The 72,089-nt window shown below is 33.7% G+C and overlaps 4 protein-coding genes across 5 annotated transcripts; 2 read left to right on the top strand and 2 right to left on the bottom strand.

The window, feature by feature from the left end:
* The first annotated feature begins 621 nt into the window (after positions 1-621).
* LOC133304299 (pentatricopeptide repeat-containing protein At1g74850, chloroplastic) lies at positions 622-5,937 on the top strand. The gene is made up of 4 exons (XM_061504303.1): positions 622-2,635; positions 4,255-4,569; positions 4,998-5,105; positions 5,347-5,937. Exons 1-4 carry the CDS (start codon positions 807-809, stop codon positions 5,684-5,686), a joined length of 2,592 nt encoding a protein of 863 aa, XP_061360287.1. The 5' UTR covers positions 622-806; the 3' UTR covers positions 5,687-5,937.
* Positions 5,938-22,615: 16,678 nt separating this feature from the next.
* Positions 22,616-25,208, top strand: LOC133304295 (transcription factor MYB1R1-like). Its single transcript, XM_061504299.1, has 3 exons — positions 22,616-23,064; positions 23,223-23,431; positions 23,945-25,208. The coding sequence occupies exons 1-3, from the start codon at positions 22,821-22,823 to the stop codon at positions 24,377-24,379; spliced, it is 888 nt and encodes a 295-aa protein (XP_061360283.1). The 5' UTR covers positions 22,616-22,820; the 3' UTR covers positions 24,380-25,208.
* A 9,759-nt stretch (positions 25,209-34,967) lies between these two features.
* Positions 34,968-40,926, bottom strand: LOC133304296 (serine/threonine-protein kinase AtPK2/AtPK19-like). Its single transcript, XM_061504300.1, has 6 exons — positions 40,308-40,926; positions 40,128-40,210; positions 39,906-40,026; positions 39,566-39,739; positions 38,256-38,363; positions 34,968-37,260 (listed from the first exon to the last, which is right to left on the bottom strand). The coding sequence occupies exons 1-6, from the start codon at positions 40,902-40,904 to the stop codon at positions 36,976-36,978; spliced, it is 1,368 nt and encodes a 455-aa protein (XP_061360284.1). The 5' UTR covers positions 40,905-40,926; the 3' UTR covers positions 34,968-36,975.
* Positions 40,927-42,768: 1,842 nt separating this feature from the next.
* LOC133304293 (transportin MOS14) lies at positions 42,769-64,281 on the bottom strand. 2 transcript variants are annotated; one of them, XM_061504295.1, is made up of 27 exons: positions 64,002-64,281; positions 63,542-63,619; positions 63,338-63,400; positions 63,042-63,089; positions 62,768-62,914; positions 62,302-62,433; positions 62,153-62,193; positions 60,438-60,529; positions 60,126-60,253; positions 57,531-57,606; positions 57,251-57,371; positions 57,067-57,166; positions 56,672-56,753; positions 52,996-53,078; positions 52,569-52,688; positions 51,085-51,136; positions 50,652-50,807; positions 49,714-49,837; positions 49,554-49,635; positions 49,389-49,477; positions 49,194-49,268; positions 49,026-49,080; positions 48,479-48,598; positions 44,565-44,657; positions 44,335-44,480; positions 43,456-43,633; positions 42,769-43,345 (listed from the first exon to the last, which is right to left on the bottom strand). In XM_061504295.1, exons 1-27 carry the CDS (start codon positions 64,122-64,124, stop codon positions 43,067-43,069), a joined length of 2,883 nt encoding a protein of 960 aa, XP_061360279.1. In that variant the 5' UTR covers positions 64,125-64,281; the 3' UTR covers positions 42,769-43,066. The 2 variants fall into 2 exon arrangements, with proteins under 2 accessions (XP_061360279.1, XP_061360280.1); XM_061504296.1 differs by having other exon boundaries at positions 57,067-57,145.
* Positions 64,282-72,089: the final 7,808 nt, after the last annotated feature.

Genomic DNA, 72,089 nt, shown 5'->3' with positions numbered 1-72,089 from the left:
GTTTTATTAGTATCATGTTACATAACCTAAGAAAATTTCCTACACACACAATTAAAAGGTGGGGTCTACATGTTTTTTTTTTCTCTTTCATCATTTCACTTTCTCTCTCTTTTTTATTGTGAGGGTAGGAAAATTTTCTTATATCATGTTATATTATTCTTATAAAACCCATTAAATAATGACTTACATTTTGTCTATAACCACATTTTATTAATAAAAAAAAAACTTGAGGCGCACATTCTAAATAAACAATTTGATCACATTCAAACATGGATAAGTTATGCTTGTCTCTTAATGGAAAATGTGAATCATATACTTTTTCATAATGGCAATATCTGTGTAGAGATGAAAAACGCAGAGGGCTTGATATTTCTTTCTCCCGCTTGAAACTTGTTTGAAAATCCGTTACCGCCAATTGCTCCAGATGACCAGACCCGGTTGAAAACGGATCATATTTCAATATTTGGTATTATTGCCGAAGCCCGTTATTCACCGGGGCTCCACCGCTGAAATGAATTCGGGCTTGATCGGGTCAAATGACCCGATTACTTCCCCATTTTTTTATTCCTTCCCCTTGCCGTTATCCACAAACAAGGAACACAACACGTGGCCTTTTGTCAAGTTAGTTTAGTAGCTTCCTCTCCGTCATCTTCTTCCACCTTCTCATCCTAACTGAAACCCAAAAAAAAAAAAAAAAAACCGCAGCGAATTACCAATATTTTTTCAATTGATTTACTCTGCATTCAACAAAACATGTCATTGCCTAACCGTTTTCTAAATTTCTGAATGTTCACTTGTTACAGAAAATGACCCTTTCACCCTCTCTCTTCGTGCCCAATCCTTCACCTTTCTCCCCCACGCTCTTCAACCCCAACAACAGCTTCCGGCAACTCTTCTCGAAAACCAAAAACAACTCGAGATTCCGATTCCGTTTCCGTTTCCAATTCCAAGTTCGCGCGAAGACCCGGGAACTCATCCTGGGTAACCCGTCGGTGACCGTAGAGAAAGGAAAGTACAGCTACGATGTAGAAACCCTAATTAACAAGCTGAGCAGCTTGCCTCCACGTGGCAGCATCGCTCGGTGCCTTGACGCGTTGAAGAACAAGCTTTCCCTGAACGACTTCGCGACGGTGTTCAAGGAGTTCGCTTCGCGTGGCGATTGGCAACGGTCGCTGCGTCTGTTCAAGTACATGCAGCGCCAGATATGGTGCAAGCCCAACGAACACATATACACGATTATGATAACTCTTTTGGGAAGGGAAGGGTTGCTTGATAAATGCCGCGAGGTGTTCGACGAAATGCCAAGCCAAGGTGTGGCACGCAGCGTCTTCGCCTACACAGCAATTATCAATGCCTACGGGCGAAACGGTCAGCATCAAACTTCTCTTGAGCTTCTTGAGAGAATGAAGCAGGAGAGGGTTTCTCCGAGTATATTAACTTATAATACTGTGATAAATGCTTGTGCTAGGGGAGGGTTAGATTGGGAGGGTTTGTTGGGGTTGTTTGCTGAAATGAGACATGAAGGGATACAGCCAGATGTTATTACTTATAATACTTTGCTTAGTGCTTGTGCTCATAGGGGATTAGGTGATGAAGCTGAAATGGTGTTTAGAACCATGAATGAAGGTGGGGTTGTTCCTGATATCACCACTTATAGGTATATTGTTCAGACATTTGGTAAGTTGAATAGACTTGAAAAGGTTTCGGAGCTTCTTAGGGAAATGGAGTCTGGGGGTAATTTGCCCGATGTTCCTTCTTATAATGTGCTATTAGAGGCCTATGGTGAGTCAGGGTCCATCAAAGAGGCGATGGGTGTGTTTAGGCAGATGCAGGCTGCGGGGTGTGTGCCGAATGCTGCCACGTATAGCACTCTGTTGAATTTGTATGGGAAGCATGGGAGGTATGATGATGTTCGTGATCTTTTTCTTGAAATGAAAGTGAGCAACACGGACCCTGATGCTGGTACTTACAACATTCTCATACAGGTCTTTGGAGAGGGTGGGTACTTTAAGGAGGTAGTCACTTTGTTTCATGATATGGTCGAGGAGAATATTGAGCCAAACATGGAGACTTATGAGGGTTTGATATTTGCTTGTGGGAAGGGAGGGCTCTATGAAGATGCCAAGAAAATTTTACTTCATATGCATGAAAAGGGAATAGTGCCAAGTTCAAAGGCTTATACTGGGCTAATCGAAGCATATGGGCAGGCTGCACTGTATGAAGAGGCTCTAGTTGCGTTTAACACTATGAATGAAGTGGAAAGCAACCCAACTGTTGAGACCTACAATTCACTCGTTCATGCATTTGCAAGGGGGGGATTGTACAAAGAAGTGGAAGCAATATTATCCAGGATGGGTGAGTCAGGTTTACCGCGGGATGTGCAGTCATTCAATGGTGTGATTGAAGCTTTTAGGCAAGGAGGTCAGTATGAAGAGGCTGTAAAAGCTCATGTTGAGATGGAAAAAGCAAATTGCGATCCTAATGAGCTGACACTTGAAGCAGTCTTAAGCGTATACTGCTCTGCAGGTCTTGTTGACGAGAGTGAGGAGCATTTCCAAGAAATTAAAGCTTCAGGAATAGTGCCCAGTGTCATGTGCTACTGCATGATGCTAGCTCTTTACGCAAAGAATGACAGGTCAGCATTCCTTTTTTTCTTTTTTGTGTATTGCAGTTGCGAATACCAGTCAATGATCTCAAGTATGTTCCATTAATAGGATTGTGAAAATAATTGAATTAAATTTTGGATGAAATAGCCGTTGAGTAATGACACAAGTTACACAAACTCAGGTACATGGTTGACACACAAACATATTCTTCGGCTGACAATTCAGGCTGGCAGGTCATGTTTGAATTGACATGGATTCGATGTAGACACGAGTATCCTCTATACAAACACGACACGAATAACTATTTATGTCAAAGTCCCCGACACAAATACGATCCGTTTACTACACACAGCACAACATATTACTTGTTAATTTTACTTTTTGAATGAAAATTACTTAAATAATGTCAAATGAATAAATAAAAGTATGATAAGTGGGGTAAATATATAATTATATACTTATGGTTGAAACAAACACGAATATCCCAAACACGAACACAACACAATTTTTTTCTAGTCTCTCTTTGGTTGACACAAACATGACACGAATACACATACAGGCTAACACGAACACAAAAAATCCATGTCGTGTTGGAGGTTCGTATTGAAAATTGTCACCCTTAACATATTCTGTAAGTGATGGCATCTAAGATTTTTACTTATTGTGTAATTTGGTTGTGAGATTGGTCAAAAAAGAAAGAAAACTTTGGTGTACGGATTTATTTCGCTCAATTTTCAATTGTACTAAAGCATGACCACTTTTTCTCATTTTTTGAACAAAGGAATATTGCATAAGCTCATGCGACCAAAACCAGATGCAACAAACTAGAACTTACATGATTGGATAATTATAACTTCGCTAAATTACGAGTTTTGGTCTTGAGTTGAAGTTCCATGTGATTCTCTAGTATGGTTTATTTATTCTCCCAATTTATTTAGTTTTTTTTGTCCCCCTTTTTTGGTTGGCAGGTTTTTATTTTTCTATGATTTGCATTTCTTTTCAGTAATTTCTTCCTCCTCCACATCCCCCTTATATTCTGCATTGCAATTAGCTTTTTGATTTGTAGTGTCCAGCAAACTCTGAATGTTTCTGCAGTGATTTGTACATTATTATTCAGCATCTTTACTTTTTTCACTTTTTGGTTGGGATTTGGGAATTAAAATTATCATGCATTGTTCTATTGGTGAGGTGTCAATTGTACGTTGAATTTTTTTCTGCTTTCGATAGACGATTTGATTTACTGATAGGTAATTTTATATTAAATTGTGGCAGCTGGTCCCCAGTAAAGATGGTGTTGAAGAATTTCATTTAAAATTATGATTTGCATTCAAGCTCACAATAGATACATGCTATATCATTATTTTCTAGTGTGCTTGTATTCATTGAACTCTACCTAATGAGTTATGCTGTTCAAGTAATGTGAGTGAGTGTGGAAGAATCTGTTTTGACAACTTAAAATATAAAATCGCCCAAGAGCCTTAGCTCAAGTGGCACCAAGTCCCTTTGAGGACTACACTACTTGGGATTGAATCCTAGCCAAGCCATCTTACTTCACGTTAACCCATTTTAACTTTGACCACCTACTTATGCATTTAACTTCTAATTATGTTTTATTTTTAAGCTTACCTCTCTAACTTCTTGGTTTCAGGTCAAATGATGCCTATAAGCTAATTGATGAGATGATCACAACGAGGGCATCGGATATTCACCAAGTGATCGGGCAAATGATCAAGGGAGACTTTGATGATGAGTCTAATTGGCAGATTGTAGAGTACTTTTTTGACAAACTCAATTCTGAAGGATGTGGATTGGGAATGAGGTTCTACAATGCCCTATTAGAAGCTCTTTGGTGGTTGTGCCAGAGAGAAAGGGCTGCAAGAGTGCTGACTGAAGCATCAAAGCGAGGGCTTTTCCCTGAACTTTTTCGTAAAAATAAACTTGTGTGGTCTGTGGATGTACACAGGTATAGTGGCAATCAATTCTTTCTAAACACGTATGATTCTTTAATAAAGGAAGACATATACAAAACCTGCTCAATGTTGGGCATTGACAATTAGAACCTTCAACTTTCAATTCAGGCAATTTGCTGCTTCAATTTTTGAAAAGTTCTCTATAGCTAATTTACGTTCATGTAGAATGGTTAATTTTTGGAGATTTTAGATCCTAACTAAGGAATCAGTGGATGAATTGACAGTTGAAATTTAAGCATGAGAATGACAATGCAGATGAAATGACTACTAACAAGATGGATAAATATATTTTTCAATTTTCAAGGGGCTTAATTGCTGAAATTGAAAGTTGAGAAGTCTTTTTTTCTTAGCCCCAAAATGAAGGAGTTCTGTGCTTTTTTATCTTTAATTATTTGAAACCTAAAGCTTGATTGTCTTGCAGGATGTGGGAAGGTGGTGCATTAACAGCACTATCAATGTGGCTGAACAATATGCAGGAGATGTTCATGACTGGGGAGGATCTTCCTGAGCTTGCAACAGTTGTTGTGGTGTAAGTCGCTTTTGCCTCTAAAACTAGTGCACCATACACCTGGGTTAAATCATTGATGTTAAAGTAAGGTGTAAAACTACTGCATAATAGGTCTGCATCTGATCCACCTTGATTATAAATATACGGAAAGTGCATTTGTCTGCATTTCTTTTTTATCAGGACAAAAAAAATGGAATTTTCTACTACCTGATATAGATAACTAGATACGGCTTTCTAACGTTATATTTTCCCATTTAACCAGCCGGGGTCGAATGGAGAAAAGCGGAGACACCCAAGATTTTCCTATCGCAAAGGCTGCCTTTTCATTCCTGCAGGATAATATCACATTGTCGTCTTTTACATTCCCTGGATGGAACAAAGGTCGAATTATTTGTCAGCAGTCACAACTAAGGCGAATTCTGTCAGGAACTGAATCATCTTCGAGTAGGGAAAAAATGGATAAATTAATATCTTTGAGTAATACCCCGTTGACTACTGCAGGAGCTATTACATCCAAATCTGATATGCAAAGTGGTAAAGCAAATGATGTTGATTCTAGAACTGATAGTACCAGAACAGAGCTTCTAACAAGTGCAGTTTAGATTAGAGAAGTATTGAAATTTCATTCATCACTTTCCCATGTCCTGTTTTGGTTGATTTGAAAATTAAGACTGGGGCACATATTTGTTCCACTAATATTCCTAAGTGGGCTGGCATTCCGGTCGCCAAAATTTTGGTATAGATATTCTCAAGGTATCTGAAGAAGCCCGGTTGGCTATCGACACCAATATTTACCAGTGTATTTGATTTTCTGATTCTGCATAGGAGACAACAACATAAAAAAAAATAGAAAGGAGGCTATACTTTTAATAATTTCTTATAATTATTTTTGTTATCATTTAAATCAACAGTTATAAAATATATTAAATGAGAGTCGTTGATTTGATTTTAATTTAGTAATAATAAAATGATTGCAAAAGGTTATAAATAAAATTGTAAATATTACTTATAAAATAAATAAATATAATATATATATATATATTTTAAAAATGTTTTATGTGATCATATATACATGTGTGACTTCTAAAGGATTATCATGTTTTACTCACAACAATTGACTTTTTGTGGTAAGAATGCATCAAAATTAAATTTATATAAATTTCTTTGTAACAAATTATGAGGAAATGAATTTTCATCTTTCGTTTCAGGAGTGGCGGGGAATAGTTTGTTAATGACATTTTCCACATCAACATGACCATTTGTATTGCTGGAAATGTGTGAAATTCATCTATGTATACATGATTATTTTAATGAACCTTAAATTGCAAAGTAATTTTTTTTTAGAAATATTCTAACTACAATTTATTTTTTGATTAGTTTAAAAAATTAAACTCATTTCTACGAGTCAGGAGTGTCATCAGTTAATTTTGAAAATTTGTTGTTGATTTTATGATTTCAAAAAATAAAATAAAAATTTGACTATAATTTTTTTTACACATAAAATTTGAATATATATATATATATATTTTTTGGTACGCAAATTTGAATATATTTATTGTTAGAGACTTTAGTTAAAAAATTAATTTATTTTTCTAAAATTTTAAAATCAATAATAAAAGGTTCAAAATTAGGGGCCGATGATATTAAGAATCATAAAAAGAAATAAACTGCCTTTAAGAAATTTATTCTAGTTAAAATGAGTTAAAGTATAGTATAATTAATAAATAAATAAAAACATACATTTTTTGAATAAAAAAAGAAGAGAATGTAATTTAATTTAAGTATATTCCATTTACTCAAATATTGTATTGTCCAATGACCATTGATATGAGATTTTTTTCTTCTTCTTATTTTTGTTCATCATGACCACGACTTTATACTAGAAAATTGCTGTCATGAATTAGGATCCTAGAATTATTCATTAACGGAGAACATTTATTCTTTTTTATATGGCGCATCCAATATATATATATATATATATATATATATATATATATATATATATATAATTGTCTCTGAGAGTGACATCAGACCTGCTGCAAGCAGGATAAATCGAAGACTTGAAAGAGCTACAATTTGGCTTCTAGTCTTGCAAATAAAATGTATATATCTTCTTTCTTTTTTCCCCTTATGTTTCATATATACACCAGTCAAGGGAGAATGAGCAGGGTTACTTGCCCGCAAAGTTTTTTTAATTTAAACTCAATAACTTAAAGTATATTCAATCATCAATTTTAATAACTTAAAAATTATGATATATTTAAATTTTAATAATATATTCTTCTGATATAGGAGAAAAGTATTATCTCCAGAAAAGATATCAAAATTCAGGCTAGCTTTATTATTTATTTTTTAGTAATATAAGCTCTACTTTTGAGACAATTTTGTATCGATACCAATATGTAAATTTCGAGCACTTCTTTGGTGCAGCGGTAGGATCATACATTTATCTAAAAGGAGTATGAAAAAGAGATTTAGATGAAAATAAATTAAAAAGATATGAATTAAATTGGAAGAAAATTTTTTCCTTTTGAAAAAAAATATTCCCAAATAGATACATCCGCTGCACAATAGTCGGATTATGGGCAAAGGTAGGGGGAGTAGGGCAAATGCATTACTTTTTTAAATTCACATTTGCACAATTAAGATATAACATTCTTAGTGAAAGTAGAATTGGATGGCCCACACTACACTTTTAACTTGGTCCATTGCTTGATTTTTAAGGAATTTTCTTCTATACATCGGATGTACTTATTTGAGTACATCTTTTTACTAAAAAAATAAACTTTCTTCTTATTTTAATCGACACTTTTGTTTTTATTCTATCTCTATTCTAATTTTTTACTTTTTTGGGACAGATGCATGGTACATCGGTAGCACCAAAGCTTTGTTCGATTTTTACGTAGATAATGTTCAATCGTCTCACATCACGTGCACTCCGTGGTAGAGGCCAGGGTGTCCATGAAGTACATGACAGCCATGCGCAGCTTACTAGTTTACACAGTTTTTACTTTATTAGCGTCAAACAAATAAGGCCTCTAGAATTCGGACCATGGATTTGTGGGACATATAGGTTATTTTAATTGTTTGGCTAATAAGATAACGGTGTAAGGTAAATTTGTTGTCGTGATCCTGAAGGACGCTTGATAAATAATTGAGGGGTATATGCTATTTAGAGAATGAGGAACTAGTTTGAAACTGAGATCATAGCTGTCATTGACCCACTTTAGGCTTTAGACCTTTAGCTTTTCTTTCAACTTGCGTAATTCAAACAAGTAATAGGGAAACAAAAGTAATTAAAGCTACAAGACACCAACCTTGTGCATTTTAATATTTTCCATTTTCTTTAATGGTTGAGCAAAAAGTATAATCTTTCTGCCACAACAAGTAAGAGGACAACTTTAGCCCTTGTAAGGTGTCACGACAATATTAATAACTAAATGATGTTGAAGAACTCAAAATTTTACTTGAATTTTGGATTGGTACAGTGAGTGTAAATGTAGCTATCGATAGGATGTTGAAGTTGTGGCGTAAATTTGATATATTAATTACTTGGCATTAACAAAAATGGTTAAAAAAAAAAATTAACTTCAAAGTTTTAATTAATTGTTTGTAAATAAATTAAAGCATAAGCGAGTAAAGTTGGCCATCGTACAAGTCAAAATATAATAAAAAGTGGCAGGTTCGCGAGGTTGGTAAGTAGTAATGTAGCAATTAGAAACATTATTTGCAACAAAAAAATTCACATTGATCCATCATCCAACTTCAAATTTTTCTTTTTTCAATTCTTTTAAATAAACAATCTTAAACAATTAATGATTTAGTTCATAAGTTTAAATTTAATTAATGGTGTAAAATGTATTGGCACGCCATGAATTATTTTTTATAAACAGTTTTTGAACTGGTCAAACTTATTTAATGATTAATTAAATGAAAAAAAAAACATTAAATCCTTAGTTCTCTCAAGGGAGCACATTTTCGGTGCTTTACTCCAATTCCCAAAAGAGAAAAAAAAAGAATACAGAAGTAAATAATCAAAAAGGTATGGGTAATATAATTTTTTTTTTTTTTTCATATTTGATAAAAGATATCCGAGTATTTGGTAAACGTTATTGCAGTCTTTGCATTTCGGTCCCTTCTTAACGTTCATCGAACTCCAGCCATTTGAGTCTTCATTTATAATTTTAGTTGATGCTACTTTCGGTATACATATTGCTCACAAGTTTCTGCATATATGATATAAAAATGACAATCACATCACATCTCTTCTATTGATTACTCTTTTCTTTAAAACTATACCTGTATATTTGCAGTCTGAAAGCAAAAATAAAAAATAAATAAAAATAAATATATTTTTTTAAAAAAAGAATTAAGGCATATTGCTACTTTGTTGCTGTGCGCTCAGACGCCCATGTTTTGGATTTAATGTAAAAAAAAAAAAAAAAGTTATATATTTGTGTGGCTAGCTAGCTATGGTTGTGCATGTTACATGCTTATTGCTGTGGTCAAAACATGGACGTACGTAATTCATTTTCTTTACAACTAAGAAACCACTTTTGATTGGCAGATAATCTACCGTGTAGATTCATCATCCATCCTATTAGAGAAAAGAGATCTTCATGTTTCATGCTTAAGTCTGCAAGTGCAAAGCACCCCTTAAAAGGGGGGAAGTGCTTTTGGTCCAATCGCTGAGTTGAAAGAGATTGACGTTAAAAAAAAAAAGGTTGATGCAACTTTTAGAGAACTTTCAGTCATACATAGAAATTTTCAACTAATTTCAGTATAAATTATTTATTTTTGGTAATCAATTTTATTTCGTTATTACTAAAGGAAAAAAGTAAAAAAGTATTTGAACATAATAAAAATACAACTTTTAACAATATTTTTTCAATTCATTTTCCATCACGGTAAGGTAAGCTTGAAGGGATAGGATATTAATTTTGGGTAGGTGACGGTCATATAATGTCAAAAGATTAAACTCGCACTCGCAATAAAACACTCTTGGAGAGATATAATATTAGTACCATAAATAAGAATTAGTCTCATATATCTTAAATGAAAGGAGAACTTGCAATAAAAAAGTATATATGGCTAAAGAAATTGATAAATATATGTATAGTTGAATGCAATATGAATTATTAACATCAACATAATTTTATATTTTTTTAAACACTTGTAAGGATGAATTATTTTAATATTACAAGTAGGCATTAACCTCACACTAAAAAAAATGTTTCTTACCATGACTTATTAGGCTTGTAATAAGACACTAGGGTTGGATGTATGTATGTGTGTAAATAAAATATGAAATATGAATAATTAACATCAACATGATTTTGGATTTTTTCAAGATGAAAAATTTTAATAGTACAAGTGGAAATTAACCTCGCACTTTTTGGACCAAACCAAATTTAATTAAGAAAAATAAAAATCAAAACCTCCTTTCGAAAAACGCATTGGCTTTCACTCAAGTTTGAGGATCCATTAAACAAAGCAAAAAATGCACCTTTCAGTCATAAGCTAAATGTTCATTCGCGAATAAAGAGAATGCAAGCTATGCAAAAATGGATTTCAAACCGAAAAAAAAATGTTACTTACAATGACTAATCATGCTTGTGAGGACTGAGGAGACGCTCGAGTGTGTGTGCACGCGCGAAAATGAATTTCACGGCTATGTGATGTGTGATGTTTTGTTAGCAATTCTTAAGATGCAAGCTAAATTTTCCAAATCATTGATTTCCCTCAAAATAGCATTAAATTTGTAACTAATAAAAGAAGAACATGTATTTGAAAAATAGATACAGCAAGTGAAATAATTGTCAAATTCAGGACCACCAAATCAAATCTCAATTATTCAACCCACGTTATTAATAAAAGAAAAAAATAGTTGAGAGACATGTTCTATATTAAACAACACATATAAATTGAGAAAAGGGAATCATGAGCACCTAATGTAAGATAGAAGAAATCAATAACTATTAATTTAAGTGGTAAGAGGTTATTTTCCTTAATCAAATGTCTCAAATTTAAACCTGCAAATAAAGAAAATAATTTTAAAAGAACCGTCTATAATAAATAATTAATGACAAATGAATATACATAAAAAAACAACCTGAAAGTTAAAAAATATGCCAAAGTCGAACCTAAACTTTATCTTATACTCGAAAGCTTGTCAACTACGTGAGTAATGTTAGAAATCAATACACACATACATCGAAAAACGAAAAGAGAGCTTTGACACAGTGATGTATTTTGGTTCGATTAATGTAGGTTACCTTCAGCTTATATGTATTATATTTATCTCACTGTCACTTATTATAAGTCATTTTATAAGAGAATATAAATAGAATTTATCTAACAATAGTTATTTATGGGCCTAAGTCCAAACTATTTTTTGTATGAAACCTAAGCCCAAACTAATGTCATGAGTCCACAATAGTACCAGGCCTCTATGGGATTCGGGCGCTGCTCCCGCACCCCCACCCCCTTACCTGTGAGCTGGATTCCAATTGTCTTTTTGCTGATCCCACCAATAAGAGCTCTCATCAGTATGCGAAGTATCAGTCGTACCCAACAAGTGAAAAAAAAAATTCTGAAAAAATACTATAAAAATATATGTGAATAAATTCACACATTCTCAATTTTATGACTGTGAAAAATTAAAATTTTATTTCCGAAAACATTTTTTATAATGATTTCAAAAATCACTTTGTTATTTGATTTCTTAATAAAATTTTATTTGGCCATCTATTTTGCAAAGTATTTTCTTAAGAAAAGTTAAAATTTCAGTACACCATATTAATATAACAGATTATTGAATTTAATTTTTTTTACATATAATAATTGTTATTTTGTCACTCATTTCTTGTCATGATTATTTATATTCTTGATAGTGTATGCTCGGTAATATGAATACATGCAAAAACTAAAAACAATATCATTCTTAATGATAAAAGTTCACTTTAATTAAAATGAAAGACAATAAATAAATAAAAATTATTATTAGAATAAATAACGTAATTACGACGTTTCTAACTATAGCTATTTATGGGCTTAAGCCCAAATTATTTTTTTTTGTATGAAACCTAAGCCCAAACTATAATATGTCATGAGTCCACAATAGTACCAGGCCTCTAGGGGATTCGGGTGCTGCTCCCGCACCCCCACCCCCTTACCTGTGAGCTGGATTCCAATTGTCTTTTTGCTGATCCCACCAATAAGAGTTCTCATCAGTATGCGAAGTATGAGCCGTACCCAACAAATGAAAAAAAAAATTCTGAAAAAATACTATAAAAATATATGTGAATAAATTCACACATTCTCAATTTTATGACTGTGAAAAATTAAAATTTTATTTCCGAAAACATTTTTTATAATGATTTCAAAAATCACTTTGTTATTTGATTTCTTAATAAAATTTTATTTGGCCATCTATTTTGCAAAGTATTTTCTTAAGAAAAGTTAAAATTTCAGTACACCATATTAATATAACAGATTATTGAATTTAAATTTTTTACATTTAATAATTGTTATTTTGTCACTCATTTCTTGTCATGATTATTTATATTCTTGATAGTATATGCTCGGTAAAATGAATATATGCAAAAACTAAAAATAATATCATTCTTAATGATAAAAGTTCACTTCAATTAAAATGAAAGACAATAAATAAATAAAAAATTATTATTAGAATAAATAACGTAATTACGACGTTGACGAATTTCCTTATGAAATTAATTTCTATTTTGAAACCTAAATAAAATTATATGTATCAATCATGAGGTTTCATTTCTAAATGAAAAAGGATTAATATCAACTTTTTAAATTTCAATTACCTCATCCACTATTTTCCACACAGTTGCGACAAACACACCAACAGGATAATATGACCAAGAGAAATAAGAGATGAAGGAAAGTGAAAATTTTAGAAGATTGGATTTCTTAAAAAAAGTTGTGACTTTGTAAATAGAGTCAAGAATTGTGGCTGATTGAAAAGATAAGGACAGATGGCAAGGACAAAATTCGATAATGGAACCCCACAAAGCCTTATCTAGGCTTATCCTCCATTCACAGTTGTACCCCACCACAAAAGACAACTACCACTGAATCAATAAGCGTATCACACTATGTCTTTTTATATTGTATTAAGGGGAAAAAAGAGTGGTTTCCCTGCGTTCAGATATAATAAAAAAATTAAAAAAATCTTACCTTGATCCGACACCAATAATATTAACTAATAATATGTTTATAAAGCCATCGGGTCACACACCATCTTCTATTCCTTTTGTCATAAATAATGAATATAATGCAATCCTTTTCATTAACACTATCATTACAATTAAATAGTCTTTTTTTTCCCCCAGTCTATGATTAAACAACCAACATTATAAAATATAAAACTATGGGCAACTGTTAATTTATTTTTAAGTGTAACTGCTAATTGTACTAATCTAAAAAATAATTAGGGTGGTGATCAGGTGGGGTTAATTTAATATCTGTTTAATGTTAATATAAAATAGTTTAAAGACAAGTTGCTGAGAATAGTGTAAGGTTGACCATTGATCTGATAGATGGAGATTTTAAGATTTAGTTTACATGCATGCATGTGGCCCTTAATCCTTTATGCTTCAGTTTTGAGAAAAGATCAATGAGGAGCCCATGTGTTAGAGTTCCGTTAGTGGAGATCAGAAAATGGTTGCTACTGTGAGCTTGTCTCCTACAGCTCAGTTGTTACGTCTGATTTGGTTAATTCAGACTGAAACTGCTTATCAAGTCAATCGGAACTCTGGAATTAAGTAAGAACTTCAAATAGTAAATAGGAATGTAAATGTCATTTTCTGTGTCAAATATCTAATGAATATGTATACGAAAACAACTCTCTAGTATTTTTATATAGTATTTTTTTTGTAATGAATATGGGCTTCACACAAGATGTGTTTATAATATGAGATACATTATCTTTTATTGCATGAGAAAATCGAAACTCTATGTATATATATGTTTATCGTAATATAGTTAGAAATATAATTATGAATCTAGACTTCAATTTGATGTATTTGGTTTTATAAAATAGGTTGAATGGATAATTTAATATTTCATCTGAAAGTTTATGTTATTACGTGATTCATGTATACGAATCACTACAGATTTCTGTGTATATTTATTAAATTTAAATCTAACTAATAAATGTACTGAAGAATGGATAAAAACTAAGATTATAGTTGGGTTATAAGGTTATGATTATCTCCAATATTACATTTCTAAGTACATATCTTTCTATCAACATCTTAGTTATATAAAAAAAAATTAGTAAAATAGATCACGTTCTTATAATGGACATTTGTGTGCATGATATCCTTCTAAGCTTATTTGAATATTACTGATTTTTAATATGTCTTTAGGAGATACATAATTATTGGTTATTTTTTAATGTATTCTAAATCCTATTATTAAACTACAAAGTCTGATTATTCTTACAAATGCATGTGGTTTGGCCCTTCATAGTTTATTCTTGGATTTTTCTTAAACTTTAATTAATTATATTATGGGAAAAAAGTTTCCGATGTTACTTTAGATAACTTTATCTAATGTTCATCGAAACGACGTCGTTTTGGAGTTGAAAAATTAAAAAATTAGAGTTATAAAAACTATTATAACCCTGAAATAAATTAAAATTACAAAAATACCATGATTTCCGTCTCAAAACGATGTCGTTTTGATGAACATTAGATAAAGTTATCTAAAGTAATATCTGAAAAAACAAACCCTTATATTATATGCATAATAATAGTGATCTGATGATGAGGGCAAACTTGGTTACCTTCAAGTTGAAAAAAGAAAAAGCAACAGCATGTTTGTATTAGATTTTTTCTTTCTTTCTGATTGACCGATTTGGATAGAAAAAAACTAACTCAATATATTTTAAAGGTAAAGGTTATAAATAATACAACCTCTTTTTTCTTACCACCAGTTTTATGGTTATTAATTAAAATCAAATCAACGACTCTCATTTAATGTTATTTTATAGCTGTTAATTTAATTTTGATCTAACAACCATAAAAGTGATTGTAAGAAGTTGTAAGAGAATAAAATAGCTTATAATTAATATAATCTTCCTCTATTTAAAAATAAGACTAATACCATATGGTAGCATCTTTGCAATTACTTCCACCCCAATTTCCTTCCCTTTCCCTTTCCCGTTTCTGATCACCTCCAGAGATTCCTAGCAAATTAGCACCACTGTGAAGTGAAACGCACCCCCTTTGGATTTTAACCAAATGTCTCTCAAAGGCGGAATAATATAAGAAAGTGGTAGTGTCACCATCCATGAGTTCTTTTCCACCCAAATCCACAGGTTACGAGCAAGTTAAAATAGTAAAAACACTAATACTTTTCTTTACAAAATGTTGAGAAAAAAAGACCAACATCTAGAAGCTCCTTAATCATTTCTTAACTAGGTGTTTTTCAAATCTAAATTGACGGGCGCCCAAGGCACCATCTTGTCCTACAAACAGTGGAAGAACAACCAACGTTTTAACTAAGTGGGAATTGATCACGAGAAAAGACACTGGAAACACTAGTGCATTATTGACAAAGTGACATTGGAATCAATTAAAAGAGAGTTACCATAAGGTGAATTAATCAAAGGAAATGGGTTGAAAGTTTCAAGAAGGTGATTTAATTAATGGGGTTTGTATTTGTCATTTAACATGACACAACAAATTTTCCTACACACACAACATTTTGTGGGACCCACACATTTTGAAGGAAAAAAAAAAGAAATTACGGCACGCAAAACGAATCTCTATAACATTACACAATCACTTTTCCTACAACATAACTCTTATAAAACCCTTAATTATAAGATGTTGAATAAATTATTGGGAATCAATTTAGCTATTGATTTGGTCTATGAAGCACCGACACTTCAAAATCCATGACGTGTCGTGTCCGATACTTCCGACACTTCCTGACACTCCAATACTCGTTTCAAAGACTCAAAAAGGGTTCAAAGGTTATGTTGTGTTGCATTTTGAGTTCCAACTATTAAATTCGTTGGATTACGATTACTATTTTATTGAGTTTAATATAAACATTTGGGATATCTTATGTTTCTTTGCAAAACTGATGGGTATTATAAGTTTAGCTTTATTTTTTTGTTAAATTATTGAATATTAAATATAATATACACTACATAAATTAAAAATATTATATAATATCAAAACGTGTCCTAACGTGCCAAAATTTAACATTTTTTAGAATTAACATGTCGGAGTGTTGTGTTGTATCGTATCCCGTGTCAGTGTCGGTGCAACATAGGGTTTGGTAACATTTTTGTAATATGAAATGATAGTGGCTAGTCCACATGATGCCTTGGAAGGCACGAGATTAGAGTTGGTAATGCATGTTGATCCACCTCTAACTTGTCAAAAAAAAGTGAGATTATCTTTTATAAGTGAGTTGAAAATATTAATCTACTTCATTTTGAGACAAGTTAGTGGGTCAATCCACCTAAAAAATAAAATAAAAATGTTTAAATAAAATAGTTTTGAATATATCAAAATTCAATATGTCCACTTATGTAAAATGTCTATCACCGATTTGAAGTAAAGAGATAATACCTTTTTAGGAGACATTAAGAATATTGTCTGATTTGCATCAAGCACACCAATTTGAGATAACTTTTCTATTGCATAGTATGTTATATTGATAACTTGACCGACCATTAGTAGGACCGACACATGTGGGTAGTACTAGAGAATACTTAGAGGCGTGAGACAACTCTCTCTAAGGAACTTGGCATAAGAGTTCTGTAACTTTGGGAGAAAAGGTGCCTCCTCACAAAGGGGGTCACAGTGACCAAGCCCGGACGACTGTTTACCAAAAACACAGGTCTTCGCAAAGTCGTAAGACCATGTATGAGGGGTGACGCCTATCCAGTGCCGGAAGGTCAAGGAAATTGGTGACCTGATGACAGGGGAGCCGGCTGTGAACGACAACCATAACTATAACGGTCCTAAGGTAGCGAAATTCCTTGTCGGGTAAGTCCGACCCGCACGAAAGGTGTAACAATCTGGGCACTGTCTCAGAGAGAGGCTCGGTGAAATAGACATGTGATGTGCCTCTGGCAAGTGTGGATTTTCAAGTTGAAATTGATAAGAATTGAGTCATAAAAGAGCAATTTAAATACATATTTGCTAATTATATTGATTCTTTCTATGTCAATGATAATTCTCACCTATTGATTGTGTTTATACAGGTAAAAGAAGTGAAAATTACAAAATTATAAAAAGCCTGTTGACGCGACTCCACACGGGTGTAGCACAGTACAAATTCCAGCAACATGGCGCGGAATGGCGGCACACTGGCGCACACCCGCGCCAATTTACGAACTTTGCAGCGGTGTTTTGCAAGTGGTGCCAACTAGCGCTGGTTTGCGGAATGTGCAGCGTTGGCCAAAGCATGGTGCAACTTAGCGCCAAAATGGAGCCAAGTGGCGCCACTTTACGAGAACCAGTTCCGACTTTTGCAAAATGGACAGAGGCGCGGCGCCAAATGGCGTCACAGTTGGCACCGGTTTGAGGGAAAAATACATCGTGTTGCTGAAGGGTATTTTTGGAAGAAGAAAAAGAGGCGTATAAATAGGATGCCTTTTACAGAATTAGGGATAGAATCCTATTCCGATGACCAGAGACGACGGTGGTGCTCAGAGAGAGTTCTGAAGGATCTATTTGTTCTTCCATTCTTCCTCTTTTCATTTATCAAGTATGTTGAATATTGAATTTATAGTCATGATAATGATTGGCTAAGTTCTTTTAATTGTAGTTAGGGTCACAAACCCTATGTGAACCCTTTTTGCGATGGATTGATTATTTTCGCTCGTTTATTTTAATATATTTTATTTTTACTCTGTGCGTATTGATATTATTTCTGTTAGACTTGATCAACCTAATAGGGGATAATAATTTGGGAATTAGGGCTCGCAATAGGAATATTGGGGTTTTTGATTCTGAAAGGGGGTAAGGTAACAATTTATGCATGCTCTAGGGATAGACTTGTGTGAGTTGCAGTCGTTTGATTTATCGTGATTAATGCTTAATTTCATGCGGGGTTGCTAAGGGATTAGGATTCCAATTGAATTAAAGGATTAGATTGCCAAGGGATTGGGATTTAACTAATTATTTTAAATGATATTTGTCTGAGTTATTAAATTGAATGAACGTTGTCAATCAATCCAAAGTTTAAAGTGAGGATCATATGGTGCGTGTACCTTAGCTGCAATGCTTTTTATTATTCTCTCAAAAATCCAAACTTTACCATTGCTATTTGTATTGAAAATTATATTTTAAATTTCTGTCTTTATTTTACCATCAATTCACAATTTTCCAAAAACAACCGAGTTTTCCAACTTAAGGGGACTGGTTATTGTAGTACTTGGTTTACAATCCCTGTGAAGACGATACTCTACTTATTCATTATATTACTTGTGCGATTGGTATACTTGCCGGAGAACATCAACATGTCTATGAAGATGCAGACTACCTCCACCCGGACGGAAACACCCTATGAAGCTTCATTGTTCAATGGGATTAGCTTTGGGCTTTTCCTGCACTGCTTAGGTGGAGGGCGAAGAAGGCCTCTTTCTGGGGAGGCCCGAGCCATCAGTGAGATAGCGAAGAAAGCCATCTGTTAGCTTTGTGTAAGCCTAAATTATAAGCCTAGTCTGATCTATATTTAAAAAATAAAAGACTAGACCTAGGCCTTTTAGCCTATTTAAGCCTATTAAACATTCAATAATTAAAAAAATAATTAAAACAATATTACTTTATTATTAAAAAAATAATTTTATTTGTTATTTAAAATAAATAATATGATATAGGCTGGCCTGAAGGCTTATAAGCCTGACATGTAAAAAAAACCTACGGGTTACTTTTTAAATAGATTTTTTTAAAAGCCTAGGTCTGTTATATTTGACTATATGTAATCAGTCAAGCCTGGCCTGATATAGATGAGACCATAGGCCCCTGTAGGCTGGCCTAACCCATTTACACCCCTAGTGAGATACTACTCTGAAAGAGCTAGAATTCTAACCTTGTGCCAGGACCTACGGGCCAAGGGAGAATCTTATGTAGACAGTTTCTATGGGGCGTATGCCTCCCAAAAAGTAACAGAGGTGTGCAAAGGTTTCCTCGGGTCAGATAGAGATTGGCCCTCGAGTGCAAAGGCAGAAGGGAGCTTGACTGCAAAATCCACCCATCGAGCAGGGATGAAAGTCGACCTTAGTGATCCAACGGTACCGAGTGGAAAGACCGTCGCTCAATGGATAGAAGTTACTCTAGGATGGATTTTTAAGTTCGCCGTCAAATCCTAGGGCTCAATCCTAGACAGGCAGTGAAAAATACCAAGATGGAGTATAATAGGGGTAGAGGGAATTTTTGGTGGAGCGGTGAAATGCGTAGAGATAAGAAAGAACACCAACGGCGAAAGCAATCTGCTGGGCCGACACTGACACTGAAAGATGAAAGCTAGGGAAGCGAATGAGATTAGATACCCTAGTAGTCCTAGTTGTAAACGATGGATACTAGGCGCTGTTTGTAGCTAACGCGTTAAGTGTCTCGCCTGGGGAGTACGTTGGCAAGAATGAAACTCAAAGGAATTGGCGGGACCCCGCACAAATGATGAAGCATGTGGTTTAATTCGATGCAAAGCGAAGAACCTTACCAGGGCTTGACATGCCACGAATCCTCTTGAAAGAAAAGGGTGTCTTCGAGAACGCGGACACAGGTGGTGCATGGTTGCCGTTAGCCCGTGTCGTAAGGTGTTGGGTTAAGTCCAGCAATGAGCGCAACCCTCGTGTTTAGTTGCCAACGTTGAGTTTTGAACCTTGAGCAGACTGCCGATGATAAGTTGGAGGAAGGCAAGGATGATGTCAATTCATCATGCCCCTTATGCCCTGGGCGACACACGTGCTACAATGGCCTGGACAAAGGATCGCGATCCCACGAGAGGGATCTAACTCCAAAAACTCATCGTCACTTCGAATTATAGGCTGCAACTCGCCTGCATGAAGCCGAAATCGCTAATAATCTCCAGTCAGCCATATGACGGTGAATTCGTTCCCAGGCCTTGTACACACTGCTTGTCACACTATGGGAGCTACCCCTGCCCCAAGTCGTTTCCTTAACCACAAGGGAAGGGATGCCGAAGGCAAGGCTAGTGACTGGAGTAAAGTCGTAACAAGGTAGCCGTATTTGAAGGTGCAGTTGGATCACCTCTTGTTTAGGGAGAGCTTATGCTTGTTGGGTAGTTTGGTTTGACTGCTTCACACCCAAAAAGAAGCGAGCTATGTCTGAGTAAAAATTGAAAATGAAAGTCTCCTTTCATTTCTCGGAGGTGAAGTAAGACTAGGCTCATGAGTTTATTATCCTAGGTCGAAACAAGTTAATAGGAGCTCCTTTTTTTGCCCTCGTGTGGCGACGTAGGGGGAAAAAAGGAAAGAGAGGGATGGAGTTTCTCTCGCTTTTGGCATAGCGGGCCCCGACGGAAGGCCCAAACAACTAGTACTTTGTACAATTTTGAATGAGTTTAGGTTGACTAGAACGAAAAAATATAGGAAAATAATTTTTTTTTTCTTTTTGGAAAATAAGTAATTTTAAAGTTTACCCTAATTTTGATTCTGAACGATTATTACCAAAGATAATATATATATAAATAATCACATATAGAGATTTCACTAGTACTTTGTGATTAAAATTAGTCACACTCTTGCTTTAGATTGTAAAAACACATTTTTTGGAAGGTGGCGTTGGGGGTTAGAGCTTAAAAATGTTTTCAAATATTATTGACGTTAGCAGTGTAAATATTATTCAACTTCTGCTATTTGAAAGCGGAAAATAAGTAAAAGGTAATAATTTTCTTGGTACCCAAAGAAAATGCTAACATGGATATCGAAATTAAATTCGATTTTGTCGAGTTCCTGTCGTTGCAAACCTTGGCAAGCTTTGTTAATTAACTGCAAAATCACACCGACTAACCCTTGAAGTTTGATTTATATTGACACGATTATTTGTGCTTCAAACTTCAAAGACTTAATCTACCATAACTTCAAGGTTACTCCATATGTTGTCCAATATTAAGCTTTTTAATACAAATTTCAATAATTACGAAGTTCTAGATCCTAGGTTCTGTGTAGCATAAATCCTTGAAAGATCCCACCGGTCAACGAACTAATCGCATTTTTTTTTTTTCATTCTTTTGGTCATGTTACCTTGTAATTTGTTTTACTACCTTAAAATCCAATGATTTTACGACGTGTGTCTTCAATATCGAGAGCCCACAATGAATATTATCTTTCCTTTTCACATATCCGATGCCTTATAACAGGCAAGCATTGGTTGTAAAGTGTCCTTTCCTTTTATTATTTGCATCTTATACTAGTAAACTAATGAAGGGTAATTATATTAATCTTTGTCATATTTGGTCAAATGTATGTGATGTTTTTTGAGATACAATTAAATGATTTAAAAATTATTATTTTTATTAATAACTATTAATTTAAGTGAAAAAATACTTTCTTTCTTAATTATAAATCTCAAATAAAAATAAAAATATTATATTTAAAAAATTATAAATTTAAGCAGGCCGAAACTAAATTAAACCGATTTAAATTCTTTATATCATTTGTATATATAATCTTTTTTTCTTTATATCATTAAATTTCGCTAAATTTTCATACTTATTTTTAAAAAAACAAATTGAAGCTCAAAAATTTAAAGGGTAATAATTTTTTACTGTTACAAAAGAAGAAATTTATCTGATGCTGACATAATATATAAGTCGTATCCACTGAAAAGAGGTAGAGAAAAAAAATAAAAACGAGACTCACCCATATATCATTATATTGTGTCAGCAGAGACAAATTTCTTTTCCTGTAAGAGGAAAAAACTATTAGTCAAACTTAAAATGTTATACCAGTGTACTTAAAAAAACTGTAGTTGTACTTCTTCATGAAATATTTTATTAAAAATATTTTCTTAGTGTAAGGTGAGATAATTTTAACAACTTTTGTAAAAATATTAAACTCATATACAAATATAAAATAATTAAATCTTAAAATACTCCTATTTATTAGTTTCATTTCAATTTTATAAATTTTAAAATAAAAAAAAATCTCTCCACAAGATCTCAAAATATAAGAAGTGAATTCACTTAATATTATTTAACATGATCGTGAAAGAATTTAACCATAAAAGAGTGAATGGGGACTAGAGAAAGAAAAAAAAAATAAAGAAATAGGAATTTATAAAATCATTATCATTAATTTATTAAATCATAATTAATTTTTTTTTTATAATGTGATCATCATAAATAACATATGAGATAGACCCATTTCTGATGACATTATCATGTATAAAACACATTATAACGGCGTCAGATGAACGGAGCATAACACGCTACGTAATCAACAGCACTCACAAATCCACAATATGTAGTTATATACAATGTTATTTTATTTTTTTATTTAAAAAAAAAGGAAAACAAAAAAATGTAGGTGCACATGGTTGCCACCCCATTGCCGTCTGAGACTCTTTATATTAAACCCCCCCACTCTCTACCTTTTCTTCTCTCGTATTTCTCTTCAATTTCTATTCTTCTCTAACTGAGTCACTGACTCGTCTCGTACGGACTAGTCCTAGTCCGAGTCCGAGTTAACCAGAACTAACGCTTGATCCAACGATGTCTGTTGCCTCCGCCGCTGCAGATTCCGCCGTCTCCGGCGAGATCATGCTGTTCGGAGTTAGGGTCGTTGTTGATTCCATGAGAAAAAGCGTTAGTATGAACAATCTCTCACAGTACGAGCATCCTCAGGACGCCAACAACAACAATAGCAACAAAGACGTTCCCGCCGCTGGTTACGCCTCCGCAGACGATGCCGTTCCTCATAACTCCGCGAAGCACCGCGAACGCGAGCGCAAGCGAGGTTCGATTAATCCTTTCGATCGGTTATGAATTTTTTGTTTAAGTTTTCAATATTAGAAAATAAATAAATAAATTAGATTGTCTTATTTAATCTAATAATTATTGTTTCATTCAATTAGTTGAAATTGAAATATGATGTTGGTTTTGGTGGATGATCAGGTGTTCCGTGGACGGAGGAAGAGCACAAGCTGTTCTTGGTGGGATTGCAGAAAGTAGGGAAAGGTGATTGGAGAGGAATCTCCAGAAACTACGTGAAAACGAGAACGCCGACGCAGGTTGCCAGCCATGCTCAGAAGTACTTTCTCCGCCGAAGTAACCTCAATCGCCGTCGCCGTAGATCCAGCCTCTTTGACATCACCACTGACACGGTAACTCCATCATCTTTCATATTCGTATAAAGCTCCGCGGTTACTTTTTGAAGTATTCGCTTTAAATTAATTTCTGATGCAATCTCTATATGGAAACATTGAGAAGCTTTTGATCTGAATTTATGTTCAATTATTTATATTCCTGATCAACAGAGCATTAAACATATATAGTGTTGATTATGGTCTTACAAAATGACATTGAATTTTTTTTCAGTTTTTTCTTTGACTTCTAAGTTCTAATCAATTGTCAAGCCAAAAAAGAAATATATGGAAAAAAAAGAAAAGAAAAAAGAAATAACAAAAGGATATGAAACTTTTGCTATTTTGTGTCTTGTTACGAAATTCATTTGGTAGTTGAAGAGAAGTCTAACAGAACTAAAATGGGGTGATTTATGTTATTTGTTCCCTGCAATTGAAAGAGTTGACTTGCCAAGAGTTAAAATTTTTTAAGACTTGGATTGGAGGATTGGAGAAACAAAATTTTCGTGATCTTATTATCAATTTTTGTGTCAGGTCTCTGCTATCCCAATGGAGGAAGAACAGGTCCAGAATCAAGACTGCGTGTCTCATTCACAGTCCGTGTGCCCTGCAGCCCCTGAAACTAGCAAAATCAATGGATTTCCAATGATGCCAGTATATCAGTTGGGTATTGGTTCTGGAGTGATTTCAGTCCAAACTGGGAATCCTATGGAAGAACTCAGTCTAGGACAAGGAAACATGGAACACAATGCGCTAACCAAGCTGGTCCGTCCAATTCCTTTTGTTCCTGAACCTAAAACATCCACCGTGTCTGATATCACTTCCAGTTCAAGTTCAGCTGTTGACCCACCAACACTGTCCCTCGGGCTATCCTTCTCATCTGATCAAAGGCAGACATCATCAAGACATTCAGCTTTACATGCAATGCCATGTTTCAACAATGGAGATAGCATCATAAGTGTTGCTTGAGAAAGATGACTCATGATTATGGTCCATATCTGGAGCATCTTTTGGATTCACAAGATTACAGATATATCTATCTCTAATCTCCCATCTTTTTGGTGGGATAAAGAGAAAGACGTTGAAGGAAAGGGCGATGGATTAGAGAAGGCAAGCTTAGGTGACTGAATTTGATCTTTCTGTTCCTTGTACAGACCCGGGAAAGGTCCTGTCCTGTTTCTTCTTGTTTGCTTATGTTAATGTTATGACTTTAGATTCTTGTTTATTTGGCCGTTTATGTTTGTAGTTGATGTAACTGAAAATAACGAAGTACTTTATGTTCATTGCTGATAACGTTGGATGTGCACTTCACAGATGTGTGGTTTGTGGCTCTTTTGGGGGAAAATATCAAGTTGGGTTTGAAGGTTGGCAATCTGTCATTCCTGTTAGGTGTTAACAGACGCCCACGTTTTAAATTTCTGGTGAAAATGACCTATTTACTCCTACTCACTAATGGTCGGTAGCTGTAGAATGTCATAAGTGTATCTTGCTTATGATCCATGCATTATACGGTTTGTCCAACACCGAACGTGGTGCTGCTGGTGCTGGGGATTGGGCAGGTGATGCGACTTGCCCCACACGGCTTAAAAGTCAAATGTCCCAAAATTCATGTGCTTATTTACTGTGAGAGAGATCTATTCATCAATGGGAACCATGTTTCTGGAATTGGACTCTTTCCTATGCATTTAACGTACGTCCTTGGTGCGCATTGATCAATATCAATAAGAATAGCAGCCAGCCCTATAGATATCATATCGGTTAGCGCTTCCTTGATAGATGCAATTTTTATTATAAAGGGAACACTCTTAATTGGTTGAGATTTACTAATTCCATTAAAAAAGTCTCTGCCTTTTTTTCTCCCAACAAAACGATCTCCTGTAATTTTATTAAAAAGGAGAGAATTTAAATCCCATGTTTCTGTTAACCACGTCGAAGCAGTTATTTCAGGCCCTGCGGTTAGTAATGATTATTATATTAGTTCCTTAATTAGTGCCTCTTATAAGCAATTTTTTAGTTGTTAAGAATTAAAGGATTTGTTAACACGTATTCTTGTACATTGTTCGGTATAGTGGAAGTCTGGAAGAGAAAGGAAAAGAAGAAAGAAAGAAAATAAAGGAAGGAAGAAGTGGAGGATTTATAACACATCTTTGTTTGTTATTATCCCATAAAAAGGAAAAGTTTTCTTGGTTTCATGACTTTCATAAAAAAAGGGAAGTAAAAATGAACATGTATGCAAATAAATAAAGGGTTAACAAGAATTCTTCTTTAATGCTTTGCTTTCCGACCTAGTCCACCGTATAAAGGAAGTTGCAAAAATAGAAGTGAATTTTCTCATGTTAAAATTTTACATGACTCATGTGAAACTTTTGTGTATTCTCATAACATGCATTAAATAGGTGAGATCCAATTATCATTAATGAAGAAAGAGATAAATACAAAAAATTTACATAACCAAATTATATAGAATTTAAACATGAGAGTATCATTCCCGCAAAAATATAGAGACTTGGAGAAAGTTTATCATTCCAAATATTTTCCTTTCCAATCTTAAAATGATACCAAATAAGTGGCCCAATCTTTAGACCTCTTCCTTCTTCTTTCTTTCACTTCAAAAAATATACCAAACAAAAGCTTATGTCATTGTAAGTAATTAAAAATTGACCAATTTTATTAGGAATTTGTTAGCGGGGGACTCTTAGGTCATTGGACAAGGAATTAAAAATAAAAAATTATTAAATAAAAAGCAATTCATATACTTTAAAATCAAAAAAGTATTTATTACCTTTTTCTTCTTATAGCTAAAAGCATTCAATATAATGTTAGGTTAAAAGAATGCCTCTTGGCCCAAGTTAAGAGTGTTCAAAGTCATCTCCGGAACCTCATTTACTTAGTTGAGATTTTGCGTACAAATTCTCTTTGTAGGTTCAGTATGAAACATTTTATTCTATTTCTCCTTTCTCTCCCTCCCTAGCCCTTAGTGGAAAATCCCTAGCCCTCAATCCATAAGTTAGTACAATAACTAACAAAAAATGATATGCACTTTTTTTTGGGAGAAAAGGAACTTGAGTATGCCATTCTATAAATATAAACTATTAGTGTGATGATCGTAAGAAAAACTAAAGATAAAGTGAGATTAAATTTCACTTGGTGGCTTTTACAGGACAAGAAGCATTTTGTTATTTTTTAGCAAAATATATATTAAATACCACATTCTAGAAAAGTGTGTGTTTGACACATAATGGGACTCTCACATTGCGTCACATGATAAAAAATTATAAGAAATTATTTCTAAAACATAGCATTTTAATACATATTTTGTCAAAAAATAACAAAACGGTCGTTGTCCTGGCTTTTACTGTACACCCCATATGAAAGGTGCACTCATCTGTTAGTCCTTTATTTTTTACTTATTCATTTTAATTGACTATCAAATTTTATTGTTATCATTTTGAATAATACTTTTTAATTTAATTTTTACGTGTTTCATTAATTATATATTTTAGTTTTATTTATACTAATATAGTAATATATCAGTATAAGATGCATCAAAATCTTTATAAATATATATAAGATAACACATTAAATATAAATCTTACTTAGTTCACGATGACATAAATTTTTATTTGTTTCTTAAATTTTTAATGGAAGTTGTATTATTTTATTATTTTCAATTTTCATAATTACAATTTTTAATAAAATCAAACAATTGTTTGATTTATATTTTATGCAATCTGTTTCAAAACTGCATAGAAACCAAATTCTATCTTTCTGGTTGTCCAAATTCAATAGTCAAAGGACTCTGCATTTCTGAATTAAGAAATTCACACTTTAAAGACTTATAACTATTCAAGAAATAATTAAAAGAGATTTTAATAACCTGATAGTTTTTTTTATACATATACAAATAATGGTATGAACTGCAATATCTTAGGACTCCAATTGTTTAAAATTAGGAAAACAATTGCACGTCTTAGAATTTTCATCATACGGCTCAAATAGAGACGTTCAGTTTTTAATTTTTATAAAAAAATTTATTTATGATAATAATTGTTCAAATTCAATATCCCTTAAGTTAAAACTTTTGTTAGTTATCACCAAGTATAGCTTAGTCAATAATATTGAATTTGAATCCTGAATATGCAATTATATTAAAAAATTTAATAAAAAAAATTTATCCCCTTATAATCTTGCTCGACTCAAATCAAATTAACTGAATATCCGATGAATCGATAGAGAAATTAAAAAAATAAAAAATAGTCCAAATTCAAATAGAGAGTGTCTTGGTTGGTCTGCACTAAATGATTGGATGCAAAATGAGGCCCAACAGAACTATATAAGATGGCCTCACAATCAGTCTTAGGCCCATTGCTCACATGGGTGAAATCTGGGCTTTAGCCTTTAAGTAAAAAATCACTTTTAACAGAGAAAAAATAGACAAGAGATTATTGTACCCAATAAAAAATTAGACAAGAGATTCTTACTTACGGAGGAAGTAAACTATTTATGCACAGAGGCGTTCCAATTTGAAGGAAAATATATATATGTAATGACATTTTGGTAAATATCATAAACTGAATGAGTAATAATATATGTGAGAATGTCTCGAGAAATGAACCTAAGCCTGAGTAATAATATACCAGTATAAATATTTTATTCAGTTGATCTGTACAATAAAGTTTTCATAGATATTTTGTTTGGGGGATCATTTTGAATTGATGTTGATGTTAAATGGCCACAATATTTAATGTTGATGTTAAGAGGACTCAAACTTGTTGCTCTATGAATACATGCCAAATGGGAGCTTGGCTGCATGGTCCAAAGGAATTTACGGAGTATATATGCTCGTTATAACATCTTTTATTTTTAATGCATTTAAATTTTTTTAAATTTTTTTTTTTTCGAGCCCCCTCCATTGCATGTGCAGACATAAATAATATTTTCTTGCCTGTTTGCCCCTCATGTAAATTCCTGGTTCTGTTTATGCATAAGACAAAGCATAGACTTGTAAACATGATAAAGCTTGAATTAATTTCCACTAATATATTCTAATTGTGCTTAAACTTTTTCCAAATGGCAAAACTTTTTGGTGTGCAAACAATAGTTCTCCAACTTCTCCGTGTAAGTAAGGGCTTGTTTGGTGTGACGTATAAGGCATGATAGTATAAGCTTATATTATACATTATGACATTTTCAGTTATTTGGTGTGATCATCGTATAGTATAAGCTTATACAGTATTACCCCTTAATACATTAAAATGATGTATAACTTAATCCAACCTAAGGGTGAGGGATAAGGCCTGATAAGATATTGATGTACTAACATCGTTTACCAATGTAATTCTCAAAAATTAATATATTATTTTAATGTTAATCTATTAAAATAAAAAATAATTTTTCAATATATTAATTTAAAATATTGAATATTTTTATTTTTATAAAAATTAAATTATATTTTGGACAGACTAATCAATAAATTTTTATAAAAATTAATATCATATGACATTTTTTGAAAAATTAAATAAATTCTTTATTAAAGGATATTTTTATGTACATTACCAAATACTAGATAATATTATCTTATACAATCAGTGACGTAGCCACCCTTATGCCAGCAGGTGCCTTGGTACCTGCTTGGTTTTAAAAAAATTTACGTGTTATATATAAATATATAATTAATTATAATTAACTAAGATTAAATTTATAATTTGGCACCACCTAAATAAATATAATTATATTTATATTTTTCAATCAAAAAATAAAACTCAATACCCAAACCTTTTTACGTGACCCATCGACTACTAGCTACAAAAAAAATAGCATTTTAAATTTAATTTTAATTTTTTTTTAAAAAATTTGTTATCCAAACATTTAAAAATTCTTAAAAGGATTTTTTTAAAAAAAAAAAAAACTTTTTTAGGAATAAAAACTCATCCAAACAGGCACTAAATGTTGCCTGTATGCTTTAATTTATAGTTAATATCTCAATTGTAAAGTTGATGTCTTCTTTGATATCTTAATTTATAGCAATGTTCTTTTTTTATTTAGTATGTAGTATTCTATTTTTTATTTTTTTATTTGCTGCGCTAGTTTTTATTTATTATTTTTATTTGTCACTAGAGAATGATCTTTTCTTTTCTCATTGCAGATATTATCTTGTTATTTTGAAACTTGGGAACTTCTAAAGTATGCATTTAAGGTATGCATTTTAAAAGAGTGTTATTTACAATTTTAGGTATGCATTTTTCTATTATATTTTAAATTATTTATTAAATTTTATTATACATATATTTATTATATTTGTGTATTTTCATATCCTTAAGACAATGCTTGGTTCATTACTTATTATGTTGTGGGAGGAAAATAGGGGTGTTCATCAACCGATCCAAACCGATTCAAATCGCGGTGACCGAATCGAAAAACAGATAACCGAATAAATCGAAAAACTAAAAATCGAAAAAAACTCTCAAATTTTAATTGGATTGTATCGATTTTTGGATTAGTAGATGAAAATCGATCCAATCCAAACCGATCCAATATATTAATTTTTTTCTACCTATTTGGGTCTTTCCCCTATCATAGCCCAAAAGTTTCTAAACCCAAGATGCATTAACCCATCAACTAAACCCAAGAAAAAATCTAGTCACGTCTCATTAACAAAATTTCATCTGTGTAGAGCTTCATATCTCATTGTCCAAAAAAAAAATATTATCGTTTACTGATGCTTTTGTATTTAATAATAATATCAAAAATTATAGAGCCAATATATACAAAAGATGTTATTTGCACAATAATCATGAAACAAATTCTAGGATTTTCAAAAAATCGAAAATCGATCCAATTCAAACCGAAAATTTGGATTGGATCGGATCAGATTTGAAAAAAAGTCCAAACCGAATGGATGAATACATGATCAAACCGAAGGAATTGGATTGGATGATTTTTGCTTCCAAAACCGATCCAATTCAGATCGCAAACACCCCTAGAGGAAAGTGAAATTCTTATGTTTGAAAAGCTTATCAGAATTGCTTTTCAAAAAAAAAGCTTATCAGAAAGGTTAGTGACTTTTTATATGTTTGCTTTGATATATAATTATTGATAATTGTTCATTTGAATTTTCAATGTTATGTGACATTATTTAATACATAATGAAGATAACTATGTTAGAATTCATAGTACATTTTTTTCTTGATTAATTTGTATAATTACAATAAATATTTTGATAATTTAATATTTTAAAATATTTTGGCACCACCTAAATTTTTGGTCTGGCTCCGCCACTGTATACAATATATTATTTTATACAATACTGTGCCAAATGTTGGATAGTATTAAAATTCAATCAGGTCTTATACAATCATGCCTTATACTATCAGGTCTTATACTATCAAGCATTATCCTATACTATGCACCAAAAATGCCTTAGAACAATTTCAACTAAATTTGTTTGTATCTCCAGGCAAAGGCGGATCCAGTAAGGGGAGAAGGGGGGCAAGTGCCCACCCTTAAATATGATATAAAAATATAAAAATATTTTTTTTCTTAAAATTCAAGTTTTTCAAATTTAATTTTGGGATAAGATATTATAATAACCAATTAGGGTTACTACCAATCAATTTCATCGTTAGATCATTTATGCTGATACAACGATTATATTTATTTTCATCTTTGTATGATTATGATTCTCCATATTTAATACTTTATATTTATTTTCACCTTTGTATGATTATGATTTCTTATATTTAATGCTTTTACATTAAATATGAGGATCATAACCCTATAAAGATGAAAATAAATATAATCGTTGGATCAACATAATCGATCTAACGGTGAAATTGATTGGTAGTAGGTTGTTACAATATCCTACACCTTTAATTTCCTGTGAGTTTTTTTTTCTACTCCATCTTCATTATCCAAACCTAATCTAGATCTAGATCTAAACCAGACCCAGCCAGCCGGCAGCTGCTCGTAAATCGCATTCAAGACCAGACCTTATTGAGTGCCCACCCTTCATTATTTTTCTGGATTCACCACTGTCTCCAAGTGATTGGAGAAGGTTGAATGAGAATACTAAAAAAAAAATTGTTTGTACCTACTACCTAGATCTTTTTGTACATATTTAAGTTTTCTGAATTTGATAGAAAAAAGGTTTAAGTTAATTTAATGCAGTCATTTACACAGACTTGAATGTGGATTAAAACATGTAACGTGGTTTCGTTTTATATCCAAGTCTGGGAGAAAGTGAGAATCTGAGATAGACTTTTGAGTTGTGAGTGTGCTACCATAAGTACTGTGCTATACTATAATTCATGTTTCTTATAAATCTCTCTAAGTCTCTAAATAATGGAGAAGATATATAAACATATAGTCTATACCCTTTGAGATGATTGACCCAGAAGGCTAGTGATAGTGTGAATTACCATATGCTGTCGAATATGAACGGTGGAATATAAAAAGATTTTGCGAAGGCAAATTAATAAACAAACAAATTTTCTGAAGATTCTCCTACATATTGGTGTGAAGAGTTGACAAAATTGTTGTTTATTAACACTTCAAGAACTTTTTTTCACATGATATGTTTATGTAAAATTACCCATGAGAGAATTCACTTATGACATATAGGAGAATACATATTCTCATATTTAATTTCACATTAATTGAAAGATTTTTAAACATTAATAGATAAAACAATAGTTATATTTTCCCCCCTGCATTTTAATATTTTTTTCTTTCATCTCTTATGACCGTTAATTTATTTATCAATAATTAAAAACTTACATAACCTAATCATATGAAATTACCTATGAAATGAGGGAATATTTTGCTTTTAACAATAAGAAGATATAATTAATAATTAATGGATTCGCTTTTTCTATAGTTAATGTAGATACTTATTTATATTGAGTCCAAAATAACATCGTTTTGAGACGAAAATCAAAGTATTTTTGTAATTATAATTTATTTCAGGGTTATAACAGTCTTTTTCATCATAATTTTTTAATTTTTCAACCCAAAACGATATCATTTTGGGAGTGAACGTAGAAACATTAAAGTCATAATTAATATTCATTATAAAAGAAGAAAATCAATAAACTTGAGAATTTGAGATGATCATAAATGTGGCTGACTTGCAAGGCAATGACATGATCATCAGCTGTCATCATTCCCTGATGTAATAATTTGTTCCCATTGCTACGGGATTGTGGAAGATTTGTTCACCAGTAGAGCACACCATAACAAAGAATTGGATTTTTATCCAAAAAGAGAAAAAAAGAATTGGATTCCCATTTGGCAACAGCCATTCCTTTCAAAGGCATAAGTTCCTTAATAAGAAGCTTAACAAACCCATCATACCTTTGACGGCGTGTTTGGTAGGGTTTTTATTGTAGATACGCAGGCAATTTTCATCAGTATTTTAGCTTGACCATGTTTGGTACAAAATTCAAAAAAAATTAACTGAGAAATTATTTGCCCAGCCATTTTGATTTATTTGCAAAATTTCATGAAAAATACTGTTTCAAAAACCCACATGAGAGGTGGTATTTTAAAGTTTACCAGGAAAAGAAAAAAAGGAGGTTGAATTGTAGACGAAATTGACCCTCATCATTATTGTTCATAACTTTTTATTTTCACTAACTTTTTATTTACTGGCCTCATATACTGTTGACTGACTACTGGAGTACGTTTTCTCAGTCTCTTTCTTCTATTGAGATTAAAAAATTAAAGTGGTTATTTTTGTAATTTTAACTCATTTTTTCATCAATATTTTACCTTCAATCAAACATAGACTTAGAAGACTTTAATCAATTTTTCTGATAATATTTCGTCCTACCAATTTTATTTTTTTTCAACTTTATCATAAAATTTACTTTTCCACCATTTCCTCGGTAATTGTATTTATCTGGTAAAAAATTTTTTTCCTCTACCAAACACCCTGAGGATAACCAGCCTTAGGCACGAGCTGCACGCAAACTGTTTAATTATTTCATGCTTTGAATGAATGTTTGTAACTAGCATCAACAACATTTTTATCTCAAATAAATTAGGATCAATGACAAATAAATTTAAATAAAAAGTAAAAAAAATTGGGAATAAATAAATAAATAAATAATGGGAAAAATATTTCTCCATTTACCGAAGATAAAGTTATCTCCAGTAAGTTCAAAACGATGTCGTTTTGGGGTTATAAGAATAAAAAATTATAATGATAAAGACTAATATAATCTTGCAATATATTAAAATTAAAAAAACACCTTGATTTTTGTCCCAAAACGATGTCATTTTGGGTTAACCGAAGATAACTTATTTCCATTTACTGGAAAAATCCTTTACCCATAAATAATACTAAGAATTGAAAAAATATAGAAAGAAAATAAAAAATAAAGAATAAAGATTGAAAATAGAGTACCACGCTTTTAACTTCATATACTACTCCTCATAAGTCACCAAAAAAATAGAGCTTGAGCCTTGAAGTAATGTAATTCTATACAACTTGAGGGAGCCCTTTATGCTTACGCATGACTCAGGTTAAGAATGTGTATGACAACAATTCGATAATTAATTTTTTTTTATTTCTGTTTCCGAAGATAAAAGCAGATGAAAACAATATAATTCTTGTACGCAGTCTTACTCTTGTATATAATTGCAAAAAGACTGTTTGATGAATTACAAAATTAAAATTATTTATAGATATCATCAGAAGACAGAGTCAAAAGAAAGAAAGATGCTGAAACCTATTGCGACTGAAAAGCAATGGCTGGCCGGTGAAGTTTAAAGGCAACAAATGAAGTAGGCATCTCTTCACTGGTATCTGAATTATGCTTAGCATGCTTTACTGAAAAATGCCAAATATGTTGAAACTTGAAATTGCTTTAGGGTTCCATGAGGTACGCACATGAATTACTGCATAATGGTCCTTAGCTCTTTCTCTCCACCCATTTGAAACTTGAAAAAAATCCAGTTACTTAAAAAGTAGAAGCTTTAATGTTGGGGTACCTTAGATCAGGATGTTTAACAACCATATTCTTGAACCACTTGTTCACGATTTCTTGTACTTTATCTTTTTATCCACATATGTATGTTGGACCACCACTATGACTGCAACACTAAAATAGTCGGTATTATCATAGGTTTTAATATTTGAATAGATAAGCTATCTACACGTCGTCATTTTGGGTTGAAAAATTAAATAATTATAATAATAAAGATTGTTGTAACATTGAAATAAATTATAAATACAAAAACACATTAATTTTCGCCTCAAAACAATGTCATTTTGGGCTCAATCCATATTCACTGTAGACAAAACGAACCCTTTATTATATGCTATCTATATTTTATTCGTTTTTTTCCCGATGAATTATATCTTTTCTGCCATTGAGCCTAAAGAACGATGGACTAAAGAAATTATTAGTACAGAACATAGTCTTAAAACCAAATGAAATAATTTGCCCACATGTTGAAAAACATCATCCATAGACTAATCTACAGATAATACTTGTCCAACCAGCAAGGAATATTAAAGAAAGCATCAAGGAAAAGCTAAATTGGGTCTCATCAGAAACAGCCACATCATCTTTTTTTTCTTAAAAAAACAAAACAAGAGACCCCATCAACTATGTTTATTGCAGCTGGTTTATGAAAACCAAAACGGCTGCTTATGTATGTAGTATTTCATGCATAGAGCACATAAACTATGAAAGACAATAGTTAAGTTACTCAGTGACACACAAAAGAAAGCTTCCATGTCTATTATAAACCACGCCCCAGCTTGTTACGTATCTTACTGATATAGTCAGAAGCCAATCCATCAACACACTCTTCTTTCTTCGGCTTAACCTCATGGACTCTCTCTTTATGAATTTCATGCGCAGTTGATCCAGTGCTCCCATCTGACTTGATCAAATATGTGGGGTTTGCATGGCTCTGTGGCTGTTGTGACCTTCTGCTTGCAGGGAATTGATCAGGAACCAGTGGTTCCATCTCAAGGTCCTTATCAGAATAATCATACCCTGAAAGGTCCTTCCCAGCCTTTCCAGTGGTAGCTCCAAGAGTCTTCTGTGCAATAGAAAAAGAAGAGAGCCTAATAATATTTACTACAACCTTCATCGATTTCTCACAAAGAGACTTCTCACTCTTGGACTTGACTCTGCTATTCATGGTTATTGGCTCCATTCCCTCTACACGTCCCTAGTGTCTGAAGAGATGGTTGCAACATAAAAGACAAGCAAGGTCTATTTATAAGCATAAGATGTGGAAGGGTAAATTGGTATTTTTAGGTTCTTCCTTGTTTCGAGTATACTCTTATCCAAAGATATACTAACTCCAGTCCCTTTAGTGGGTGGATCCCTTGCTCATTCAGTTAAATTATTTCATGAAGGTTCTTTTGCAAAAAGCAGAGCCTACGGAATAATAGACAGAATCTTATTGCGTTACTTATCAGTGACGAGTGAAAGCATGTGGAAGCACACATGGCATTAGCAATTGGTTTGGTGTCTTTGGTCCCTGGTTGCACCATATGTAAAATCTTTGAGATTGTGGGCTTTTATAAAACTATAAACGAGGCAAAAGTTGATTTTAGTGACTCCCGTATATATGACTAGTGATTGGGGAGATGTAATAAAGAATTTTCCCTATGCTTAAATCAATCACCTAAGCCACGTGTAACGACGGTTTGATATTTTATCAGTTATGTAATGTATAGTCTAAAGTTCGGGAGGAACAAGATTCTTTGATACTGCTAATCTCCTATGTGTGTTTTTCAGAATGCTTCTCTCACTGTTGTTTCTTAATGCTTGTCTTTACTTTTTATATAATGATTATCATAACTTTATCTTCCTGTGTATCTGACTCTATTTGAAAATATATGCTCTTTAGCAGAGTAGACAAATATTTTTCTAGTTACTGTTATTTTGTCTGTTCCCACCTCAAAAAGCGAACAGATCTTGCCAATCAAAGCTTGGCAATATGCGGAATATGATCAATTCAATTGGATGAAAGAAAGAAAAATAACCGAAGACATCAGTGCCAACTACTATCTGTTTTCTAACCAGTACATATGATAGCTACATCTTTAATAACTCATAGTTACATATACATAAGAAGGAGCAACAACAACATGCATCAACCTTTCTGTTGCCAACATTAAAAAATAGGACACATACCACAATTTGATACATACAACTCTTTTGAAGAACAATAACATCCCCCACCCTTCTTTTGGGCACTGGCTAGTCAAATGTGCTAATGTTGACATGAATGGAAGGCAAAGCAATTATAATCTTTTACCTCAATGTTAGTTAAAAGAAGAACTAGACCAAGCTGCACAAATATGAAAGCCATATAGCCAATAAACATTCTCTATTTATCTACATATCCATCTGCATTGAGCCATTACAATGTTCATTTAACAATAACTTTGAAAGATAGACGGGGTGGCACCTTTATGAGAGAAGATTTAGGTTACTTACATGCTAAGAAACAAGCTTACAATCAGTAAGGCTTGCCTGCTTCATGTCACTTTTTGATTAATCCACATACACATTTCCTCAGATTTGAATTCCATCAGTCTATCCTGATGAAAGCCAAGGGTTTGGTGCGACGTAAGTATAGCCCTGGAAATGGTCGCCTGCTGTAGGGGTGGGAGCTGGCGAGTCATCAAGAGGCATTGCTGTCCAGCATTGGTCAAAATTAGCTGTACAGTCTTTTCCAGACACATCTGGTTTGAACTTTGGTTGCAGTTCTCTTGCCTCCAATTTGTTCCAATTGATTGACCGAAACCATTTATGACTTTTGATCTGCTCATCTCCATTTGGCCCGCTGCCTAGCCTTGTTGATGGATCCTTTTGCAGAAACTGTAACAAAGAAACAGAAATGTGCAGTTTTTAGCATTGGATGTCTCTTTCTTTTCTTTCTGTCTTTTTCCTTCTTCTTTTTGTCAGGTCAGGACATTGTATATTTTTAGAGAACATCATTTCCCAGAGCAGGAACTTTCCCAGTTTCCCTGCTTTCTTTTATAACTTTTTCATTTTTAGAAGTGGTCATGTGTTGATGTTTTTACTGACTTCAGTTTTATACGTAAATAATTCCTGTTTTCTTTTAACATGATGACCGCATCTTTTAGTGTGGCTATTTGCCGGGCAATTTTGAAAACTATATAAAAAATAATATCACTTTCACAGAGCGTTGCAGGGGAAGTATGGTAAATTTTTTCCACTAATCTTTATTAGAATATTAATATAATTTAAAAATGATGAATTTCAATGAAAACCATAAGTGAAAAAGTCCAAGTAGATGAACAATAGACATCAGGTTCCATTTAAACATGCATGTAATAAAACATATTTGCGTTTGAGTTTAAAAATAATTTGATAAATATAGTGTTTATAAACTATGGGTTTTTTAATTTTGGACAAAGTGAATTGATGCATTCTTTAATGATGAATCTAAATGGTTATAAGAAAGGTATAAATTGCAATATGCCTCTGAATATGTAATTTGATCGGCATATATTTAGTTCATTATATATGTGAATTAACGATTCAGCAAGTCAATGCAGTATAAATGTCAAATTTAAGTTCCTTTAATGAATAGAATTATCCAGATAGAACGTAGAGAGGATCACTTTTGGAGTAAAGTAGATCAATGGCATATGATTTCACCACCCTCCCCACCCCCCCAAAAAAAAAAAAAAACACAGAAAAAACACTAGCACACGAAAAGAATACCAACTAAAACCCCAACCCAGTGAAATATTTAGAAAACAAACATCATACTTAGAAGTGTACTATAACAGGAGAGGCTAGAGAAACAAAAAGGACCAAAACCAGGAATACTTTTGTCTACTTACTCCTTTGAGCAAAGAGTGAGCTTCACTGGTAAGATATGGTGGAAGTTTAACTTTCTCTTTAATAATTTTCTCCTGAAGCTTCTTTCTGTTAGTGTGTGTAAAGGGTGCCTGCCAAATGAAACTTAGCAATCAGTAAACGAATGCAAACACTTTGTAACATAGCAAAAGCCTTTTGTATCGGGTAACAGATTCTGTAGAGTGTTGTGATTTAGGTATATTTATGAGCTCCAAAACTAGATGCCCAAGAGAGTACAGAGCCGTCAAATCCTGAAAGCTCCACCTTGTGCTCTTACACAGAAAAGAAATGAAATTGAAAAGCTTCCTAAGAGCAAATCAAACAGATTCATCCAGACATCAATTTTGAAAAAATAATTTTATAAAAAGATTGACCCTCAATAAGTTCCATATTGAGATAATGCAGTTCCCAACTTTCCATTACCATATATAATTTTAACTTAAATCAAACTCACCTCTAAAAAGGAAAAATTTAGAGTAAATCCCTGTCATGAATCACAAGCATATAGGGGTGTTCGCGGTCTGGATTGGATCGGTTTTGGAAGCAAAAATCACCCGATTCAATCTCTTCGGTTTGATCATATAATTATCCATTCGGTTTGAATTTTTTTTCAAATCCGATCCGATCCAATCCAATTTTTTTCGGTTTGGATTGGATCGGTTTTCGGTTTTTTGAAAATCATAAAATTTATTTCATGATTATTGTGCAAATACCATCTTTTGTATATATTGGCTTTGTAAAAAAAAAATTGTGAAATACAAAAGAATTAGTAAACAATAATATAGTTTTTTTTTTGGCAATAAGATATGAAGTTCTACAAAGATAAAATTTTGTTGATGTGATGTGACTAGATTTTTTCTTAGGTTTAGTTGATGGGTTAATGGATCTTCGGTTTAGAAATTTTTGGGCTATGATTGGAGAAAGACCTAAGTAGGTAGAAGGGAATTAATATATTGGATTGGATCGGTTTTCATCAACCCATCCAAAAACCGATCCAATCCAATTAAAACTTGCGGGTTTTTTTCGGTTTTCGGTTTATTCGGTTTTCGGTTCGGTCAGCGCGGTTTGAATCGGTTTGGATCGGTTGATGAACACCCCTACAAGCATGTATCTTTTCACTTTTTCCCCATTGCCTAAGCAACTATGCCCTAAACAAATACTTCTAACAGCACATATAATTATTGTATACCCACATATAATTCAAGTATTCAATTGTGGGTACCTTCACCCACACACACTACACAGATACAACCTACACATAAATACTGATAAATGATGCAAGAGATGACATTACCTTCCCTGTTAGCATTTCATACAACAGAATACCGACACTCCACCAATCTGCATCCTTGTTATGGCCTTTAGCCAGTAGGATTTCCGGAGCCATATATTCCGTGGTCCCACACATAGAGTTGGATCTTCCGAATTCATCAATTTCTTTTGACAGTCCAAAATCAGTTAGCATCACCTATATGGACAAACATCAAAGTTCAAGAATATATATATATTTAAAATCATTCAAGTAATAAACTTGACAATCTTGATGTCTCAGTTGTCAATACTAACTTAGGAACATAAACAGAAAATATAAAAATCAAAAGGAAACGTGATAGATAAATTTCATGCAAATTTACATGCCCATCAGCATCCATGAGTATGTTTTCAGGTTTAAGATCCCGATGCACGATGCCATTCTTGTGAAGATGTGAAACAGCAGATACTATCTCAGCAGTGTAAATCCTTGCCTGATCCTCTCTACTCATCAAAACATAACCAAAGGATCATAATTAAAAATAAAAAAAAGAGAGTAGAATATGTAAGTCGCAGCATTTAGTGTGAGATGAAGAACAAGATACCTGAATATACCCTGCCTATATAGATGAAAGAAAAGATGACCTCCATTGATGAAATCCAATATCAAATATAACTTAGATTTGGTCTGCACATAAAATTTCAATCCAAAACATAGCAGTAAGTTAAAAAATAAAATAAATAAAAAACTCATTTTTAAAATCCAATGGTTAAAAAAGTAAGACCTGGAAAGAGTAGCGTAGCTGAACAATAAAAGGATGAAGCACTTTAGTGAGAATATCTCTCTCAGCTTTCATATAATCGACATGATTTTTTCTAATGATGGTTTCTTTTCTCATCACCTTCATTGCGAAGACCCCATCACCATCACCATCACCATCGAAAAAATCTCCCTTTTTCCTCACAAGAAACACTTTCCCAAAGGCACCTTGTCCAACAACTCTCAAAATCTGAAAATCCCCAGGTCCAATTTTATGAACCACTTTCTCTGATGCTGTTGCTGTTGCTGTTGGTTCACTCACACTACTAACAATCACTGGCTTTTCATCAGATTCGGAATCCTCTTCCTCGGTGAGAAGGAAGAGGGAATTGGAGGAAGTACGGAAGCGAGGAGAGGGACCCACAAAGGAGTGGGACCTACTGTGGATCACGTGTGGGCTCACAATGGATGTAGATGTAGATGTAGATGTAGATGTAGATGCAGATGCAGATGGAGATGGAGATTCGTTGGAGGATGATGAAGAGGGTATGGTGAGCTTGCTCAGGTTAGCAGCCATCAGCGAGTGAAGGCTTTTCTTCTTCTTCTCATATGTTGACACCATTTTTTATTTTTTATTTTTTTCAGTTGCTTGGTTACGGTTATTGTTATTGACTTATTATGTGTGAGGGAAAGCTAAATATGCATGCGGATCGATAATGGTGACGATAGTTTAATTAATGAGATGAAATTCAATTGCAGAATGATTGGACGGGAAAAGCAATGCTTTCATTAGAACCAATAATTGATGTTTACCACCGATAAATAATTATAAATTATTATTGGGTTCGTTTTCAGATAAGTTATCTACAATATGCCAATACGACGTCGCTTTAGGGCAGAAATCATGATATTTTTATAATTTTAATTTATTTCAGGGTTATAATAGTCTTTATATTCATAATTTTTTAAGATTTCAATATCAAAACGACGTCGTTTTGAAAATAAATGTAGATAACTTATCTGCATTAACTGCAGAAATATTTTTCCCATTATTATTTGATTTAAATTTATTTTTATTTCCTTCATTCTCCAATCTCCATTGTAACTTCCCCATCCTTTTTCATAAATGTTAGGGAAAAGTTCACTAACGTTCCTGTGATTTTTTATCACATATGCTCCTGTGCTTTGTAAAAATAAAAAATCACAGGAGTATGATAAAAAACATACCATTTTGTAAACAACAGGAACATGTGTGATAAAAAAAAAAATCACAGAGGCATAAATGATTATGAACTTTTCCCTAAATATTATCATTAACTTTTCTATACCTACCACGAATCTTGGATAAATTTTGTTGTTAACTAGATTGCAGCTTTATGTTTGAAAAATTACTGCCATTACTAAGAAAACAAACGTTGCACATAACTACTAACAAGGGTTATTTCCTTGAAAACATCAAGTCTTAAGTTATGCAAAAGTAATACATTGATAGGTATACTAATAACCAAGCTTTCTGCCATTCAGTAGAATAAGTTATGGGGAAAACTAATATTATGTAACATGATGTAAAAAAAATTATCCACTCACCCATTGGTTTTCGCACTAACATTTTTTGTTTTTTGTTTTTATTATATGTATGGGACCCACATGCATCTTTGTTTGAGTGGGAAAATTTGGTTAGATTATGTCACATGATAATAGCTTTACCCATAAGTTATATGCATTAAATCATTGAACTCTACGAAAGAACTATAGTTCTAATATATCTATTTAGAGTAAGGTTCTTTACTCTCTTTTTCTTTTAAAAAAAATTTATTCGGCCTTCCTCTAATTTTTTAATGAGACAACCTTCCATTTGATTCGCTTTTTGTAGCGAAATCTTTAATAGTCTTCTTATCATAAAACCAAAGTATCTTAACCAGGTTGTGACATTGTCTCATCAATTGGTGATACATCAATATTTTCCAAAATACACTTGATCATAATCATATCTAATTTATTATTTTGGTGAACCAAAACGTTATTAAGGAGAGGTTACTTTAACACTATTTAACGCAATTACAAATACAACTTATTCGATTGTTCTTAGACTCAGTTTGAAAAATTGTCAGCACTTTCCATGGTTAGCTGCGATAACACAGACGTGGCAGTTGGGAATGTCAATTCATGTAGCAATTTCCTCCGAAAAATTAAGTTGAAGGAATAATATTATTTTCAGTTTGCACAACTTGCAATCACAGTATGATTACTTGGCTGATTTTTAGCTCTAAGTCAGAGTTCCAATTATCTGGAGGGAGATCAGAAGCCTATAGACGAGATCAGAAGCCTTTAAACTATTTACATCTCAATCACATTCAACTATTTTTAATTTTAAGAGATTAGTCCAACGAACTGAAGACAGCCTCTGCTCCGAAGATTCGAAAATCGATATCCATTTCAAACTAAAATAATTGCAGCAACTTTTTGATTGTAATCTATTTTCCCCCATTTTTTTTCCTGCTTTCATTAAATTACAATTGTATACCATGTAATCGCCCCCACAAAAATGACAACCAGGACAAATGACATCACTCACCAATCCCCCATCTCAAGAAATAAAGATACAACACCCCGTATAATTTCTTCCGGCCAACACAATAGAACATGCAGGGGCAAATTCTCCTAAAAAATTGGAGAATGATATGGATAAAAAAAATGTAACAGATAATACACAACCAACTAGCCTAACCAACAGACAGGACCTAAACAAAATGGCCCTCCCTATCACAGGCATTTACCAATCCTCTATGATACATTCACCAAATTCAACTCCATTGGTCTCAAAGCCTCTTGAACTATTTCCTGAACTGCTCTGTTACGTCGGCAAACATCGGAGAGCTCTTCAACAGGAACAGTTAGCCCATTAGTATCACCTCCAGATGCCGCATCAGAAAGTGCCTTCAAGAATCTTGTTCGCTCCACATCTGTGACTGCTGTTGATGGAATCAACAGAACACTTTCTTTTGCCCACTCCAGAGCATGCATCCCATATGATCGAGTCAATGCCAGAAGTGTGTAAGATACCTGAGAGAGATGCAGGTGCACACATAAAGAAATAGATAGTTGTACTTCATCCTAACAAAAAATGTGAAATTATATGAAAATGAAAGAGTCAACATTGACTTTGAAATTACCACATCTACTCGAGATTTTGGAAGTGCTCCGGTTAATGAAGCAACCAAAATTCTGGTGATGCTGGCTCCTCGAGGAATAATTATGCTATCTCTGATTGGTATAAATTGCTCCCCCGCAGTGGAGTTTGCAAGATCAAAAATATCAGCCAAGAAATGCAATATGGAATTGGAAGCCTCCCTGCAGAGGAGGGAAACAGCAAGGGATAAATAACCATGCTACACAGTGCTGCGGATATATTTTAAAAGAGAAATATCCATTGGATTCTCATGGCATAAGCTCCTTTAGAATTAGAAGCATTTTTGTATCACAACTGCAACACACATGCAACAATGATATCAACTGAGAAAAAGTATAAGAAGCAAATAGGTTTGAAGGTAGATAAGGCATTTCAAACAACAGTGTCCCATGATATAAAATAACTGTAGTATTCTAGGAGTAAAACGCTTCATTTTGTTAATTTTAATTGACATTTAACCCTTAGGTAATTTTATATTTATAAGATGCAAGAATTGTCTTTATGTCTCTTTCCACGCAGATGCATGAATTGTAAGTTCAAATGAGTGGACGGCTAAACCTCATGCCTCAACTTAAAGACAGCATAGGAAAAATAAAGGCATTGCATCAGAGATGCAATCAATGCTGTATATGATTATGACAGAAATTGTAAAATGCAGAGACTTATGCAGGCGAGGAGGAAGTGAGACATGGAGCAGCACGAAATTTCGTTATAGGATTCCTTGTATCTCAATAATAAACAATAAGCAAAAAGACTAAGAATACACACAATACCCTTTCAGAAGAATAGAAGATGTTTTCAAGGTTGTGTGTGTGTGTGTGTGTGTGTGTGACGTGGAGAGAAAGAGAGAGAGAGCCTCTACCTATGCTGTACGGTGATCCCAACCATAGAGCAATCAACTAACGAAGGAAAAACAGATGAGGGAATAAACAGTCGAGGACAGTAGCGAATACACCTTGAGGCCAACAAAAAACAATCATCCGCTATATCAGGCCGTGCTGTGAATTCCTGCGTTAGGAAATATAGTCAAACATTCAAACACTATCAATAGATCTTAAAGAATGTGCTACAGCGAAGTCACTTAAATCACACCTGAATATTTGTGAGAAGCCGTGTTGTGTGCTGGAACAGCGCCTCAATCAAATTCTTCAGGTAGTCAGCACAAGATGGATCAGAACCAAATATCTGAAATACAGGAGACACCAACCACCAAAGTTATACGAAACTAGTTCATTGATCACACCATGTAGGGGAAGAATTTTGTACAACCTATAGTCAATGATGGGATAATGAGATGCATAATCTTTCATTTTTTTTAAAAAATATAGAATAAGAAATTTTATTAGGAAAAGAAACAAGAACACGCAAGTACAATGAAAGGGAAAGACAGATCAAATAAGTAAAGCTTGTTTCTCTTAATATCTATCAAAGAGAATCCTCTATACAAAACTTAGCTGAGCACCATAAAGAAGCCAAAGTGTTACTATAACCCACAAAAAGATGAGAAGTTAGAGACGTAGAAGATGAACAGAGCATTACTGATTATATTAATACATGATTTAGAATCTTTAATATTAGGAAACAAATAAATTAAGATAAATAATACAAGTCAAATCTTAATTGTTAACGGAATGTCGGAATATACAATCCCTAACTCGGAGATATTTTCCCTAAATAGGAAATGCTACCCAACATTCCTCCTTAAGCTAAGGTGTAGAAATCATATGTACTAGGCATGTTACAAGTGAAAGGGATTCAAGGACCCCAAAGGAACTTTGTAAGCATATCTGGAAGTTGATGACTAGAATTAACAAACTCAAATAGTGATTTCCTTAGAGAAAGCTTTTTCCCTAATAAAGTGACAATCAATTTCACATGCTTGGTTCTCTAATGAAAGGCAGAATTTGAGCAAAATGTAAAGAAATTGAATATCACAGTGCAGCTTAACATGATCAATATTTTCAAAATTCAACACACGAAATAACTATTTCACTCGTATAAGTTCATGGCTCTATACTCGATCTCTACACTCTACCGAGCAATCACATTGTGTTTCTTACTTTTTTGGGATACAAGATTACTGTAAAGAACCAATTTAACCCAAAAACTTAAGTTGTTGAGCTAGGTTACATTAATGGTTTTATATATCTCTAACAAGACCCCTCACACAAGAGCCCATTGGACTTGAAGGGTGGACAATACACAGGCTCACCTACCTGTGCTAAGAAACTCCATAAGATTTGATTAATTATTAATTAAATGGGAGGCGGTGAGGATCCAACTCATAACACCAAGGCTCTGATACCATATAAAGAACCAATTCAACCCAGAAGCTTAAGCTGTTGAGTGAGGTTACATTAATAGTTTTATATATCTCTGACAATTACAATTAACAAAAACATGGTATCCCTTATTGATAAGCAAACTAGCTCAACAAATATCAAAGTACCGCACAACTTGAGTGTTACCTTAGTCTTCATACAACAATCCTTGGCCCAAAGCACTCTCAACATATAAGATTCGCACCTCTGCATCCCAACCCTCTCCTTAGCACCGCAAAGGAAATAACTAGTCTGGTTATTGTAAGGTAATTTAGTTTCCCAACTAACTTACTGTACCTACCAGGATTTGGATAATGCTCCCCCTGATCTAGAAATAGGTTAATGATAGGATCCATCGGGTTATCAATAGGTTTGCAAGTTATCATATCAGTTTTTTCTAATTTCTAGTATATGCAAAGCATATTTTTCTCTCTGAAATTGCAGAACCATTCCAAAATTAACCAACCTCAAGACCAAGAAAGTATTTGAGCTTTACCCAAGTCTTTGGTCTGAAATTGCAAGTCTTTTGTTATCTTCAACTGAGATATACTGTCATGGTCATTACCTATAGTAACAATGGTGTCTTTGGTATATAGACAAAGCCAAGGTGATCATGTTCTCTTCTTTAAACATTGTCCTACTTGAGTATGTTGATGACATCATCATCATCTCAGGTGATGACCCAATTGAGAAACAGTTCCTTAAGAAAAAAAATTAACAGGTGAGGTTGAATTGAAATGAAAGGTCTTAGAATTGAAGCTGCCTACTCCAGGCAAGGTACTTTTATTTCTCAAAGGAAACATGCCCTTGACCTTCTCAATGATAAAAAAAAGTCAGGTGTAAGGCTAGTACTACACCTATTGAGCATAATCATAAATAGGAATTGAAGAGATTCCCAAGGTTGATGGAGCCCAATATCATAGATTGGTAGGAAAATTGATACACCCAGCACATACCAGACCAAATATAGCATATGCTGTCAGTATTGTTAGTCTGTTCATACATGACTCAAAGGTAATACACTGATAGGTTGTTGGCCGAATTTTATAAGTACCTTAAAACCACAGTTGGAAATGGGTTACTATTTAGATAGAGTGGAAATCTATCCGAGGAAGTGTATATATATGCAGATTGTGCAGGTTCAATTATTGAAAGGAGTTCAAAATCTGGTCATCGTGTTTCTGGGCAAAAACCTAGTGACATTGAGGAGTAAGAAACAAAACGTGATTGCCAAGTCAAGTGCAGAGGTAGTTTGAGTTCTTATGGATGAAAATCATATTAGAGGACCTTAGAATGAAGTATGAAGGTCCTATGAAACAGTTTTGTGACAACAAATCAGTCATAGCATTGCACATAATCCAGTTCAACATGAGAGAACAAAACATAATGATCTGATAACCACAACATATGTTCCAGCAAAATATCAATTGGCAGATGTATTAAATAAGGGACTATCCATTGACAGGTTTGATGATCTCAGTGGCAAGTTGAGAAAGATTATCCATTCGTCAACTTGCAGGAGAGTATTGTAAATATAAAAAGAATAATTGTAGATTTGTTTCCTTTTATAGGACAGATTTGTGACAGATAATATGGTAGATTTGTTTATAGTTTTTTTCATTAGAATAACCTCTTTGTTTGGAAAGTAATTACTCACCTTAGTCTATATATTATAACTCTATACACGAACAACAAAGAAATAATATTACGATTTGGAATTCCGAATATCTACTATTCAAGTCACACAAAATCACAAGTCAATGAGCGAGTGAAGAAGTCTTGAAATATAATATCTGCACCCAATTGCCAAAACGCCATGCCCAAAATGACATTGTTGCCAAGAAAAATGCAAAAGACAGCTCAGTATGGAGTTTTCTGCTAGGGCTCCTGAATGAAGACATGACACAGAAACCCATGTCTGTTTTTGGCAAATCAACGAAAGCCATTGTCACTCAACCATGTCAAGATGTCTTCAACCTGTCACGAACCCAATCTCGTCTCCTATCAATGTCATGAACTGTCCTGACATGCACCCGTCGTGAACTGACTTCAACCCGACTTGTGATTTGTGAATTGTTGATTCCTGGTTTATTGGTTGCCTCTGGCTTATTTGAAGTTGTCCCCATTACAAAATTGTTGATTTTTTGGTTTAAATTGTGTTTGGATGCTATGGTAGGTTTCCTAAATATCATTTTTGCATTAGGTAAACTTTTACGAGTTTACAAATCGAGTTTACCGATGCTCCAATGAGTTTAGGTAGACTGTAGTGTTTGACAACCTTAGATAACGCACTCCAATTAATTTCCTTATCTAACCCATAACAGATCAAGTGCTAGCACAATATCATTGAAAACTCAAACACTAACCAAACTGGCACAGATTGTTACCCTCCTTACACCAAAATCCTCATAAACTAGACAGCAAAAAAATTTGAAATTAAGAGGACCCCCACTTACACCCCATTTTTAATTGAAGGAGCACACTCCAATTCACCTATGGCAAAAAAGATCTTCCTTTAAAGTTGAAAGATACTTCCAACACCACTTTTGTATGTAGACTCATTCATATAACACATTTTACTAGCATCCACAATAAAGGTACCACTTGAGCTAAAACCATATATGACTTTTGCAACCAATGGTTATTAGGAATGGCGATAAAAATGGCAGAGTAAGATATTAATACCTTTATAACTTCACTGGATAGATAAAGAAAGCATGGTTGGTGGTGCTGCCGATATAGACTCTGAATCTCTTCCAGCATGGCACCGATTGTGAGCCCCATGAACCTTCCAGAAGTTCTCACCTAGAAATGTGATAGAAAATTGCTATAAAGCATTCAACAATACAAACTAATCATTTCAACGTTGATAATGCATAGAACCAGGGTTGGGCTTGTACAGACTCTTTAAGAGGAAGAAACCACCTGGGTTTGAATCATTGACATGGCTGACTAACAGCCAACTGAAAACATAGCTTCTTACGCGAGAAAAAAAAAAACACATCATAAACATAGTATGTTGCGACCTCATGAAAATATATGCATGGCCATATTATGAAGCATAAAGACATAATATGTAAGGATTGAAACCAAACACACAAAAGTGGCACTCATAAGGAAATTTAGGATGGGCATCTAATTCAATTGCATGACTCAATATCAACTCATGCCACATCATTATTAATTATTTTCTTCACATCAGGAAAATGTAGCAGAGTTATAGCTTACTCACTGCATATTTACATGCTCGGCAGAGAGATTCCATTGTTCGCATGTCCCAAGCACGACTGGCATCAATATCATTATAAAAATGGCTCAGACAAACAAGTGTCAAAAAATAAAAGAAAACAAAGAACACAAAAGAAATGATAGACGTAAGAAGCAATTTGAGGCTACTTACATATCAAAAATAGCTTTAAAAATTGGCCAGAGACGTTGAATAGCATCTGCCACTACTTGAGGATGATTTACATATCTAGAGGCAGATACAGTTGCAAGTTCAGGATAGTGATAAAAATTGTTTTTATAAAAAAAAAAGACAAGGCAGGGTAGGGTAGGGGTGTGTGTAGACATTACTATAAATTATGGAACACACCTAAAGATGTAAGCAAATCGATCAATATGAATTGTTAACTGACGAGAAGGCCTTTTACTTAAGATTTCGGGACCTTGATTGATAGCTTCCTGATGGAGCAAAAGGTTGAAAGCAAAAGCATCAAAAGAAAGAGTATAACTAAAAACTCTGCAGTCAGACACTAACCTGTAAAGGAGATATGACTGGAATGCATAATGCCTCAAGAGCTCTCTTAGCATCATCAGGAGGAAGTTCAGTAACAACCATACTGCATGCAAATTTACAATGTTCAAAACAACTACTTCAAAGCAATCCTACCCCAAAATATTTCAAGGAACCAAATTACCTTAAGGCTTCAACCAGATGCAACGAATCTTCAGCAGGAACTTTAAAACTATCTTCCCCACTGACTGTCCTATTGTAGATGTGGAAGAGACCCTCCAAGCATCCGCAAAGCTTTTTCCGGCAGTCTGAAATCAAAACAAATCGTTTAAGTCATGATTATCATATCAAATACTAAAAACTTAGTCAATCACCAACTCATCCCCTCACAATGAGACATTTGGACATTAAGCATAAACAACGCACAAACCCACCTACTTTGTCCGGAAATTCAACTTTTATTTAGAAGAATGAGAAAATTCAGCTCTTGACAACTTGGTCATAGAGGTTCTAAAGCCATGTCAAGAACCAACTATCCCAAAAGTTTTAAGTTGTTAGGTTGAAGGCTCACTAATGGCTTTATTCTAACAAATGTCATATAAAATCCAAAGAAAAAATTAATTATTCTCTCCATCTAAATTAACAGGCCAAAGCAATAATAATGAGAATTAATTAAAACATGTTCCGCATCTCCTCATCCAATATTCTATTTCTTAATCCATCTCCAAAAGTATTTGGTAAAAGCATTTGATAGAAAAGTAAAATTAGCTTAAGCTACTTTTTCACTTCTTTTTTTTTGGATAATTAGATTCCTGCAATACTTTCCTGAAGAGCAAATGAAGCTTACTTAAACAAGTTGCATCCTCTCATTAAAGCACAAGAGATTTTTTCCCACTATGTATGAAAATGACCAAATCATATGCTCCAGGTAAATCTTTGGTGCTAAGCTCCATAATCAAAACCACAAAGTTCAAAAAATTGATTTGTTATGATTTTTAGTATAGCCACTCATCTTCACCTTGTTTGCACCGAATATTGTAGTAACTCACCAAGCTAACTCTTCAACATTCCCAGCGCGAAACAGAAAGTGCACTAATATACTCAAACTAGAGTTAACTATACCGTCACAGATGTGTCTAAACGCCAAAGCAGCAGCAGCTGCACATTCCTCAGATGTACCCATGCCGTTCATTAGGATATCTAAAACTGAAGGCAGTATAGACAGTCCACAGGATGCAGAATCAAACCATTTTGAATAAGCTCCAATAGTCAAACACACTGAAAATATGGCAACAAGGCAAAACAAGCATTTTAATAGTTCGGTACCATACAAATTTAACCAGCATTTCAGATATAAAATTACGATGAGGGAACTAAAAAGTCAAATGGGAAAAGAATTATATCTGAAAATATGGCAACAAGGCAAAACAAGCATTTTCATAGTTCGGTAACATACAAATTTAACCAGCATTTCAGATATAAAATTACGATGAGGGAACTAAAAAGTCGAATGGGAAGAGAATTATATAATTTTTTTGTAGAAAAAAGGCATTACCTGTCTGAAGTAGTTGGGGTTGATGAGGGAGTTTTGGAAGCAATGCCATGATCTGTGTGAAGCAAAAACCAAAGATGCAAATATAAAATAATTGTCTTATATGAGCTTGCAAAAGAACATATTCAGATAGGGACCTTGTGCAGTATATATATAGGGTTTGTTTTTTCTGATGTTACTTTAGATAACTTTATCTAATGTTCATCAAAACGACGTCGTTTTGGGACGGAAATCATGGTATTTTTGTAATTTTAATTTATTTCAGGGTTATAATAGTCTTTATCACTCTAATTTTTTAATTTTTCAACCCTAAAACGACGTCGTTTCGATGAACATTAGATAAAGTTATGTAAAGTAACATCGGAAACTTTTTTCCCATATATATATATATATATATATATATATATATATATATATATATATAATGCAAAACAAACAAATGTACTTGTAAAGAACCAAATCAACCCAAAAGCTTATGCTGTTAGATGAGCGCCTCTTTAATGGTTTATATTATACTCTAACACGCCCCCTCACAAGAGTCTACTATGCTTGAAAGGTGGATGATGCATCAGGCCCAACCTACTTGTGCTAAGAAATTCCACAAAAAAAATAACTGGTGGCAAAAATTGAACCCGGGACACCAAGGCTCTGATACCATGTAAAGAACCAATTCAACCCAAAAGCTTAAACTTTTAGGTGAGGGCCTCTTTAATGGTTTACATTATACTCTAACAGTACTAGCCAACGAAATAGGATACCAAGCATATTGGCATACTGAAGTGGTGAGAAAACGTAGTATGACTTGGAGTGGCAAGAGTGCCTGCTTAAATATTTCTCTCTCAAAATTCAAAAATTTGAAGTTGTAAAACCATGGGTAAAATATTAGTATATCAAACAGACAATAGATTAAATATAGATACAAGGGAAAATTAGAATAACTTCCTTGGAGTATGGTCAAATATCAAGAACCACAGTCCCAGTTTTTGAATATTAAAATCTACTCCATTATTGTTCACTGCCAGATTAAAAAACCCTTCATTGTAGCCAAAAGGCATTAATTTTACATTATAATAATTACTGTATCACTTCTGCAATTTCCTTCAAGTAGTAGTTAAATGACAAGAATGTTTTGTCATATTTTTAACTTAACAAAAATATTTAGACACACAGAATTTAAAAGAGATAAAAAAAAAAACTATTGTTTCTTTTGTTATGAAATTTTAGGGAGTTTCTTTAATATATATCGCATGACACTTTAGGATCTTTGACTCTAATTTGTACCTAAATATCCATAAAAAGACCTAAATAGTGATAAAAATTTCATATCTATCGCGACAAAAGTTAAAAGTGTATAACAGGATTTTGTAATGTGGCTTTAAAAAGCAAGAGTTAATTGTAAAATTCAAAAAAAAGAGATTCCAGTCATCTGGCTATACTTTAGGGAAGTTCAATATAATTACCCAAGAAAATTTAAAGGTTTACCATACCTGAGGCATTACTTCTGCTTCAACAACTGACACATAATTTGATATAGCCCGAATGCAAAATAAAGCAGCCTCTGCTGGACGCCATTCCTTGTGTTCAGTATTACCATGGCCAGATACAGCCTAAATGGTTGTTGTTTGTTTGGGGGGGTTCAGAAACAGAGAATAGGTTTAGGAAACAACATTCACATTAGTTTGGCAAAAGAAGTAAATATAAGAAAAAAGACAGCCAACATCAGCAATCTATTAGACTGATATAAAGGTAAATGCAAAGGTAGATGAAATACTAGAGACCAAGAAGTTTAGAATAAAATTTACACACTAAGATTAGATTAAACAGATGAGCTCTCACTCCCACCATTACAAGATCCTTATATTAATAACAGAGAAAGCATAATTCAATTGAACCACTTCAAGATGTAATACATACCTCAAGAAGTTTCATGTATAGAATTTTAAGTGTGGCATCACCACCAAGAACTAATGCTGCATCTGTTAATACATCCGCAACAGCTGAAACAACAACTTGCAGTTAGCCTGTTAGAAATACCATCTAAATTGGGTTGAAATGACAATTTAGCTACATGTAAATCTTGAGGTTGTAGAACATAGCAATTAAGGGAAGGGAGTGAGCAAAGGCTCCAGCACCTCCATTACACAAAATAATCATTACCTTAAATATTCAAAAGAGTCAAAGCTTAATGGTAAATTCCTTAACAATAGAAAGTGGCAAACAATTACAGTGAACATCCGCAACATATATTCCATGCAAAAGAAAAATGTTCATTATTAAACAACCAATTCAACTCAAAAGCCTAAGCTGTTAGGTGAAGGCAGATGAATGCTTTTATATTTTATATTATATTTGTAACATTCATTTTTTACCTTCAACATCAAAATTGTAAAAGGAAGAGAAAACAAGAGACGTATGATGAAACCCGTGTTTTGAACTACACAACAAAGACTTAATTATATAGACAACAAGTAACAAATAAAAAATCACCAATATCCCAATTACAATAAAACACGATTTACTTAGCCTATACAATGAATCTAGACATTATCTACATAATGTCCAACACTCCCCCTCAAGCCAGAACATATGCACCAACGTTGTTACATAGCTAACTTATCCGAGAACCTCTCGAAGTCGCAAGGACTAGTGAAAATACCTGTCAACTAGTCATTTGAATTAAAGAAGTGAGCAGTTATGATCCCGACAAATCTCTCTAATAAAATGGCAATCTATCTTAATATGTTTGGTCCTCTTATGCAACATTGTATTTGAGGCGATATGCAACGCAACTCAATTATCACAAATGAGTGTCATTTGCATAACCTCCACAAAGCACTCGAAACAATTGTTTAAGCCAAATGAGTTTACAAGTAGAAGATGCCACGACTCGATATTCTGTTTTAAAACTTATCTTGCAACAACATTTTCTTTCTTATTTCTCCATGATATCAGGTTATCCTCGAAAACACACAATATTCAAAAGTTGATATCCTATCAATGAGGGAACCTTCCCAAACAGCATTTGAGAATCCAAAATTCCAAGTATAACCTTTATCTTCATAGAAAAGTCCTTTTCTCATAACCCCTTTAATGTAATTTAAGATATAAATTAATCCATCCCAATGTCCTTTGCAAATAATACGAAGCTATTGAAGAGAGTACGTACACGGAGAAGAGACAAATAGAGGAGTGGCTGGAGAATCCCGCAATCAATACACAGCTGAAGGATGACGTAAAGCATCAGAAATGTGGCACCCGTGGAGGCACAAAAGTGCAAACAAAGCAATGAAACAAGTCATAGAATCATGACCCCATTTAAAATAAAGTTGACGGCTTGACGCTGCAATTTGCCGTGAGAGCCATTGCTACTGCCGCATCCAAATCTGCCATCACAGCCAAATCAACCACGACGAAATGAGAAGCCGAGTTGAATGAAGAGGTCATGCACAGGGAGCTGCGACACACATTGAGATTCAACACCCTTGAAGAAGGAAATTGTTGTGGAGAGAACCACAGAGCATGTAACAACAAAACGAAGGTGTTTTCAATACATGCATTGGAGATCTTAGACGGAGAGGAAGAAGGCAATGAGGACTGAGTTGCAACTGCAAAGGATGGATGGTGTTGAACAATGTTCACCGCGAAGACACCTGAGAGTTGTTGTTTTTTGTCTAGGCCTTCATGCACAAGAAGAGGTTCAATCTCACTTACTGTGTAAGGATCCATGCAAGTAAAACACGAGTCACATTCATCTAGCAAACCATCAAGGATAACAGCAAGATGCTCATGAGGCTAGAGAATTGATAGACTTCAGTGAATCCACCAATCTTTGATGTGAAGCAAATATTCAGAAACAAAGCACATTCCTCTCATTGTACTTCACACGATTTTGCGAACTGAAGAAATTGTGAATTTCTTCCCATAACTGCCAATAATGAATGTATCCAACAACACAAGTGAGAATAGAGTAAGAGGGTGACAATAGGAGCCAGGAAAAGAGAAGTTGATCTTATTGCTCTGATCAACATCTTTGTGCGGTTTTGAGAGGAGACGCGGTGGAATCACCATATTTACCACAAATCAATGGAATCTATGGCCTTGGAAGACAGCCTCAAATTGCTGTTTCCAGATGAGAAAGTTTTTCTCATCGAAAGTGATAGGAGCTGTCGTCAAAGATGTGGGAGTAGTCCATGGAGGTGCTGGCGCAATCAACAGAACAGGTGGAGTAGGATCCAAAAGAGAAGGCGAGCCAGCCATGGCATTGGACCTTCAAGCTCTTGATACCATGAAGAATTCAGAGAAAATGCAAGAAAATTAAAGGAAGGAGATTTTAGAGTTCGAGAGAATCTGAGTGTTATTGATTCAGAAACATATAATCTGATACATAACAGCTATTTATACATATAACAAAACTGAAACTAATAACAAACTGAACTGAATAACAACTTCTGCTAACTAACTGAACAGATTCTGTTACAAGGAGGTGTTCCCTGTCTGTGATGCGCAAAACATAACATACAGCATCTCTTACACAAACTGACCACAAATGAGATGTTTGGAGGAGTGACAGTGAGGTGGGTTAATCATTCAATTTGTTTCATTTATTAGTGTAGATGTTCCAAACTTCCAAAAGATGAGAGAGCCCATATCAAGGAACTTCTATCTGTCACCTAATATGACAAATATCTCATTTTTTGGAGTGAATAAGAAATATTAAAAGAGAATGAAACAAGTAAAGAGGATAAGATGTCCTCCCAAAGAAATTAATAAAGACCCACAATAGTCAGGAAATTGGTCCTCCAAAGATACATGTGAAATCAATTTGGTCGAATCAATTCGGGGGACCAAATTGAAGTTCAAAGATACTTTAAGGAACTAAATTTATATCCATTTAACATTGAGGGACCAAATTGATATCCAAAATCAGAGGAACCAACTTAATGTCTCTACCTTTGGAGGACCAATTTGATCGTTCAGTTAACTTAAAAACAAAAAATCACATAAATACCAAAGCAAAGCTCACCAAATTCTCTGCATGTCTGAGCAGAGAAACCCCTCTAAATTAACTGTTAGCTGAGCAACATAACATAGGTAACACCATAAAGTAATCCTTGAAAATTCTTGCATTCCAATCCAACCATAAGCACATGTAAAAGTTTATTAACGTCATATCAACCATCAAGATTGCAACAATTACTTCACACCAGATTAGAAAACTCGTTATCAATTTGCAATTCAATGCTCAGAAAGTAAAGTCATAATTTAAACATTTGTATTTTAGATAGCCCCAGCAACTGCTACTAAATGCCATATGTAAAGATATAAGATATTTAGTGCAAAACCAAAAATTGTGTGCCTATAATACCCTCGTACAGTCCAGCAAGTACAATGTACGATGTCTGGTTTCTGTTTGCGACTTAAGTTCCAAGAACAAGCAAATCCATAACTTGCCTTAAGTGAGTGCATTGAATATATAATAATAATGAAAATACAATATTTGCACCCCATAATAGAATTAATCCAATGTACAATAATATATGAGACATTAAAGAAGAAAACAAACAAATGCATCATAACAACAACCCATTACCATATTTAGTTTGCTTAAATTCCTTAAGATCCTCGTATGAAAGGTCTTGATAATCTTCAGGATACTGAACCCGAAAGCTAACCTGCAAAACGTCCATGAAATTGAAAAAATTAATAACATGGAACTAATAACAACTACAGAATCCAGTCCTATCTGGAAATAAGTGTAATGTGTGAATGATGTAGGAATAATATCATGTCTCACAATGCTACAACAATGTTGAGAAACTTCAGAACTATAAGAAAATTGTGCAATCTTTTATTGGATATAGATAATAACAATATTCATTTTAAGGTCACACATGAGAGCTTGAAACCACGCACTACAGAGGGAGTTCAACAGTTGCAGAGCAAAACTTTGATTCCAAGTTTCAGTTTCCAACATGGAAGACTCACCAATGATACAAGTGACTCATATGCAGGACGGAAAACCTGCAGCCTCCTATTTCTCTCGGCTTCAAAGCATGCTTCATTACTAAAAGAAATATAGGACTCCCTGTCAGATATGCAATAATCATACTTACAATTCGGTCAAAGCAATACCCAGTAAAAATACTGCTCTCAAAAGGGGGGAAACCACCTTTTAGTCAAGTTCAACTGGAGGCTATGCCAAAAGTTAAAAGTCATAGAAGCAATAACATATTCAGGATGTGAAGCAACTTCCAACAATGCATGCACTATTAACATTGATTCATCTGAACCTGAAAAATTATTTTATCACAATTTAGATCCAATAGGTTCAACACCACCCAGAACCATGAGCAACTTGCCAAAACTTCAAAGTTATTCACACCATGCACGAGAAAGCACCAATGTTTCTCATAGAGAAACAGATAAAGATTATATCAATATACACGTACCAGTTGCAATTAATTCCACATACGAATCACCCATGTCTGCAAATAACCTAGCAATTGCCTTCACATCTTCCTCATCCTAATGGCAGATAAAAGGATCATGAAAACAGTAGACCTATGGGTAACAAGTATAGCATGCAATTGTGTTTAAACTTTAAACTAAGAATGTCAAAATCATATATGATGAATGAAACATCTTTATGACCATTCAAGATGGGGAAGAAAAATTAATCATCTTCTATGTTCATGGCCATTCACATACAGTTTAGAACTGAATCCCACAAAAAGAATTTTGGATAAGAAAACTTTGGTTTAATACTGTTATGAAGATATTTTTCAGAAAAACTCGCAGACTAGTCAATTTTTTGGTGACCGAGACACGTCAACAAATTATATAGAATAGGTGTCACACTAACACAAGTAATACACAGACACACCAACAAAACAACAATTTCACAAAATAAATAACTCAAATATCCCTATTTATCCATCAGCAAAAAGAACAAAGTAAATAAAATGCCTTTAACCAGTAGAAAAGTTCAACACTTAATTTACCACTGCTTTTGAAACAGTTACAGCCTAAATAGAACAAAAGATAATTTATAAGCTAAACTTCCAAAAGATTAACACATGCACCTGAGAACTTCAGTAACATCAGAATACAAATTATACAAGCATGTAAGTATAAGCTGGTAGTATATCATAATGTATCTGAGAAAAATTATATAGAGCATGGTAGTTAATGACACCACTATAGCAGCATAGTCTTACATCACACAGCCTAACCACTACGACATGTTCCCCTTGTCACATTCTTCAGAGCATTAATAGCGGCCGGGATAGTGGAAGGATAGCAACCAAATCACGGAAGTTGAGGTGACTATGATTGGGCAAAACCCGGTGCAAAGGCTCCTTGACTTGTGAGGGTAGGGGTGAGGGTTGATTGTATGCAGCCTTACCCTTACATTTTTGCAAAAACTTCTGGTCACAAAGAGCAACCTTACCACTGCTCCAAGGCTCCCCAACTTGCGTGGGTAGGGGTTGAGATGACTATGATTGATGGGGCAAAAATCCCTGTTTTTCCCTGCTTTTGTTCCACTACCCCCTCTGGTTTTATAAGGCCGATTTTCTAGATTTCATCCCTTTTTCTCCCATCCAAATGAAAACAGGGTTCAAAACACCCTCATTCTTCCATGAACAACGCCATAGATTAACTAGGGCTCTTTTTCTTTCCAGTCAAGCACATGACGCTTTTCCAGCAAAGCCCTTCTTTTTCCCTTAACCTCTGTTGAGTCTTTTCCTCATTCCACACTCTGTTCAAACTCATAGATCAGCCCATTTTTTCACTTTGAATTCAACAACCAGTAAACCCGTGGGCTTGGCCAGAAAATCATTCACTTGCTGGAAAAAGGCATAGGCAGCTGGAAGTAGGAAGGGTTCCAGAAACCCAGTGGTTTTCCAACCAAGCCTACTATGTTTTGAAAGTCCCACCTTTGTCTCACACACTCCATCTCTGTTTAGACTTCACATGCCTCTGTTCAAGCACCTCTTTGCATTTTCCAACTGAATCCAAGCAGCCCAGCAATTTTCTGGCCAAGCCAGTTGCTGTTCCAGCTTGACGCAGTGTATGAAGCCCCTGTTCCAGCCTCACACAGTGCTGTACTTTTTTATTTTGCTATGCTTCTTGTTGTGAATGACTTACTAGTTATGAAAGTATAACTTGGATGAATTACAATAGTGTTTTAAGTATAACATATGATTGTTGATGATGAATATGTCTTTAATTTTGACTTGTTTTCCTATTTCCAGCATTTATATATGTGTAGTATAAATTATTTACATTGTAGGTATTTTCTTTGGAATCCCAGCCATCCCACTATTTGCTATCCCACTATATAGCATTTTTGGGGCCAAACACTCTGCACTGCTATCCAGGAATGACTACTATGATTAGAGTAAACTCATTATATTTCTACTTTAAATTCAGAGTAAATAGTCAACTACAAGAGAACAACAAAACATTTAAAATAGCTTATAGTTGACTGTAGAAATGATGCCCAAAAACTATAGCTGCTGCACTAAATTAACCAAATCAGAACTATCACAACCAAAAAAAACGGGCATTAAAATTTTTGCAATTCTGTTGACTATTTTTAAGAGATAATAAAAACCATGCCCTCAGCCAATAGCTTAATCTTTTGGGAAGTTAGTTCATGACCTGGTATCAAAGCCTGGGACAAGTGGTCTAGAGTTTGACCCTTGTCACCCTCATTCATCCAATAAAAAGTTGAATTCAAGCACAAGGTAACCCGAAAAAAATAAAGACCTGTGCATTATCCACGTTTCAAAGCTCAAAAAGGCTTTTCGCATGAGGGGGCATGTTAAGAGATATGATAAAACCATGCCTTCACTCAACAACTTAAACTTATAGGAGAGTTGGTTCATGACAACTATAACCATCAAGTAAATGCCAACAAAGTGAACTAAAGTCTATCATCAGGAAATTTGTTAGAATATGCTCTAGAATACTATTCCAATAAAGTAGACAATCCCTCATTCCCCGGAGCAAGCAGATTGGGAACTCAAAAAAGTGTTTACCTTTGTAGGATCACTAAGGTGTGCTTTAAGATTCATAACTTGAGGTACAATGACTTGAATTAAGGGCATGTTTGCAGAAACACCATCAATGTTTCCAGCTGCGGTGTAGTGTATTAACTCAGAAATCACTGCAAAGAAGAGAGAGAGAAGGGGGGAGGGGGCGGGAGGAGAATATTATATTGTCAAATAAAAAAAAATGCACTATACTAAAGTATAAAGTATAAACTTCATGACTGCAACTTCATTGCTCAACAAACAAAAAGCATACAGATATTTGAAAAAACAGTATGAATATTTTCCATGTTGTCATACCATTTACAGATGCCTCTGAAAGTAACTCAGAATTCAAGCTTGACAATGCTGTGAGAACTAGTGGATGAGAACTAAGAACAGATCCGGGGAACCTGGAAAACAAAAATAAAAAATCATTTAAGGCCAATAGAATAAACTCCTTTTTCCCTATTAGAAGATCGAGAGAAAAGTAGCCCTCAAAAGTTTTATAAAAATGATATTAAACTTAAATTATGCATCTAAATTTCATCAAGTTGTAATAAACAGTTAGAAAAATCTGATGCCTCTGCACATAATTTTATAGATATCACGTTGACACCCATTATCAGCATTTTTAGATATTCCCCGTTGCTTTTTATCACTTTCACTTAACGGATAGTCTAAAATCAGTAGAAATCATAAACTATTCATTCATTTTTTCTTCATATGAAAAGTCAATAATAAATGTTAATATAAAAAAGCAAAAACAAATCTGACAGTGAGTTGGGTATCAGGTTAAGACAGAGGACTTAATTGTTTATAAAAAAACAAATGCCTCAAAGCTTAAAACTGGAACAACAGGGTACTGACGGGTTTTTGACCACTATAGCCTTTTTTTAATAATTAATTACCAAATTGACCCTATTTATAAACTATTTCAAAAATTTAACCTCTCCAGAAAACATAACACCAATCTGCCCCTGTTTGACCGTTGACCATGAAGCCTACCCAGGTACACCCCTACCTACCCGGGTAAATTTTAAAAATTTTTACCTACCCGGGTACACCCCTCCCTACCCGGGTATATTTCTTGAATCTGGAAAATGTTTGAATTATTTACCCGGGTAGGGAGGGGTGTACCCGGGTAAATAATCATAAACTGGTTGTGTGCGCCCATCCTCTTTGTGTGAACAGCAAATGAAAATCTCTAAATTGAAGGACTAACGCATGGAGAACAAAATCTGAAAACAGGTTATTGATGAAAGATATTCCACTGGATCATATGCCTGAGATTAGTGAAGCAAATAATCAAGGTTCTGCTCCAACAAAGGATGCTATTACATGTCACCAGTCAGACAATTCAAAAAAATGTTCAGAATTAGAGGTGAAGGAATTGGGCGTTGACAAGCTTGAGTTGTGGAAAACTGTAAAAGAGACAACTGAAGATGGCAAGAGGAAGATGTTGGAGAGGGTTGTCTCAGATGCTCAGAAATTGGCCATTCTTAAAATGACTCTGCAAGGTTTGAAAAAGAAACCAGAAACAAAGAAGAAAAGCAAGAAGAGAAAAGCTTGAGTTATGATTATTTACCCGGGTACACCCCTCTCTACCCGGGTAAATAATTCAAACATTTTCCAGATTCAAGAAATATACCCGGGTAGGGAGGGGTGTACCCGGGTAGGTAAAATTTTTTAAAATTTACCCGGGTAGATAGGGGTGTACCCGGGTAGGCTTCATGGTCAACGGTCAAAAAGGGGCAGATTGGTGTTATGTTTTCTGGAGAGGTTAAATTTTTGAAATAGTTTATAAATAGGGTCAATTTGGTAATTAATTATTAAAAAAAGGCTATAGTGGTCAAAAAGCCGGGTACTGACAGTAATTAAGTTTTCCTCCCATCCATTACACAATTTAAATGTGTTTTGATGCCCAAACAGTTCTTAAAAGAACTTGAGCAAGAATACTATATTACCATTATCAGCAATGCACCATTTGATAAACAAAATTGAGTTACGGGCATAAACAAAGTAAAAATTTGTACCCATGCTTTAGGCGAAGCCACGAAGCAAATGCCTCAAGAACCTGACATGTTAATATAAAAAAAATCACCATAAGAACACTTTAACAATAAACCTCAGTACAAAATACCACATAATGGAGGGTAAATAGAAAACAAAATTCACTGCTCACCTGCTCCTTAAGCTCGGAAATAGTTAAACAAGCTGTCAAGATAGTAAGAGCAACCTCCATTTGAGAAGTAAGCTCTTTTTCAAATTGACGTCGCCTTTCTGGACGAGCTGCTATCTTATGATTTAATACTTCCTGCTTATAAAGATAAAATACATAAAAAAAAATGTAATACGCAACGCACCAAATAAATTGTTAATAAACTTACTTTAATTAAAATATTTGTTTACAACCATTTATAGAATAATTTATGAGTTGCATGTCCTTAAGCGCCACATAAAACACTATCCGACAAGCCAGCAACTTCGTAGATTATAACAACTTGGCGTTTAGTCACTCGAATATAGATATTTGTCTCATTAATAAGATGGAAAGATGGCGCATGTCGTTTAGTCACTCGAATTTAGATATTTGTCTCATCGATAAGATGGAAAGATGGCACATGTTCCACGCACGTCAGCTTATATACCTCTGGTAAAACCGTAAGTAACTCCAAGAATCCTGGTATATATTCCGGATGGGAATCCATCTCATCCCTAAGCCATTTGACAATACCACCATCTCCCCAGTCTTCTGCAGGCACGTGCACAGCCAACGCAGCCACTGCAATGCTAATCTACAAGTGCAGACAATTTTGAAGAATGCATTTGGGTACATTAAACTTCCATATAAAAAGCACAAAACTACCGACAAAAACAAACTGTTAACAAGATAGAAGGGCGTAAGGAACCTCTATACGATACCTGAGTTCTGACTTTTGGAGGACCCTTGTGAAACTTTTTCAGCAAGGTCTGTGTTCAAAACAACCATGAAAGTAAAACCTATAAGTAAGCATGTAAAGCGTTGTATCTATTTAAAAATCTGAATGGTCATGGCTGGCAGTCCATAAACCAAACAATTTTATAACACATAGCACATGAGAAGACGGGAGTATATCTGTGATCCTTTTTCAGTTGGAATACAATAAAATCACACATCCCAATTTTAAATAGACACTGTCGGAACAGCTCCAACAGTGCATAGATAGATACTCGCTCACATTTAATGAGTCACGCAATGGCCGGAAAGCTGTGGAAGGGAGTTCCTCAAAGTCTCGTTGTACCTAGGTCATACAAAAACAAGCACTCAAAAAACCAAGAAGAAGAAAGAAAAAAAAGATCTTCTGGGTAAGTGTTTTGCAGCCAGAAATTAGCATTTAACATTCATGAACACGCATAAGCACTAACTATGAAGAATTAGTTACCTTGCTTCTTAAGGTCTGAGAGCAAAATATGAGGGTTTCTAGATTGCTACTGGGATCATGAAGTAAATTATCAGCTACCTGCAGAGATTAAAACATAAAAAAAAAAAACAAACAGAAGTAATAAACATATATGGCATACACAAGCATGTTCGAAATTGCGTTTTTTGAACTGAAATACTGAATTCGCAATTCCAGAAACATAAAAAGCCCCAAGTCTCCTTGAAATCCAAATGACACAAATAGAAACGTTCCCGCAACACAACTATAAAACGTGCAGCGAAGTTATCAGTTCTAGAATCAAGGAAAAACGTCAAATCAAACACCAGAAAAGCCAGCATCAACAAACAAAGGAAATATCCAGTCATTCACTGAAAATGAAATAGGCACCAGCGAAGAAAAAAATAAATCGGAAATCAAATGAAATGAATCGAGAGAGCAAAGAACGGATTGAAGAAAGAACCTGCCACGCATCCAAAGTTCGCTGAAAATCCTGGAGATAGCGATCGGCTTGCATGCGCACCGCATCATCGGGGTGATGATACAGTGCATTTAGGGCTTCCTTCACAGTGTTCTGAAGGTCCATGCTCAAATCGAATCGAAGCAATGATAACGAAAGACGAAACCGAAGCTCAATCTCGCTTTGATTTAACTGTTGCTTTTCAATTTTGGTGTTCTCAGCATTCAGCAATGCGTTTTAAATGAGAGTGTGAAGTTTGCTGATAAAAGCGACGAAAGGGGTTTTTGGCGCCCGGTGAAGGGAAGGGGTTTGATAAACTTTGATAAGCAATCGTAGAGATAGAGAGTGTGTTTCTCAGCCGTTTGATCGATTGACGCTTGGTCAACTAAGATGTCTTTGCGCTTTTAGCAGAAGCGTTGTGCGTCTGATCTGAACACGTGGCGGTTGATTATTAAGTTGGGGGAATTGGGCCCCACTTCCAGACCGTCTATGTGTGAATCCTCGTTGGACGATGACGCCTGAACTGCAGTTTTTTTTTTTTTTTTTTTCTCTCTTTTCTTTAATACTTTTTACCTTCGTTTGCTCATTGGCATGACATTGTTTGAACTTCAACGTTACAACAAGGGTGACAAATGACAATAGACAAGTTTTCCAACAAAAATAAAAATGACAATAGACAAGTTTAAATTTATCCGTTCCCAATCCGATATGTTTTTGTTGTGTCATTTTTTTGTATTTAAGTTCAATTTGGTCGGGAGTCACTAATGGATAAAATGGGATTGTTATGATATTTAAATCAAGGAATTAATGTTTTTTATATTATAGTAGATAATTTTATTTTCTAAACATACATAAAAATATATGTGATCATATTTTTTTTTTTCTCTCTACATGATGAATTTAACAATATCATGGCATACTCAAACATCTATAATCTTGTGATATATATATATATATATATATATATATATATATATATATATATATATATATATATATATATATATATATATATATATCTGTTAGAATTATTTTTGCAGCAGTTTTATGTACAACAATGACAAGAGTATGGTTATGATTCTCCACGTTTAATGCTTTCATACTTTGTATAATTATGATTTCCCGCATTTAATGATTTCAAGTATATATATGGCAAATATTTGATTGCTGCACGTACAGCAGCTGCAGAAATGTAAAATCATTTCTGCAACCGCTTTACGTACAGCAATGATAGGTGTATAGTTATGACTCCCCACATTTAATGCTTTCATCATTTGTATGGTTATGATTCCCCGCATTTAATGCTTTCAAATATATATATACAAATATTTGATTGCTGCACATATAGCAGCTGCAGAAATGTAAATATATATATATATATATATATATATATATATGAGGATTATATTTACAAACTCTTACAAACTACACTATGTTCTCTCAAGAGAACACTAGGTTACACTATGTTCTCCCGGGAAAACATGGTCTAATTTAAAAAAATTTGTAAAAAAAAATGTAAACTGGTCATTCCCCATATATATATATATATATATATATATATATATATATATATATATATATATATATATATATATATATATATATATAGGGAAAAATATTTCTCAAGTAGATTGAGATAAGTTTATTTTCGGCTATCCCAAAACTACGTTATTTTATTTATTGATTTCCTTATATTAATTTATTCACTTTTTAATAGTTATGACTCCCTTTCTCTCTCTCTTCCTTCATCACTATTGATCCATCTTTGTATGGTTATGATTTAGTAGCCGGAGATAAGATTATCTCAAGCAGCTTGAGAAACGATAAGCCCGTATATATATATATATATATATATATATATATATATATATGTATATATAGGGAAAAACATTTTTCAAGTTGCTTGAGACAATGTTATCTCCGGCCATCCCAAAACTACGTCATTTTGTTTATTTATTTCCTTATATTAATTTATTTACCTTTGAATGGTTATGATTCATTTTTTCTCCCTCTTCCTCTATCACCATTGATCCATCTTTGTACTGTTATGATTTAGTAGTCGGAGATAACATTGTCTCAAGCAGCTTGACAAATGATAAGCCCATATATATATATATATATATATATATATATATATATGTATATGAGGTTTTTTGACAAATGTTATATTTCACCGTATGTATTCTATGCCGCTTTATCCACGCCTAACTGCCAATTATATTAAGGGAACAACATCTGTCATTTTAAAGAATATAATCTTATATCATTTTAGATTCTAACCTTTGATTTTTGTCCATCAACGGTTATAGTTTATTGGATCAAAATTATTAATTGATTAATAATAAATTTGGCCCATTAAGTTTGACCAATAGATTATAACCGTTGATGGACAAAAATCAACGGTTAAGATCTAAAATGATATAAGATTATATCCTTTAAAATGATATATGTTTTTCCCATTATATTAATCCAACTATCATTGTCCACACATGATAATAATCACATGGGGATCGATGAATTTCTCATAGTTGATGCTACTTCACATGCAACCATTTTGATGGTAAGATTATGATATTGATAAAATATTTTTTTATATTTTTTTTTATAAAATCATTTTTTTAAATCCTTATTTAATTCCTTTTCCCTAACAAAGTGGGATGGTGTTGTGTTGCATTCTTGGTCACATGACTAATGTAAAACTCCACTTCTTTGTTCTTCTAATAAAGTACAACATAAATACTTTATATAAAATCATTCATATGTTATTTAATTTATAATATAGTATTTTATACTAATATAAAATGATCTTGGCATTCCCCCCTCTATATATATTTTGAGAATTTCGATCATTTGATACATGTCTAGTTTATTCATATAGAGCCATAGAGGAGTGGTTAAGAATTTTTTTTAATGTTCTAACTTTAATATATTTGTGTAGGTTCCACGCTCTGAAATATTCTATACGGTTTTGAATGGCTAGTATTGTCGGCTTGGCAGTTGAATCTGAAGGTTCTGAAAATGTGGAATGTTGTGAAACTCGAGTTTCTATGTAGAAATGAAAAGGAGTGGTAGAAACGTAAAACGTAAAATGTAAAAACGACACGAAATATAAAGTTTTTATTTTCTATCACTTAAGGTCAAGATACAAAATTATATATATGCATGTAAAAAAAATATCACATAATGAACATATGTGTTGAGCCACTTATCTATCTAAAAAGGAAAATTATTTTTCGTAACCAAGTATCAAAATTATAAACAGTGATAATTAACAAGTAATGAATAACCAATCTGCTCTAACTGTTTTATACACTCTGCAGATTTTGGATCATCGCTCATCAGGATATAATTCCACTTTTTTCAATGCATACAATGATTCAAAAACACAAAGCGATTCTCATAGCATGACTTATAATAGAATTGCAGCTTTATAAGACATAATTATAAAAAACATATATTAAAACAAAAAGATAGTAAGATACTGTGAATATGATTTGGGAAAAACAAAAATTAGATTTTTTTAAATAAAAAAAAATTGTAAATCTTTTTTTATTAAATTTTTAGTTTTAAGTAAAAATGGTAAAAACGTAAGTTTTTACCGTTTTTACGCAATGTTTCATCAGTTTTTATCAATGATAACTTTTACTTGAGTTTTAACACGCACTGCTCTAATAAAAACGTAAAAACATATTAGTTTTTGACAAGAATGCCTATGTGCGTTGGTCTTGGTATGTAACTTCTGAATTCCAAAACACATCTCGTTGTGTCTAGTACTATCTCTTCAAATAGGGCCATTAGCTATTTTACTGCTAACATGAAATTTTAGATTTAAAAAGTGATTTAGATGAGTTACATAGCAAAGTAGCTGAATATGGAAACCAAACATGGAATTCTGATTCTGATTAAAAGATTATTGAACTCGATATCAATTTAGCATGAAAAATGGGGAATATGCATCCTAGGGTTAGCTTCAGTATATCCCATACGTCTGTTGACTGTAACATGCTTCTCAGCATCTTTCAACATTCCAACATCTCAAGTCAAATACTAAGGTGGTGTTTGGTTGGGGAGAAATATTTTTAAAGTGGGTAGTTGTCTTTGGTAGGAAAGATGTTGGAAAGTGAGTTTGGTAGGAAAGTTAAAAAAAAGTTGTTTGGTTGGACAAGATTTTACCGGGAAAATTGAGTATAATTTTTGAAAGTGTGTTTGGTTGAAGATAAAATATTGGTGGGTAAATTTAAAAAAATTACAAAATAACCCTTATTTGAAATAACCTTTTATTCAACAAGTTCATTCAGCCAACGACAATATATACATCTTCACATCTCTGTTTATGTTTGGCATCCCTGTATCTGTCCCACTTTGTCACCGTCTCTGTGGTTCCATTTTCACCTCTGTGATCCGATTGTGGTTCCAATCGCTGGGACATTTGAGAAAACCTCAAGGCTGGAGATGACGCGGTTGGTCCGCATTGTTTATGATGTCGCATATATTAGGGCTTCGACTTCCATGACGACATTTGTTCTTCTTCTTCCTCTCTGAGTACTTCTTCTTCACAAAGGTTGTTCGACTCCTTGTTCTTGTCTTCTGATTTCTTCTTGCTTGAAGTGGTTCTTCTTCTTCTTTGCAAAGGTACGGTTTTGGTTCACCATTTTGCGTTCACCATTTATTTTCCTTATCAAAATATTGTCATTTTGTTATACGATAGTTGCTTCCCTTAAGGTAGTTGGTAATGTTTAGCTTCTTAGTTATTTTATTCACCCATAACATCATCCTAATGGATAACTGATTACATTATGATTGACTGAACCATGTAAGAGGATCGTGTGAAATGGCATATAAATATTCAATTTTAGATACCAAACAAGATTGGAAGTGCTATAAGGAATATATAATAATTATTTTAAGTTAAATAATAGTATGTGGTCGTACTGTTGCTTAGGTTGTCGTTTTATTGGTGTTCCTTATCTGGATTGAGCAATCTTCTGAACATTACTACCATTTGGTTCATCATGAATTGCACGGGCTGGTGATAAATTTATCTTTTTGGGACCTCCTCTTGAGTTCTGTTTTTTTATTTTTTCAGTATACCCAATAGAGGCCTAATTTGAGACCAATTGTACAGTATGTAATAGGGATTTTATAATTATTTATTGTAAAGCGCATATGTAATTATGTGTTTAGGATGCTGGGTGGATAAACTCAGTAATTTTAGAGCCTGTGAAGATGTAATTGCTATGTGAATGCTAGGTTTGTTCCCTCTTTGATGCTTGAATTAGTCAGTTTTATACTTGTCAGTGCTTACTTATTTAAAACATGAACTGACCAGGACATGTGAAACAGGTTGGAGTTGCTGATGCAGCCTTGTTTGGGTTACTTCATTGACAAAGGGGTAGCTGCTGCTGCAAAAGTTGTCCGCAAGGTAACTAATCCATTAAGTATTTAGTTACCAGTCGCTTAATCATCTCCGTGAAATAATATTTGAATTTGAGAAGTCAAGTTAATTATCAATTTTACTTCTCTGCTCTGTGTAAAGAAAGAAAACCTTATAGTTGTGTCCATTTTCCTTTTCTCTGAAAATAATGAACATTGTAGTTGAAGACTTTATTCTTGAATAAATGGGCAACATACCCATTTGTTGTCTAGTTGAATATTAAATTATGATTGTGTATGATTAGATGGATGCTGCCACGAAGTAGTAGGTTGATAATTTCTCTGCCTGAAGCAAGCTTTTCCATGGATGTCCCCTTGACTCTATGAATCTGTTGCTGGTATTACAGTCATGGTTGCCTTTTCCTACATCTCAATTAGTTGATATTGCTTGAGATAATATGTCAGTGTATAATAAAATTGGTGTTTCATGCAAAGACAATCACCAACATCAATATCATCTTTATCTTACATCAGAGGTGGTTGACAATGGATGAATCCTAAATGAAGACAAGAATAGATAATGGAAGTATTATTAATAATAAGAATAATCAATTGGTATATATATGACCAATAACAAACTTTTTTTTATCTCAATTTATGCTCTCTTATCTTTTATTTAAGCATTAGTATTGTAACTTTATGGGGTATATCTTTATTTCTTATCTTATTTATCCTTATATGACCACAATGTGAACTATTAATCGTATTAAATTCTGTCTCTGTTTCAGTAACCCACGAGGCAGTCTAAAAGTGTGAGAGGCTTATTGGAAACATACCAAACTTTGACTACTGAGGAAGTATGGGTGGCTGTGGCTCTGGAGCAGGGGGCAGTGATAGCATGATCTCCAGGCATTCGTCATCGCTATCCTCATCGATAGTGAAGATGTGCTACTGTGGTATCCCGGCTGCTTTGCGTACGTCCACCATGCCAAGGAATCCAGGAAGACAATTTTTTGGCTGTCGTAACTTCCGAACCTCAGAGGACTGCCATTTTTTCGAATGGTTTGCGGAACCGTCGTGCCTTACATGTACGATTAACAAGAAGAACGAGAAGCTTGTTAATTTATTAGCCTTTTCCCAAATGATTACTGTTATAACATTTGGGATTATCCTGACGGCATTTGTAATATATCATTAAGTTGTTTAGGAAAATGGGGTTCCACGGTTTGCATTAGCATAGTAGTAATTCAATAGGTTCTTGTACCTGTAAAGTTATGTACTGATGGAAAGACCCCTTTAATTTATCATTTTGTATTAGTATAGCTGTGTTGTACCTTTTAAACTTCTATTTGTACCCTTTGTTAGTAGCAAACCTTTTGATGTACAATGTAAATGGTAATGAAAGTTTAAGATTTGAAATGAGATGACTTCAAATTGCATAGTATTGCTGTATATTCCATGGTACTTACCAATCTGTAGTACCATAAATCTGAAAGTCAATGTATACAAGTTAGTAACCTTGTGAACCTTTGGGAAGGGGTTGAACAACAATAATTGTTACAATTACATAGTTTTTTTAAAAAAGAATCATGATTTAGTTTGTAACATGACAATGTCTACCTGAGTGGATTACTTAAATTGCTGTCATCACTCTATATTGATAAAAAAATTTGGTATCATGGGCTACACACTTTCATTATACCAAATACAACACAATTTCAAGAAATTAACAACTTCTTTCTTTATCTCTTAACAGAAATTGTAAGATAGTCAGATGATGGTAATAGTTTACTAGGTATTGACAAAATGCATGAACATAATTAATTTATTTCCTTTCTAATGCTTCACACGTGTATGACATCAGGTTGTTCAACAATTTATTCTTGGGGCGTGTGATAGTTCACTGAATGAGGGCCTGTCATAGTTCAACTGCATGATTTGCAGATGACCAAACTCAATTTCTTTCTACGCAACATCCAAACTTGTAACCAGCATGTTCCAATTTAAATTAAGGGAATTGCTATATAGTGACTGATTTAAATACTGGTTTGGGTTACTGAATTCTACTTCCTGAATTAAATACATTCAAGAAGAAATCTAGATTAATAAAGAATGATTGTGCTTCATAGACTGATTCATTAACTGTGCTAGTTCAATACATGATTACTCAGAAAGTTATATAGTCACCTTGTATGTATATATCCCACCATTACACATCAACAGTTAAACGTAATAACATAATCCTATACTATACATATCAGGTTAACAGATTAAGCCTATTCATGTATGTCTTGTAAATGGGAGACTTGTGTTCATCACAATCTTCTGGGGGTTCTGCTCCCTAATTCTTCACATGGATGCAAGTAATGTAGTGAACAACACAATGCTGGATGTGAGACCTTCATTGGATTGTAGGACACAGAGCTTTGATGCCACAACAAAGACTGCCTTTACTGAGATGCCAATGTCATACGATGTATATCAATCCAACAACCCTACACCTGCATATTCACATAAATTCAACACTTAGATAACTACTATGTCATAATACAAACTCACTCATTTATTAGAAGTAATACCTGATATTTGCGCATACTGACTCCATTCCTGCAGATTTTGTCTCTCACAAAGAGCATAGTTAAACCAGTTTGCAGACATTAGGCAACAACATGACAGAATCAGCCAACAAAAAAAGTGTGCCCAATTACGATGTTATGC

The sequence above is a fragment of the Gastrolobium bilobum genome, unplaced genomic scaffold, assembly GCF_033153095.1.
Source record: "Gastrolobium bilobum isolate Gb01-03AN ecotype WA unplaced genomic scaffold, APGP_CSIRO_Gbil_v1 utg4007, whole genome shotgun sequence".
Lineage (NCBI taxonomy): Eukaryota > Viridiplantae > Streptophyta > Magnoliopsida > Fabales > Fabaceae > Gastrolobium > Gastrolobium bilobum.
Note: the sequence above shows the minus strand (reverse complement) of the source record. Positions and strands in the feature narration are given on the sequence as shown.

Coding starts and splice junctions, on each gene's coding strand:
- LOC133304293 (XM_061504295.1), bottom strand. CDS start 64,124: ATGGACCTTCAGAACACTGTGAAGGAAGCCCTAAATGCACTGTATCAT. Junction 62,434..62,767: donor TACTTACGGTTTTACCAGAG/GTATATAAGCTG, acceptor CTTTATAAGCAG/GAAGTATTAAATCATAAGAT. Junction 49,478..49,553: donor CAGTCATATCTCCTTTACAG/GTTAGTGTCTGA, acceptor TTGCTCCATCAG/GAAGCTATCAATCAAGGTCC.
- LOC133304295 (XM_061504299.1), top strand. CDS start 22,821: ATGTCTGTTGCCTCCGCCGCTGCAGATTCCGCCGTCTCCGGCGAGATC. Junction 23,065..23,222: donor CGAACGCGAGCGCAAGCGAG/GTTCGATTAATC, acceptor GTGGATGATCAG/GTGTTCCGTGGACGGAGGAA. Junction 23,432..23,944: donor TTGACATCACCACTGACACG/GTAACTCCATCA, acceptor TTTTTGTGTCAG/GTCTCTGCTATCCCAATGGA.
- LOC133304299 (XM_061504303.1), top strand. CDS start 807: ATGACCCTTTCACCCTCTCTCTTCGTGCCCAATCCTTCACCTTTCTCC. Junction 2,636..4,254: donor CTTTACGCAAAGAATGACAG/GTCAGCATTCCT, acceptor TCTTGGTTTCAG/GTCAAATGATGCCTATAAGC. Junction 4,570..4,997: donor TGGTCTGTGGATGTACACAG/GTATAGTGGCAA, acceptor ATTGTCTTGCAG/GATGTGGGAAGGTGGTGCAT.
- LOC133304296 (XM_061504300.1), bottom strand. CDS start 40,904: ATGGTGTCAACATATGAGAAGAAGAAGAAAAGCCTTCACTCGCTGATG. Junction 40,027..40,127: donor TATAGGCAGGGTATATTCAG/GTATCTTGTTCT, acceptor TTTGATGAGTAG/AGAGGATCAGGCAAGGATTT. Junction 38,364..39,565: donor ATGAAATGCTAACAGGGAAG/GTAATGTCATCT, acceptor TTCATTTGGCAG/GCACCCTTTACACACACTAA.